Source organism: Narcine bancroftii, chromosome 4 (genome assembly GCF_036971445.1).
Source record: "Narcine bancroftii isolate sNarBan1 chromosome 4, sNarBan1.hap1, whole genome shotgun sequence".
NCBI classification, from domain to species: domain Eukaryota; kingdom Metazoa; phylum Chordata; class Chondrichthyes; order Torpediniformes; family Narcinidae; genus Narcine; species Narcine bancroftii.
This window is the reverse complement of record NC_091472.1, coordinates 286,984,747-287,056,835: the sequence shown is the minus strand read 5'-3', so window position 1 is coordinate 287,056,835 and position 72,089 is coordinate 286,984,747. Positions and strand designations below refer to the sequence as shown.

General features: G+C 39.8%; 2 protein-coding genes, 1 long non-coding RNA gene and 1 other non-coding gene across 4 annotated transcripts; 1 reads left to right on the top strand and 3 right to left on the bottom strand.

The window, feature by feature from the left end:
• Positions 1 to 26,774: 26,774 nt before the first annotated feature.
• Positions 26,775 to 52,002, bottom strand: LOC138762064 (uncharacterized). The gene is made up of 4 exons (XR_011356737.1): positions 49,027 to 52,002; positions 35,521 to 35,588; positions 31,680 to 31,824; positions 26,775 to 27,633 (listed from the first exon to the last, which is right to left on the bottom strand). It is a non-coding gene; the product is annotated as an uncharacterized lncRNA (long non-coding RNA).
• LOC138762063 (coiled-coil domain-containing protein 89) lies at positions 29,401 to 48,929 on the top strand. The gene is made up of 7 exons (XM_069935301.1): positions 29,401 to 29,529; positions 32,097 to 32,569; positions 36,879 to 37,009; positions 38,391 to 38,527; positions 43,390 to 43,466; positions 45,817 to 45,916; positions 48,754 to 48,929. The coding sequence occupies exons 1-7, from the start codon at positions 29,461 to 29,463 to the stop codon at positions 48,838 to 48,840; spliced, it is 1,074 nt and encodes a 357-aa protein (XP_069791402.1). The 5' UTR covers positions 29,401 to 29,460; the 3' UTR covers positions 48,841 to 48,929.
• A 1,211-nt stretch (positions 52,003 to 53,213) lies between the features above and the next one.
• Positions 53,214 to 67,573, bottom strand: atp5f1b (ATP synthase F1 subunit beta). The gene is made up of 10 exons (XM_069935300.1): positions 67,404 to 67,573; positions 62,024 to 62,206; positions 61,660 to 61,834; positions 59,902 to 60,023; positions 59,136 to 59,320; positions 57,469 to 57,627; positions 57,249 to 57,371; positions 56,845 to 57,057; positions 53,594 to 53,795; positions 53,214 to 53,486 (listed from the first exon to the last, which is right to left on the bottom strand). Exons 1-10 carry the CDS (start codon positions 67,501 to 67,503, stop codon positions 53,389 to 53,391), a joined length of 1,560 nt encoding a protein of 519 aa, XP_069791401.1. The 5' UTR covers positions 67,504 to 67,573; the 3' UTR covers positions 53,214 to 53,388.
• LOC138762567 (small nucleolar RNA SNORD59) lies at positions 57,132 to 57,202 on the bottom strand. The gene has a single exon (XR_011356965.1). It is a non-coding gene; the product is annotated as a small nucleolar RNA SNORD59 (small nucleolar RNA).
• Positions 67,574 to 72,089: the final 4,516 nt, after the last annotated feature.

Sequence of the window (72,089 nt, the reverse complement as noted above, 5' to 3'; positions counted from 1 at the left end):
GAGTTGGCATTATCTTCGAAGAGCGCGTACCTTCATAAAAAAGTTTGAACTTTATTTTCAGTTTAAACGATAATTAAATTCAACGAATTCCCCGAAATCGCAAACCCAACGCGAGTCCATTCCAATGTCAGACGTTCGTGTCACATCCAAGTCCAGCTCAAAATCAATCTTAATGTATTTATACAGTGATGTATTTTGCTTAATGGGGGAAATCGGCCTTTGATTTTGGCGTTGCAGCTTTGAAGATAAGGAGGATGGATGTACAATTCACCCAAATGTGCTTACAAATAAATATTCTCTCCTAAACAACGCCCATACACAATCAGGGAAAGAGTTGCCTTTTTTAACTTGAACAAAATTTGATATTACATAAAAGATCTTGAGAAGGGTTGGTAGGTTTGCGGGGTTAGTGGCCATAACGAGGGAACGATCAATTTCTTATATCCTAATAAAGATTTTTTAAAATCAGATTAATTTGTAAATTGCTCATCAATGAATTAATTGTGCTAGGAATTAATCATTCTATTTATTCCCATCATAAGTAACGGTTGTATCTTTACATTTATGACTCGTCCTCTAACATGTTTATAAAAAGTGATGTGTAAATTTAAACGAATTGGATTCTTCTCCCCTTCATGAGATTTAATTCTGCTAACACTTTTAGACAATTTTACACGCGTTACATCCGGTCAAATACTGCCCATTTACCCCTCTTTTTTTGTTACAGTCTGATTAGGATTTGGAATATCAAATATAAGAATCTTTCGATCTTTTCGGAGGTGGCTATTGCACAAGGATCATTTTTAAATAAAGGGTCGATGCCTTTGAACAGAACCATTCCTTTAAAAGTGTCATCCAGTGCAAGTGTAACGTTTTCTTATTCGGTATTGTTGCACGGAGGCTGATATTGCTGCGGCTTGAGTTGAGCTCAGCAGAGTTTAGTCGGGAGCTCGGAGTCACACGATAACCCCCCACCCCGACCCTGCACGGCGAAAATCAGCTCACAGCTCTGCGGGACTGTGGGTGAAACCTTTGAAACCTGAAGCATGTTCCGCTGATACAACTAGCAAAATGACTTCAATCATTGAATCAGGTCGACAGGCTGAGAGACAGCTGTTCAAATGATCCGAACGGACTAATTCATCACTTCAGACTTTGTTGTACTCCATACACGCAGAGTGGTCGACGTTTCCCTCGGAAGCCCTTTATGGAGTCAGAAAATATGAATAAGCCAGTGTCCAGATGTCAAGGTGGGAGGGTTGGGGGCAGGAACTGTGGGAGATTGGTCAACTGGGTGGAGGTGAAACTACTGGTCAGAGGCAGTGGATTGACAAATGCAGCAGGTGGAGGAAGATGAGTCTCACTGGGAGAGTGGGTGATGAGGAAACAAACGCTGCATGTGCTGGAACCTGATAAGTAGTGAAGATGAGAATGGAAGTACAAAGTAAGGTCAGGTTAAAGTGAGGGAGGAAGCCTTATGAGATATACTTCAAAGTACCTAGGGGCATGGAGAAGTGGGTGGGAAGGGTTGAGCAGACAAAGGAATCACAGGAGTGAGTGATTCTTGCAGATGGCTGAAAGGGATGGAGAGGGAGAGGTAGGTATGTCTGGAGGTGGGTGTCATTGTAGCTGGAGGATGATGAGCTGAATGCAGAGGCTGGGTGGGGTGGAAGGCAAGATCAAGAGGAACACCATCCCTATTCTGTTTGGGTGTCGAGGGGAAGAGCAGAACTCGGATAGATGGAAGAAATGTGAGAGATGGTTCTATTGACCACAGTAGACAGAAAGTAATGTTGTTTGAAAAAGAAGGCCATTTCAGATGTTCTGGAATGGAAGGGCCTCTTTTTGAGAGCAGAGGTAGTAAGGGCAGAGAGACTGGAGAAAGGGACCAAGTGGGAGGAGGTGTAGATGAGGCTACTGTGGGTTTCAGTGCAGTTGTAATAAATGTCAATGAAGACAGAAAGATCTAGAAAAGAGAGAGAGAAGTGTCCGAAATAGTCAAAGTGAATTTCAGAGGTGCTTAGTAGCAGAGTTGATAAAATGGATGAGTTTTACACAGATGCAGGAAGCAACCCCAATGCAGTCATCAATGTAGTGGTCAAAGTGGTGACATGGCAGGTTCAAACAAAGATTGTTCTACATAGCCAACAAAAAGGTAGGCCTAGCTGGCCCTTCCCAATGTTCATGGCTACACATTTACTTTGAAGGAAATGGGAAGCATCAACAAAAAAGTTATTAAGAATGTGAACAAGTCTTGCCAGGCAGAAGTTGGTAGAGGGAAACTGATCAGAACATTGTTTCAGGAAGAAATAGACAGCTTTGACATCTTCCTCATGGGAAATGAAAGTGTGCAGAGACAAGACATCCATGGTGAAGATGAGACAGCAGAGACTAGGGACCAGGTGCACTGCAGAAAGTATACTGAGTGGTTACTGCAAGGTCTGACTTGGTCATTTGAGTGCCCAGAAACACAGAAGGCACCAAACATCGCCAAGTCAATCACAGGCTGTGACCTCCCATCCAATGAAAGCATCCATGTGATACACTGCCTCAAGAAGACAGCCAACATCATAAAAGGACCCCATCACCCTGGTCACAATCTCTGCTTGTGCTATCCTCAGTAGAAAGTATAGGAGTCTAAAGACCAGCATCTCTCAGTAAAAGAACAACTTTTTTTCAACTTATCAGGCTATTCAATCTCCCCTGATAAACGCTCACAAACCACAAAAATGACTGCCCTACATTTTTTCTTGTAACTATGAAAACTGTGAATATTCAATATCTATCATTTGTATTTTTCTTTTTAATTTAATTTACATTACTAGTTTTTATACAAAGCATCTGTTCAGCTGCAGTAAGTAATATATAGTGCCCTCCATAATATTTAAGACACATTTTTCTCCCCTTTATTTGCCCATGTGCTCCAGTTTTACATTTGTAATTAAACCATTCACATGTGATTAAAGTGTACATTCCAGATTTGATTCAAGGTTATTTGTATACATTTTTATTTGACCATGTACGAATTACAGCACTTTTTATACATAGTTCCCGGATTTCAGGGCACCATAATATTTGCGAAACAGCAATAGAATGAATATTAAGTAGTGATGTTTTGATTTAGTTGCTTATCCCTTGCAGCCAATAACTGCTTGAAGTCTGTGATTCAAAGATATCACCAGATGCTGAGTATCTTCTCTGGTGATGATTTGCCAGACTTCTACTGCAGCCATCTTCAGGTCTTGCTGGATTCGAGGGTTGGTCCCTATATATTTTCTCTTCAGCATATGGAAGGAATGCTCAATTGGATTTAGATTGGGTGATTGACTTGGCCATTCAATAAATTTTCACTTTTTAGCTTTGAAAAACTCCTTTGTTGCTTCAGCAGTATGTTTGGAATCATTGTCTTTGAGGTGTTTCTTTTATTACAATAAAAATGCTTGGGTTCTTTTAAAAACAACTAGATTTATTAACTTAGCAACCAGCACTAAAAACAGAACACACACACATGCCAGACCTCATATGGAAGTATCCATCTTGAATCTACCCAAGATACAACAGCTCCATATGCTGCACACTCCATCTCTGACTCCTCCTGGTGGTAGCACTCTATCACTACATCTCCTTTCCTTGAGATCTTTAATCAAACATGACATAATAATACAGTATTTTTTTCAATTTAAAGTTCAACACCACAAAACATCAACACCAGCAGCACAACTTTAAGTGTGCAACTTTATAGATTCAGTCTGTCAGGTGCTTTGACAACTCGTGTGAATCTCCTTAACACAGATGCTTGTTTCGTCTCTGCTGGTGCTTGTGTTGGCTCTGCTGGTCCAATGCTTTCTAGCACAGGTGGTGTTTCCTCTGTATCTGTGCAAACTGAATCCTCTGTATTTATCTGTTGCTGCAGTATCTCTGGCATTTTCAGCAGGCCCTTTCAATTCCTTCTCAGTTTTTGACCCTCTTCTTTTCTGACAGTATAGGATCTTGGATTTACTTAACCCAAAACAGTAGCCTTTTTGTCCCAAGTGTTGTAATCTCGGAGTCTCACTGTGTCATGTTGTGCCAGTGGGCCTAAGCTTCTCGCTGACTGGTCATAGTTTTCCTTTTGCCTCCCTTGTAGACGCTTTTGTTTCTGTTCAACATCTCAGTTCTTGTTTGGGTCTGCAGAGTAGGGAAGTGTGGTGTGTAGTCTACATCCCATCAGCAGCTCAGCGGATGATGTGCCATGTTCAAGTGCCCAAGCTCTGTAACTCAATTCAGCTAGATATGGATCTGAGCCACTGTCTACTGCTTTCTTGAGCAACTGTTTAATTATGTGAACTCCTTTCTCTGCTTTGCAGTTTGACTGTGGATTCAAAGGACTCGAAGTAACATGTCGGAAATCACTCTCTTTTACAAAGCGCAATCCCCAGATAGTTCGATAGATAATCAATAACCTGCAAGAAAATCTTTCCATCCATGTGGAACAGATCAGTCCCAACTTTCTGCCATGGTTCTGCTGGTACGTCAGTTTTTACCATAAGTTCCCATTCCTGCTTTGCGTGATGTTCCAAACAGGCCTCACAGCTGGAAACCATCCTGCCAATGTCAGCATTTATCTCTGGCCAATAAACAGCAGTTCTGGCCCTCTTGCATTTTTCCATTCCCTCGTGCACCCTTTTCAGCATCTCTTGTCACAGTGATTGAGGAATGACAATTCTGCTCGGTCTGAGTAGAAGCCTATTGACAACACTTAACTCAGCTCTGATGTTGTAGTATGGCTGACTCTAGGCCATTCTTCATACAAATTCTTGATGACCTGTGTCCTTTTCTGTTTCAGCTGCGATCTGCTTGGAATTTTTGTCAGATACGGGAAGAGATTCAGTGATCAGGTTCACATGGAGATTCACATTTGTCTCTGTGTGGAACTCTCTCTGTGTGCTTCATTCCACATTATAGCCCTGGATAACGCATCAGCTAATACAATAAGTTTCCCTGGTGTGTACACCAAATCAAAGTCATAATGTTGTAGCTTCATCATCAGTCTTTGGATTCTCAGTGACATTCTACTGAGATTTTTCTTGATTATTGCTATTAATGGTTTGTAGTCTGACTTTGCTACAAATGTTGGTAGACTGTACACATAACTGTGGAACTTCTCAATTCCATAGACCAGACATTTCTCTATCTGTGCATATTGACATTTGGATGTTGTCATTGTCCTTTATGTGTATGCTACTGGCCTCCAATTTTTTCCTATAGCCTGAAGTAGTACAGAACCTATTCCATCTTTTGAAGCTGTGGATATTTTCGTCTTTCTGGATGCGTCAAAGAATGTCAAAAGTACTAGTTCTGTAGTTAGAATGGTCTTCAGTCATCCCAATTCTTCCTTCTTCCTTGTGGCTGTCTTTCCACTTGAATTTACATTTGTCCTGCAACAACTTCCTTAAGTACTTTGTTTTGGAAGACAGGTTTGGTATGAATTTAACCAATGAAATTAATCATTCCCAGCAATCTCAATATTCCTTTTTTGTCATTGGGTCTGGGCATCTCTAAAATTGTTTTCACCTGGCTCAACACCTGTCTCTGACAGTTTATCTCCAAAAAAGGTGATTTCCTTCTCACCAAACTAACATTTTTCTCTGTTTAACTTTAATCCATACTTCTGGATGCGTTGTAGCACTTTGATGAGCATTTCATTGTGTTGTTTTTGTGAGGATCCCCATTTATGCCTTCTATGATGTGCTCCATTGTCCTGTGGAACACTTCCAGAACTGAGGAAATTGCAATAGGCATCTTCGGACAGGAGTATCAGCCAAATGGTGTATTAAAATGTACAGTATTTTGTGCTATCTCCATGCAGTTTTATTTGCCAGAAGCCCTGAATGCATCGGCCATCTCACTTGTAATTTCATCCCTGGTTGAAATCTGATAATGTTCCCTCTTTATATTGGCATTTATATCTTTTGGGTCTATACACATGCTTAGGTCACTATTCTTCTTTTTGACGCACCCCATTAGGGTTAGAAGCCATGGTCCCACTGCTGAAGTTTGAGACTCTCTGAGGGGTGGAAATGTCTCTCAGCAAGAAGAAGAGCTTCTAGAGTCCAACCTTGGGGGAGGTGAAGAAGCTGCTACCGGCACCCCGACAACCTACTACAAGTGTGCGGTCGTTGCCTTGCTTCGGCAGTTGGGACCAGTCCAGGTGTTGCTAAGTATAATTGGGAAGGGCTTGCGTATTGTAGTTTGAAATCAGCTTTAGATTTAGTAATAAACATTTTTATAAACTGAAGTGCTCTCGGCGTGTGTCTCTGTTTTCTTTCGGTAGCTCAAACACTGTGACCAATCTAAAATTAACAAAATGAGAGGTACAAGTTTACCCAGGACAGATGTCTTGCTATTTCTTCCTTAACTATAGCTTCATGCATTTTGCCAACTACAAGACATTAAGGCAACACCAGGATGCCACTGTTTTACAGTGTTTAGGCCAAAGCTGGAGCACTCTGTGAATTTCTGATCATCATTCTACAAGCGGGGTCTGATTTTACTAGAGAGAGTGCAGAGGAGATTTGCGGACATGTTGCCTGGGATTGAACAATTAAGCTATCCAAAGAAACTGGATATGCTATTTTTTTTTAATCCTCACTTTGAATGGAGAAGGCTGAAGGTAGTGGGGCTTAATTGATATATACAAAATTATGAAGGGCATATCAGGAAACTGAAAAATATTTCCTAGCAGAGGCATCCATTATCAGACGACACAGGTTTAACATAATGGTTTGAGACTTAGATGAATTTGAGTACTTGGTGGTTGAAACTTGAACCATAACTTAATTTTAGAAAATCAATATTACATTTTCATGGCACAGCAGGACCATCTTTGTCAATGTTCTGGGAGACTTACTGACAGTTAATCCTACTAGTATCATCAGTGAGTAAACCAATACCAAAGTGTGCTAATAGAAGGATCCATGAATTCAGTAGTTGGATACAAGAATAAAGAAGTGCTACTTTGAGAACAATTTCCACCAAGAATATTGATTATGCTCAATGTGCATATTCTAGCCCAAAATGGGGACTTTATCTCTGTCTTGACAGCGCTTACCAGTGTTTGGCAGCAGGGTTAGTCATGCTTTTTCCATGTACTGTGCATGGCTGTAATCACAATTTACACACACACCAACAGAAAGAACGAATGTGGAAAATAATTATTTTTAATGTTTCAAAGACAGATACTAATAGTGAAATTTATTCCCTTTTGTTTGATATTTTATGTTATCTTGCAGACAGGTTGTTTTGCTAGGAGCAGAGAATAACTGATCCATTAACACAAATAACAAGAATGTGCAATTCGTGAAAATTCCAGTTCATTAGCTATAATGGGCTGATGCAAGTTAATAAGTGGAAGTCTGTGACATTCAGTGGAATTAATCCTTTGTAACAGAGTTCATGCCTGAATATTACAGTCCAACATTCTACCTACTGCCCGCTAATTTTCTCATTCACTGGTAAAGAACTAATCCCTCTTCAGCTCTAAAATTGTGCACCATACACTCACAATATTTTTGCATATTTTATACTTTCCATATAATACTCAAGCATTCTAGATTACAACAGTGTCCCCTTGCATTTTGATTCCACAGTAACAGATATGGCTATATTTAAGTTTTGCTATTTGAAGACTTAACTATAGTCAAAGTAGTTATCTCTCCCAAAAATTAGCGGATACATTCATAGCTGCAGTCCCTTATCATCCGAAAACCGCCATGGCTGACCTGATGAAGAGTAGATTTTATTTGTCTTCCTCATTCTGCACGTTGTTGCGTCTCATGAAAGCGTTGAGGCAGTGCAGCCATTGATCGAATTTGATGGAGGCCTCTGGATCTTTAGGGTCAGTGTCCAGTTTATCCGCCCATATTGCCTTGTCTATGGCCCAAAATTTAAGGTGATTAAATTGGAGCACTATCGATTAACCACTTTAGACAGAGAGTTGTGATTAATAGGCTTTAATCACCTTAAGACATCAACACATCTCACACATTGCTGGCCTGATTCCAAGGCAGATACTGAGGGAGGAGTTTGGGTGTAGCAGCCTTTATGTGATTTCTGAGGGAGGAGTCACAGGTGCAGGGAATGGGCTAGCCTATACAGTACATACATTCAGACAGTGCTAATAGCTATACAGTGGTTCCACCACAGAAGAACCTTTTAAAATTGAGGCATTGTTGACTGGTGCAGAGGAGAAATATGGTGCTTGGTCCCTTGAGAAAAGTTGTGTCCTTTCTAATAAAGATGTAATTAAAAGTTTATCTTGGAACTCTGGTTTCAGTTAGTTACTCTATGTACAACAAAGCAGCCTATCTGGCAAAAGATCATAGTAAATGCATGGATGGATCATGTTGCATGGTTCCATGGTGCTACTGTGACTCTGAGGACCTTATGTGCATCAATAGGAGCTACCATTATACTTAAAATTATTCTAAAATTGGATTCATGTTCTTGATCTTGAAACATTATTTTCCTCAGACTGCCAAATGGTGAGATGACACACTGGAGGTGCAAGTGAATTTCATCATCAATGCTGAGATTTGACTCCTCAGGTATGGAAAACAAGCTCTTTTCCAGATCTCATTGTTTTAAGACAGTGTATGCAACAGGGGTAGGTTGCTAGAGGATGTAATAATTGTTACTGTTCAAATTAGATCTGCCTTAATTCTTCAAAATTTAAAAAAGTATTGGCTCAAACCGCTTTATTATCCTCAGAGGAGAGCTCCCATGTCCATCCTTGTCATACTCCTTCACTGAAGTACAGGAGAAAGGAGGTTATGATTGAAGTGTAAAGATGTTGGTGAGAGTCCACATGGAGTAATGTGTGCACTTTTGGTTACACAGCTCTAGCAAAGGTATCATTAAACTGAACAGAAAATACTCAAGAAGTAGTTCTCTCTCTCAAAGGACAATCTGCCACAAAACAAAATCCAGTGCAGTAGGAGAAGAGAAAGCTTCACTCCCAGATGAATTCAATGCTTTCTATACCCAATTCAACCACAAGAACAAGACAGAACCACCACTGCACATCCCCTGATGATCTTCTCCTGACCATAGCTAAGCATGACATGTTATCGGCTAAGAATTAAAAATTTGTGATGACCAACTTACCAATGTATTCACAGATATCTTCAACATCTCACTACAGCAGAACGTGGTACCCATTTGTTTCAAACATGTACCGGTGCTCAAGTGTGTCGTAACCTGCCAAAATGACAATCGACCAGTGGCACACACATCAACAGTGAAGTGTTTTGAAAGATTGGTAGTGAACTGAGCAGCGACATGCTGAAGTGCCAGTTGATGAAGTAGACAAAGGTAATGTGGTCAAACAATAATCATGACTTTTATTAGCAGAAACTCTTGGTACAACAATGAAAGACAATAGGTGCATATACAGCTATATCCAAGGGGAGTGTCCTTAACAGTAGAGATAATACACAGCCAATGTTAGTACAGCAAGGCTCGCCAGAGGGGAGACAGGCAGCTTGGCAGACATTCACCACACATGCATCCTTTCCATTTTGCCTATCACAGCAGCAGGTCTATCGGAGATGTCATTCTCACAGGCTCTACACAAAACCCGAGAACACCTGGACAGCAGAGATGAATAAATCAGGATGTTCTTTATCGACTACAGTTCAGAATTTAACACCATCAACCCCTCAAAACTGATCAGCAAACTACAAGGCTTGGGAGTCAACACCCCATTGTGTAATTGGATCTGATTTCTTCACCTCCAGACCACAATCAGTGAGATTTGATAAGAACATCTCATCCACAATCTCCATCAGTACTGGAGAACCACAGACCGGCATTCTTAGCCCCGCTCTACTCGCTTTACACCTATGACTATGTAGCTTGGTACAACAACAATACCATTTACAAATTTGTTGATGATACTACAGTAGTGGGTTGTATAAAAAGGGGAATACAGGAGGGAGATTGAAAACTTGGCCAAATGGTGCACCAACAACCTTGCACTCAATGTCAGCAAAACTAAGGAGCTGATTGTTGACTTCAGGAAGGGAAAACCAGATGTGTATGATCCAGTGATCATTAGGGGATCAGAAGTGGGGAGGCTAAGTATATTTATGTTCTTGGGAGTCACTATCACAGAGGTTCTTTCCTAGACCCAACAATAATATCATCATTATAATTTTTTATTTTTCACACCATAAATCACATTAACCATGATACACATTTTTTCCTTTTCACACATATACAATGTCATTTTCTCCCCCCCCTGCTCCCCTCCCACCCTCCCCACCTCCCCCCTCCCGTCCATTTAAGGTATAAAATCTAGGATACATTAAACCAGTCAGACAATGTTGTCATTCAATAAAAATACAATAGAAATTCCACTGAGTCCATTTTTTTCATTTCCTTTTCCTTCCGTTAACTTAGGTAGTGATTGTCCCTGGTAGGTTTTCGCTATTGTGTTTAATATAAGGCTCCCATATTTGTTCAAATATTTCAATATTATTTCTTAAACTATATGTTATTTTTTCTAATGGAATACATTTATTCATTTCTATATACCATTGTTGTATTTTCAAATTATCTTCCAATTTCCAGGTTGACATAATACATTTTTTTGCTACGGCTAGAGCTATCTTAACAAATCTTTTTTGTACATCCTTCAAATCAATTCCAAATTCTTTGTTTTTTATGTTACTTAGGAGAAAGATCTCTGGATTCTTTGGTATATTGTTTTCTGTTATTTTATTTAATATCTGACTGAGATCTTCCCAAAATTTTTCTACTTTTTCACATGTCCAGATTGCATGAATTGTTGTTCCCATTTCTTTTTTACATCGAAAACATCTATCAGATACTGTTGGGTCCCATTTATTTAACTTTTGAGGTGTAATGTATAGCCTGTGTATCCAGTTATATTGTATCATACGTAACCTTGTATTTATTGTATTTCTCATCGTTCCAGAGCATAACTTCTCCCATGTTTCCTTTTTTATCTTTATATTTAAATCCTGTTCCCATTTTTGTTTAGTTTTACCATTTGTTTCCTCATTCACCTTTTCTTGCAGTTTAATATACATATTTGTTATAAATCTTTTGATTATCATTGTATCTGTAATCACATATTCAAAGTTACTTCCCTCTGGCAAACTCAAACTGCTTCCTAATTTATCCTTCAAGTAGGATCTCAATTGGTAATATGCCAGTGCTGTATCTTGAGTTATATTGTATTTATCTTTCATTTGTTCAAAGGATAATAATCTATTTCCTGAAAAACAATTTTCTATTCTTTTAATCCCTTTTTTCTCCCATTCTCTAAAGGAAAGGTTATCTATTGTAAAAGGGAGTAACTTGTTTTGTGTCAATATTAGTTTTGGTAATTGATAATTTGTTTTATTTCTTTCTACATGAATCTTCTTCCAAATATTGAGTAGATGATGTAATACTGGAGAACTTCTATGTTGTACCAATTTTTCATCCCATTTATATAATATGTGTTCAGGTGTCTTTTCCCCTATTTTATCTAATTCTAATCTAGTCCAATCTGGCTTTTCCCTTGTTTGATAAAAATCTGATAGGTATCTTAATTGTGCGGCTCTATAATAATTTTTAAAGTTTGGCAGTTGTAAGCCTCCTTGTTTATACCATTCTGTTAATTTATCTAGTGCTATCCTCGGTTTCCCCCCTTTCCATAAAAATTTCCTTATTATTTTCTTTAACTCCTTGAAGAATTTCTCTGTCAGTTGTATTGGCAATGCCTGAAATAGGTATAATATCCTTGGAAAAATTTTCATTTTAATACAGTTTATCCTTCCTATTAGTGTTAATGGTAAATCTTTCCAATGCTCTAAATCATCCTGTAATTTTTTCATTAGTGGATAATAATTGAGTTTATATAGTTGGCCGAGATTTTTGTTTATTTGTACACCTAGGTATCTTATTGCTTGCATTTGCCATCTAAATGGTGATTCTTTCTTAAATTTTGAGAAATCCGCATCATTCATAGGCATTGCTTCACTTTTATTTACGTTGATCTTGTAACCCGACACTTCTCCATATTCCTTCAATTTCTTATATAATTCTTTTATTGATAGTTCCGGTTCTGTTAAGTATACTATAACATCATCCGCAAATAAACTGATTTTATATTCCTTGTCTTTTATTTTTATCCCTTTTATATTATTTTCTGTTCTTATCAATTCTGCTAGTGGTTCTATAGCTAACGCAAACAATAAAGGTGATAGTGGGCATCCCTGTTGTGTTGACCTGCTTAAGTTAAATTGTTTTGATACATGTCCATTTACTGTCACTTTCGCTAATGGTCCCTTATATAATGCTTTAATCCAATTAATATAGTTCTCCGGTAAACTGAATTTTTGCAATACTTTGAACAAATAATTCCATTCTACTCTGTCATAGGCCTTCTCTGCGTCTAAAGCAACTGCTACTGTTGGTGCTTTATTCCCTTCTACTGCATGAATTAAGTTAATAAATTTACAAATATTGTCTGTTGTGCGTCTTTTTTTGATAAATCCAGTTTGGTCTAGATTTACCATTTTCGGTACATACTCTGCTAATCTGTTTGCTAATAATTTAGCTATTATCTTATAATCTGTGTTAAGTAAAGATATTGGTCTATATGACGCTGGTGTGAGTGGATCTTTCCCTTGCTTTAGTATTACTGTAATTATTGCTGTTTTACATGAATCTGGTAAGCTTTGCGTTTTATCAATCTGGTTGATTACTTCCAGGAGGGGCGGAATTAATAAGTCTTTAAATGTTTTATAGAATTCTATTGGAAATCCATCCTCTCCGGGTGTCTTATTATTTGGTAATTTTTTTATTATCTCTTGTATTTCTACTATTCCAAATGGCTCTGTTAATTTATTTTGTTCCTCTATTTGTAGTTTTGGTAGTTCAATTTTAGTTAGAAATTCATCTATTTTCCCTTCTTTCCCTTCGTTTTCAGTTCGGTATAATTGTTCATAGAATTCACTAAAGTTTTCCTTAATTTCTTTTGGATTATATGTAATTTGTTTGTCATTTTTCCTTGATGCCAATACCATTTTCTTAGCTTGATCTGTCTTAAGCTGCCATGCTAGGATTTTGTGCGTTTTTTCACCTAGTTCATAATATTTCTGTTTTGTCTTCATTATATTTTTCTCCACCTTATATGTTTGTAGTGTTTCATATTTTATTTTTTTATCCGCCAATTCTCTTCTTTTAGTGATATCTTCCTTCATTACTAATTCTTTTTCTATATTTACTATTTCCCTTTCCAACTGCTCTGTTTCCTGATTATAGTCCTTCTTCATCTTGGTTACATAACTTATTATTTGCCCTCTAATGAATGCTTTCATTGCATCCCATAGTATAAACTTATCTTCCACTGATTCCGTATTTATTTCAAAATACATTTTAATTTGTTTTTCAATAAATTCTCTAAAATCCTGCCTTTTAAGTAACATGGGGTTTAATCTCCATCTATACATTCTTGGAGGGATGTCCTCTAACTTTACTGTCAATATTAAGGGTGAATGGTCCGATAGTATTCTAGCTTTATATTCTGGTTTTTTTTTACTCTATCTTGCATACGAGCTGATAACAAAAATAGGTCTATTCTTGAGCATGTCTTATGTCTAGCCGAGTAATATGAATATTCCTTTTCCTTTGGGTGCTGTTTCCTCCATATATCCAAAAGTTGCATTTCTTCCATCGATTTAATTATAAATTTGGTTTCTTTGTTCTTTCTGTTAATTTTTTTCCCAGTTTTGTCCATATTTGAATCCAAATTCAGGTTGAAATCCCCTCCTATTAATATGTTCACTTGCGTATCTGCTATCTTCAAAAAGATATCTTGCATAAACTTTTGATCTTCTTCGTTAGGTGAATATACATTGAGTAGATTCCAAAACTCCGAATATATCTGACATTTTATCATTACATATCTCCCTGCTGGATCTATTATTTCCTCTTCTATTTTAAATGGCACATTTTTACTAATTAATATAGCTACTCCTCTTGCTTTTGAATTATACGATGCTGCTGTTACGTGTCCTACCCAATCTCTCTTTAATTTCTTATGCTCCAATTCAGTTAAATGTGTTTCTTGCCCAAATGCTATATCAATTTTTTCTTTTTTCAGTAAATTTAGCAGTTTCTTCCTTTTAATTTGGTTATGTATTCCATTAATATTTAAAGTCATATAGTTCAACGTAGCCATTTTATACTTTGTTTATCTTCCCTTTCCGTTTCTCCATCATTACCTTTCCTTCTTATCCATTTCTGTTTTCTTGTTTTGAATCCTTTATAAGACAACATTCCTAAAACATCAAACATTTTCCTTATTCTCCTATTTAAAACTTCTTTAGCCCCAATCCCCCCTTCCCCTCCTGAGTTGTCCTTTATCCCTTGTCGGACAACCATATCTCCCCTCTCCATTTGGATTTGCGAATTCACTCGCAAGCGTCAGCTGATTTTGCAGTGACCGTAACACCCCCCCACCCAGCCCCCCCAGAAAAGAATTCACTTTTCATGTGACAAAGGTTACTCTTTTAATTCCCTCCTTATTCCCTCTATTCCTTTTCCTTCCCTTATTAATTCTTGTCTATACTATCTATATTTTCCTCTAAATACGGATACATTCATGTATGCACATTATACATATACACACATATACCTCTTTACCCACATACATATAAATCGTGGTCATTTTTACTCTTATTACATGTCTTCATCTCTCTGTTTGTTTTGTAGTTGTTCTGCAAATTTCCTTGCTTCCTCTGGATCCGGGAATAGTTTTTTTTCCATAAGATCGTTTTCGATGTTTTGAACTCCTTCCTCTTCTTCAGGAGTTCAAAACTTATGTCTTTTTAGTTTGCAGTCTTTTGTACTCTCGTTACACATCTTCATCTCTCAGTCTATTTTGTAATTGTTCTGCAAATTTTCGTGCTTCCTCTGGATCCGAGAATAGTCTGTTTTGTTGTCCTGGAATAAATATTTTCAATACCGCTGGATGCTTTAGTATAAATTTATACCCTTTCTTCCATAAAATTGCCTTTGCTGTATTGAACTCCTTTCTCTTCTTCAGGAGTTCAAAACTTATATCTGGATAAATGAAGATTTTTTGCCCTTTGTACTCCAGTGGCTTATTGTCCTCTCTTACTTTTTCCATTGTTTTCTCCAGTACCTTTTCTCTTGTAGTATATCTTAGGAATTTTACTAAAACAGATCTTGGCTTTTGTTGTGATTGTGGTTTAAAGGCCAATGCTCTATGTGCCATTTCTATTTCCATTTCTTGCTGTAGTTCTGGACATCCTAGGATCCGAGGGATCCAATCTTTTATAAACTCTCTCATATTCTTGCCTTCTTCATCTTCCTTAAGGCCCACTATCTTTATGTTATTTCTTCTGTTATAATTTTCCATTATATCTATTTTCTGAGCTAACAGTTCTTGTGTCTCTTTAACTTTTTTATTAGATTCCTCTAATTTCTTTTTTAAGTCCTCTACCTCCATTTCTACTGCTGCTTCTCGTTCTTGCACCTTGTCCATTCTTTTTCCCATTTCTGATAAGGTCATATCTATTTTATTCATTTTCTCTTCTGTATTGTTTATTCTTCTTCTTAAATCATTAAATTCTTGCGCTTGCATTCTTTAAATGACTCCATGTATTCTTTAATAAGAGAAAGTATATCCTTTATCTTGCCTTTCCCTTCTTCTTCTATTTCACTGTACTCTTCCTCTTCTTCTTCCTCTGGGTTGGCCATCTGTTGTTTCTTTGTTGCCCTTTTCTTCTCTTCTTTCTTGTTTTCGTTGTCTTCTATGTTCTCCTCTTGCTGCAGGTGTTCTGCAGCTGTCATTGCCGGCTGTGGAGATCGACTCCCCAGCTGGTCCCCCCTCCCGTCGGTGTGTTTTTTTGCATGCGCGGTTGCGCACTTTTACTCGGCTCAGCGAGCCATTTTTTTAGTCCACTTTCTACCGACCTGAGGGAGCGGGTTTCTCTCTCCACCGCGGGCCTCTTCGAACAGGTAAGGCCTTTTCCTTCATCTTCCGTTGTCTTCTCTTCCTCTCTTCTTACCGTTGGTTTCGACTTTTCTTTTTTCGTCGCCATCTTCTTTCCACCTTTATATTCACTTTACTTTGATTTTTATTTTTGTGCCTTTGTGTTTTGCTTTGTTTTTTCTGACTTTTCTGGAGAGGGCTGGAGTTCACCGTCCGGCCACTACTCCATCACGTGACTCCTCCCCCATCATCATTAAGAAACCACATCAGCACTGCTACTTCCTCAAGAGTTTGCTGAGGTTGGTTTGAGATCGGAAACCCTGGCAATTGTTTTACAATTGTATGCTGACTGGCTGCATCACAGTCTGGTATAGGGACACCAATACCCCCCGAGCATAAAGCCCTGCAAAATGTAATGGACACAGCCCAGGATGTCACAGGAAAAACCACCCCCACCACCAAGAACATCTAAGGGCATCGGATAGCAGTAGCAATCATCAAGGATCTACAGCACCCAGTACATGCTCTGCTCGTGCTATGACCATCCGGAAAGAGGTGTAGGTGCCGTAAGACTCATACCATCAGGTTCAGGAACAGCCTCCATCAAGGGCTCTTACTCTGGAACTTTCTTTGTTTTTCATCTCTGAATTGCACAGACAGTTGCTTACATTCCTTTATTTGTTAACATGTACATATTGTTAAGTTTGTTTTGCACGACCAATAAGTGGTAATTCTGCCTCACCTGCAGGAAACAGAATCCCAGGGTAGTTATGTGATGTCATGTATGTACTCCTGCAATAAATCTGATAACTGAATGTTACAGATCTGGGGGGCTTGAATTACAAGGAGATGCTGGGACTCTTCACCCTGGATCATTAGTGGCTAAGTTGTTATAACTCTTATAAAACCATGTGCCTAGATTATATAACTAGAGAGTATTTTCCCACTCAACAGAGATGAACGTAAGCAGCCAACGTATTAAAAGACTCATGTTGTCCTAGCCACATTCTCTTCACCTCCACCTTCGGGAAGAAAATTCACACCACCAGATTCAAGTTCAGTTTCCTTCCTGACTGAATCTCACAATGCTATCTTTGCTCTGGTCTGCTCACAAAATATACTTTATCACTGCATGTCAATACATGTGACAATAAACTTGACCTTAAAAATAAATTTTAGAAGATGCTGAGCGGCACCTTCTACACACCGAATGTAGTGGGTTTGTGGAACAAGCTGTCAGAAGAAGTGTGAGAAGCCAGGAAAATTCTTATGTTCAAAAGACATCTAGATAAGTACACTGATAGGAGAGGTTTGGAGGGATTTGGCTGAACGCAAGTTTTAGTCAAGATGGACCGAAGGTCATGGTTCCATGCTACCTTTGACACTGTGACTATCTTTTCCTGAGTAGGGAGATAAGACTTACACACAATTTTGCACCCTTTATAATTGTGGCAAGTGTCTCTACTACTTGTTCAAAGCATCTTGCAAATAATACCAGCATACTATTCCTCATCCCAATTGTTTGGTCTACCAGCACACTAACTTTCTGTAACTTATGGGGTGGGGGGAGGAAACTCAATAACCCCCTGAATACCAATACTCTCACCAATGGATGAATACCGTGACGAAGTAAATAACCTCAACATTTTTCTACATAACGCCATATCCTCATTAAATCTCATGGCCTATGTCCCATTGAAGTCTCTGCCCACTCCTCACAGCCCACATTGCTACCAGCAAATTTGGATACATCGCACAAGGTCTCATCATCAAAATCACTGATAGATTGCTGTGAATCCTAGCATTTCACTGGCCACAGCCTGCCAAACCCAAATTTAAAATAAAGTTTATTCTTACTCTGTTTTTGGTCCATAAATGAATCCCCTATCTGACTGTACATGATACCCAATACCATGACAACTTCTCATTCACTGTTGTTCTTTTCTATTCCTGCATAGTTTTCTGTTTATTTCTCTGAATTTTTTTCGGGATGGGGGGGAGTGAAAGACAGAGACACGTTTTATTTCTCTGCTATTTCCTTTTTCCAATAAAAATACTCCTGTGTGGCGACCCACTTACCAGCGAGCAAACTGGCTCCCAAAATGGCGGATGTGCCATGGAAAATGCCAGAAATGAGCCTGCATCCAACACAGGCTTTTATCTGGGCTGATGATGGCACTTGCTGTCCATGTGATAGAAGCAGTGATGTATATGTCCACCATGCAAGCCTGGAGGTGTCAGTCTTGCACTAGACTTCTCTTGACAATGTGTATAGCAATTCCACGATGTGTACACAGACATCTATAGTGTACACTGGTGACCCCAATAGTCCAAATGATATTTGGACCCCAACAAGGAAAAATTTTCTTCAATGCCTGCCGTGGCTCTGAAACTGACAATATTTTGGACTTCACAACCGCGTGTATGGTTTGACCAAGAAGAAGACCAATTTTAGTTGAGGCAGATAACATCTGATTCCACACAGTACTACTATGTAGTAAGTGCCCTGGATCAAGAGATGTCACATTGAGTTTCCAGTTTTCTGCACCAGCCTCTGGTGGAGGGCAAGAATATAACACCCAAGAGTCTGCTCATCCATACCTTTGTCTTCCTATGATGTGAACGAGCAGCCTTTTTACTTCACTTGGATGGCTTGGGAGACAGGACCCCTTCTGCGCTCAAGAATGAAATTCTGGCACTAGCAGAAGGGCATAGGCCCTGCCTCATGTTTGACCAGGTCTTCTTTGACCAATTGCCAGAAGATATCCACATGCTGCCGGCCGATGAGGATTTCAGTGACCCATGGAGAGTTGTGGCCCCTGCTGACATTCTCTGGCGGGCTAAACAAGAAAGTATGATGTCCGTAGGATAGGTCACCAGATCCCACTCACAGCAGCAGGACCATGCAACTCCAACATTAGACCAGCAGCAGGGTCGATCAATCCATTGTCAGACTGCCAGTTGGCCAAGAGACAATGGGACAAATATAGCACCCATTGGTTTTTCTACCATCAACGATGGGGCACAGAAGCTTGCTGCTGCTGACCTCCCAGTGCATTTCAGGTAAATACTGGGGCCAGCTGTCACGAATGGATGTGGCAGCTGGCCATCGAGACAGCTTTTTATGTGCCTGGGATAGACATTCCAGTCAGCATTTCTTGGTGGATACAGGGGCTGAGAGCAGTGTGCTTTCCCCCTTCAGGGTGTGACACATGTTACAGAAAACCCAGGCCATCAATGAAAGCTGAAAACCACAGTCCTATCCAGACATTTGGCATGTGTAGAATCCCATTTCAGTTCAGCAATACTAAGTTCACATGGACATTCACATTGACCACGGTCACACAATGGCTAATGGGAGCTGATTTTCTCAGAGCACATGGCCTGCTGGTTGATCTAGAGGGACGAACATTCATTCATGTCAACACTTTCCAGGCCTTCACCCTAGGTGAGGCCAAACTGCCTAGCCTGCATTTAGACTCTTGTTACTCTTTTGGAGAATGAATTCGCCAGGTTGTTGGCGTAATTCCCCACAATAGTTACGTTGCAATTCACTGCAGCAATGCTGAAACATGGGGTTTCCAACTGAGGGGCTATTGCTGCATGCCTGAGCTCACAGGCTCCCTCCAGATAAACTTTGTCTGGCCAAAGGAATTTGAAAGAATGGAGGACATGGGTATTGTACAACGGTCTGATAGCTCCAGGGCCTCCCCACACCACGTGGTACCCTAGGCTGCACACAGATGGAGACCCTGCGGTGATTACTGCAGGTTGAACGAGGTTACTGCACCAGATTGCTACCCAGTACTGCATTTACAGGACCGTATCTGACCTGTAGGGAGCCCATCTTTTTCAAGGTGGATCTGGTTTGGGGGTATCATCAGATCCTGATACACCCAGATGACATTCCAAAAATGGCACCCTTTGGCCTTTTTGAATTCAGAAGGATGCCTTTTGGGCTCAAGAATGCTGTGCAGACTTTCCAACATTTAAATGGACAGAGTGGGACACAATCTCTACCCTCATGTACCTAGATAACATACTTCTCACTAACTGCAATCTTCAGGAACATCTGTCCCACCTGTAGAAGCTTTTCACTTGTTTGAATGAGTTTGGGCTAACCATCAACCCAGGCAGGTGTCAATTCGGGTTAGTGACCATTGACTTTCTAGGCCATAGAATTGATAAACACAGAGCAAAGTCACTACCAACAAAGGTCAAGGCAGTCCAGGCATTCGCTAAGCCTAGCACAGTTAAAGGCCTCCAGGAGTTCGTTGGAATGGTGAACTTTTATCACTGGTCTCTACCATCAGTGGCTCATATCATGCACCCTCTCTTCATCCTGGTGTCAGGCAAGAGAAGGGATGTCACCTGAGACAAAGAATTGTTGGTAGCATTCGAGAACGCCAAGGAAGCACTGGCTAATGCTGCATTGCTGGTCCACCCAAGAATGGATGTCCCTACAACCCTGACAGTGGATGTGTTCAGTACGGCAATAGGAAGGTGTTTGAAGAGTACATCGATGGGCTTTGGAAACTATTGGCTTTTTTTAGTAAGCACCCAAGACCAACAGACTCAAGTATAGTTCTTTTGATCAAGAATTGTTGGCACTGTACCGAGCTATCAAACATTTCAGGTACTTCCTAGAAGGCAGGCATTTCACTGTTTTTACGGACCACAAGCCACTTGCAATTGCCTTCACTAAGCTATCAGATCCATGGTCGGCTCATCAACAAAGGTATTTATCATATATTTCTGAGTTCACAAAGGCCAACATAGTGGCAGATGTGTTGTCTCACCCGGCCGTACAATCTGTGCAGACCATAGCTCAAAGGGTGGACTACGTTGCCTCGCATAAATGCAACAGGCAGATGAAGAAATTCCACATTACAGAACAGGAGACTCAAACCTGCAGCTGGAATAAATTCAGGAAGGCCCGAGGGAGCTCAAACTCAAACCAGTATGATGTATCTAAAAGACATCCTTGCCCAATCATTCCAGTGGGCTGGAGGCAGCAGGTATTTTATTGTGGTACATGGGTTGGCACATACATCAATCAGAATGACTGTCTGGATGGTAGCCAACAGATTTATGTGGCATGGCCTTTGTAAACAGGTCAGCAATTGGGTGAAGACATGCACTCATTGCCAGACATCCAAAATCCAGCAACATATGAAAGCCCCACTACAATCTTTTGAGCCGACATATCAGAGGTTTGGCCATGTATGTGTGGACATTGTAGGCCCTCTGCTGGTATCATGTGGTTCCAATGTTCTTCTCACTATAGTGGATTGTGCCACGCAGTAGCCAGAGGTGGTTCCACTGGCAACACCTGCACCAAGGCCCTCATTTCCACCTGGATAGAACATTTCGGTCTGCCAGCACACATGATGTCTGACAGGGGTGACCAATTCACATCAAGCCTGTAGTCAGCAATGGCTACCCTGCTTGGAACAAAGTTGCACCACACAACTGAGTACCACCCACAATTAGTAGAAAGGCTCCATAGGGAGCCAAGTGGGTTGACAAATTGCCATGGGTACTCTTGGCCATATGAATGACACCTAAGGACAATATAGGTGCCTCATCAACAGAGCTGGTCTGTGGCACGCCCATAATGGTTCCAGAATTTGTGTCAGACTCACGAGGATGGGACAATATGCTCGCAGTGGTCCTAAGCAGGCTCTGCAAGAAGCTTTGTTCTTTAGCGCCCATAACGACATCTGAACACAGTCAGGCCAGGTCATATTTACCCCAGAATTTGCAGGACTGCAAGTATGTTTTTATACAGAAAAGAGCTCACCAAGCACCATTCCAACGTCCAAATGAGGGTCCATTGAAGGTACTAAGACCCAACGGTTCAATGTACTTTTTGAACATCAGAGGTAAAGAGGAAGCTTTTGTAATTGACCACCTCAAACCTGCCCATCTGGGGGACCAGTCATGGTTCAGATGCCTCGGCGGAGAGGAAGGCCACCCAAACAAAAAAAATACAGACTTTGGGGGTCTGCAGTGGGATTTCCAGTTCTGGGAGGGGGGTGGGGTGTTTACGTGGTGACCACTTACCAGCAAGCAAACTGGCTCCCAAAATGCCAGTCGTGCTGTGGAAAACACAGGAAATTGACCTGCATCCATCTGGGCTGATGAGATCACTTCCTGTCCATGTGACAGAAGCAGAGATGGATAGAAGCCCAGCATACAAGCCTGGAGGTGTCAGTCTTGCACTAGATTTTCCAGCGTGTACATCAACTCGACAACGTGTAGTGATTCCACAACATGTACACCCACGTCTATAGTAGCTCAGTATTGAATACTTTGCTACACCTGTATCAATATGCAAGGATCCCATATTAACATGTGCTCAGCTTTCTCTGTTTTCATATCTATAGAAGCATTTATAGTCGCATTAAAGCTACTCTCTTATTATTTCACTATGAATTTCTTGGTTTTCCTTATTGAAATCTGATCATGCTCAAAATTACTGCTTTTATTGGTGTTATTATAAAACATACCTAACATCAGGCACACAAAGGATGTATTCAAAGCTTAATCATGGCTTGAGATCACCAGAAAATGCTAAAAGATATTCTCAGTGTCAACCATGCTGACAATTCAAAGATTGGATAAATAAAGAATAAAAAATCTGAGTAGAACAATATAAATTGGCATTCATTCTTTACTTTCACCTTTAATGCCACAAGAATAACCAATGGAAAAAAAAGAAAATCCAGAGTCTGAAAACAGAAGGATACAATTCTGACTAAAGCTAAGGAATGTAGTTTGGAGTACACAGTGGAATATTTGCAAAGTTCTAGTCCATGTTATACTTAGATTTTTTTCTTCTTCAAGCAATAGATAAGAAAAGTGGAACAGGCACATAATATAACATTTCTCACATGTTACATTAATGTTTAGTTCCCATGCACATAATGCAAAATCATCTATTTTGAAGATGGGTGCCATGGTATGGTTTCACTGTGCTGCCAGAGATGTTGCAGCAACACCAATGGCAGAAGGTTGCATTACACTTAATTATATTTACATTGGCAAATTACTTGTTTATGTGGACATCAGAATGTAAAATGGAAAAAAAAGATAGATGTATGACTTCAAAATGAGTCCTGTTACTTCGTAAACAGTAATCAAACTACAAATCCTCTAAATCCACTTCACTCAAAGACTATTTTTGCTCCCATCTTCCAATGTGCAATGTCATTGTTTTTTTTTTTAAAATACAAATCTTCCACAATATATTACAATGTATGCATTTTAATAAAGATTCCCCCCCCCCCGAAGAAATGACCAAACTCTTTCTGAACTATTACAAACATATTTATTTTATATGAAAAGAAATCATTTTAAGTGTTTTAGTTTTACTACTTAATATCTATGTGGCTACATCAAATTTATTCAATGTAGGCTCCATGCTCCTAGAGTGCAAAAATTACTCTGGTCAATTTATAACTACTGTATTCTCTCTCTCTCACTCACTCTATTTTTCACTAGTTACTAATGTTTATCTTACACAACTGAAATCAGTGGTGTATGCAGATAAAGAGTTTTCAAAAGCCAACAAGGAGTCACAGCATCTGAGAATGATTCTCCTGATAAAGGATAGGGTGTCTGCCTAACATCTTAGCACCAGGCCTTTACTCCATGACAGTTCTTAGTTTCTCTGGATCAAGCATCAGCCTTCAATTACCTGCTACACAAGGAAGTTCTGATTATTTCAGTTTATATTATTTTTCACTATCTATATTTTATACTAACTCTCATGAATATAGTGATGCAGAGATAAAATACAGATTCAAAATGTGTGTTATAAACTTGTCTTTTTTTTTTTAAATGTAATTTTCTTTCACATATAGCACGAAGGTAAAATTAAGCAAACATTTAGAAATGTAAAGCCTGTGGAACCTGTGCTCTAAATTACAATCTTCAACAGACATTTCTATTAGTGAAATGGAAACATTTAAGCAATTTTACACAGAATAAAAACTGCTCTCCAAATTATCTGATAATGAACCCAGTTTCAAAGGCCTGCATCATTATCTGGTTGGTTAGATAAACTCTTCTATTTTTTAAACTGATATGCTCATGGAGATTTTGACTTTACAGAATTGTCAATGTGCTGTGTTAGTTAAAGATTGGAATCTATTCTATGCAATAAATAAAAAAACTAATGAGTCAAATAGTACCACTATGTGAAGGAGATAAGGCTTAAATATGTTTGTGAGTCTTGTGAGTTGATATAGTTAATACAACCTGGTAATATATGTACCGTAGTTCTCTGGGCTGCTCATCAAATGTGCAATTTTGTTCCTAGCCCCTGTATAGTGAGCAATTATATTATTAATTTCTGTATCAATATTTGGGAGAAAAATGAGCAAAAACCAGAGAAAATTTATATAATTTTAGTTTAGGAATTATCATCCTCAGTTTTGTTTTCCTTTTGTGGTTTGCTTTGGAGGTTATTTAAATATATTTATTTTAAATTTAGAAATATAGCACGGTAATGGGTCCTTCTGGTCCAAGAACCTGTGCTACCCAAAAACACCAATTAACCTACAAACCCCAAATGTCTTTGGGAAGCAGGAGGAAATCAGAGTGCCTGGAAGAAACAGGGGTGTTAGAAACAGAAGTACCTTCACAGAAATTGCTCGAGACAAAAATTGAGAACAAAGAACATTTATTATACAACAATGCAAAGTTGGGTGCTTCCCCTTACCCTGGGAATACACACACACACTGGGGCTCACCCAAATTTTATACAGTTGATTTCAGTATAGGAATACCCTCCCCCTTACATTCTTCTGCCTCCTGGATGAGTTTGGCATTAGGCAATCCTGTCTGCCTACGTGCTGTTTCTGTGAACTTGGAGGACCAGGGGGTATCCTGTCGGTGTCCCATCATGTCATTGTCCTTATTCACACCTTCCTGACTCTCAGGGCTGACTAACTTCTTACATGCAGAACCTGCTAATTCTGTCTAAGGCTAGAAGACCCTTATCTTATTCAGACTAACTTTACTTCCTACATTCTATTATCTATTCTTATCCTATTCATACTGGCTTTATTCATTATTCATTACGGCTCCTAGAACGCTTCCACCAGCGTTGTCTCTGCTCCATCCTCAACATCCATCCGAGCGCTTTCATCCCTAACGTCGAAGTACTCGAGATGGCAGAGGTCGACAGCATCGAGTCCACGCTGCTGAAGATCCAGCTGCGCTGGGTGGGTCACGTCTCCAGAATGGAGGACCATCGCCTTCCCAAGATCGTGTTATATGACGAGCTCTCCACTGGCCACCGTGACAGAGGTGCACCAAAGAAAAGGTACAAGGACTGCCTAAAGAAATCTCTTGGTGCCTGCCACATTGACCACCGCCAGTGGGCTGATATCGCCTCAAACCGTGCATCTTGGCACCTCACAGTTTGGCGGGCAGCAACCTCCTTTGAAGAAGACCGCAGAGCCCACCTCACTGACAAAAGGCAAAGGAGGAAAAACCCAACACCCAACCCCAACCAACCAATTTTCCCCTGCAGCCGCTGCAACCGTGTCTGCCTGTCCCGCATCGGACTTGTCAGCCACAAACGAGCCTGCAGCTGACGTGGACTTTTACCCCCTCCATAAATCTTCGTCCGCGAAGCCAAGCCAAAGAAAGAATACTAGTTTCCTCATCTTCCTAGTTTTATATCAGTTTTAATCATCTCTCACAATCCTCACTTTTCTTTTAGATCAGTGTTACTCATCTCTCACAGGGGGAGAACATACAAACTCCTTACAAACATTGCTGGTTGACAGGTCACAGGCCTACCTTCTTGAAAATACTTGCTGTCATTGAAAATTTTTTGCATCAGCCTTGTCTGCAGACAAATTTCCAATTTGTAATATGACAAAGACATCTCATGATAAAGCCTACCAAAAATAAAAGCCATGATTGCAAAAAAACACGGCCATAAAGCTTCAATCTATCAACTCATTTTAAAAAATAGAATTATGCTTTTTTATAAATTCATCATCATAAAATTAATGCACTGAAAGAGGATATTCAGCTCATTATTCAAGTTAAATCTCTTCCAGAACAATTCACTTATCAGCTCTTTTTCCATATCCTTGCAATGTTTTGCTCCCATCCCTTCTTGAAGGCCACAATGGAATCTGCCTCCACCATATCGGCACAGAGTACATTCCAGATTCCAAACACATGCTGTATGAAAATGCTTTTACTCATGTCACCATTAATTTATTTCCACTTCATTTTATATTTGTAATCTCTAGTTATCAACTTCTCTACCAAAGGAAATCCTGTCTCTCTGCCTTTTCTATCCAGCCCCCACATCACTTTATATACTTTTATCAAATCTTCCCTTATCAAAAGAAAACAGCCCATGTTCTTCAATCCATCACTGCAAATGCAATCCATGGTCTCAGATTTTTTTTTTGTCTCTAATGCCTTCCCATCTTTCCTCTATTGTGATCAGAATTGAACACAATATTCCAATGGAGCCCAAAGCAGTTATTTATAAAAACTCATTATAAATTTTCTGTATTTACACATTCCCTGATAAAGCCCAGAGTTTTGTATTGCTTATTAATGTCTTTTAAACCCAATTTCAGAGTGCCCTCTGGCTTCTCTGCTCGGATGATGGGGATGGGGTGTCAGAGAGGAAACAATTACTCAGGGAAACTCAACTTCTGTGCATAATAGAGTACAAGCCCCAAAACAATCACTCACAACAGGAGAATAAAACAAAAGCTTTTATACCATTTGGATCATTTAATTTTTATTGCGCATGTATAAGAATCTCTTTTCCCATTAAATCCTATCAAAATGCAGAAATGCAAGGGAATTTTGAGCTACATTTACAGAAGGTTTTTTACATCACAATGAAGTCAAAATAACAGCAAATGTGGCACAAATTTTCTTACTTGCACTAATTCTGCACTTTACCTCATGAGACGCTGGTGGATTGTCATTGTGATTGTCTCCAGTGACAAAGGTTATCCTAAATTCACTGAGGGCAAGTTTAATGGGCTGATGAAAACTCCTCATCAAATATGCAATTAATTCTTGGGTACAATTAAAAGAAAATAAAACAAAAGCAATATATGAACCATTTGAGGAGATAAAATGTGAGTTATTGATTTAGGGAAACAAGCTACATATAATTTAGGTCAACTCATACACAGTGCCCTCCATAATGATTGGGACAGATTTTTTTTTCCTTATTTGCCTCTGTGCTCCACAGTTTTGTATTTGTAATCAAAAAATTCACATGTGATTAAAGTGCACATTCCAGATTTTATTCAATATTATTTATATAGATTTTAGTTTGACCATGTAGAAATTACAGCACTTTTTATCTATAGTCCCCTCATTTTAGGGCACCATAACATTTGGGATATAGCAATGGTATACCTATTAAAGTAGTCATGTTTAGTGCTTTGTTGGAAGATCCTTTTGCAGGCAATGACTGCTTAAAGTCTGTGTTTCCAAGACATCACCAGGTGCTGAGCATCTTCTCTGGAGAGGATCTGCCAGGCTTCCATTGCAGCCATCTTCAGCTCCTGCTTGTTTTGGGGCTTGTCCCCTTAAGTTTTCTCTTCAGCATATGACTGGGACAAAAATTGACAAATTTTGTGTATTAATGTACATGACAAAAGGAATTTTGAAGGTTAACCTTAATGCCTTCAAAGTCACAATATGTATCTGTTCTGTTCTCTCTGCTCCTCTTTTGATGTAATTTTCACAACCTTTCCCTGTTACATATACACGTAGCATTAAATCTCCCCACAAATGTTCAATGGAACTGGATGGCAGTTGCACAGAAAGAACGTGCAGCATGCTCATGTTAGCCCTGGAAAATTATGACAATATGTTGCTTTGTATTTCCTTACATGTTGCTAAACTGGAGAATATGGGGGTAAAAAAGTGCATAGGACAACAGAAAAGATGCATCAAAGTGAAGGACTTAGTTCAATTACAAACACATCAAAGATTTATATAATAACTTTCGATCTGCACTCTATTCACGTGTGATGATAAGAATTTGATGCACAATCTGATAAATAGCAGCTGAATTTCTATAAATTAGATTTAAGAAATTTAATGATGTAAAAGAGGTCACTAAACAAATGAACTATCGGAAAATGCAAGTTTCATAAACATTGGATAAGATTTCTATCACGAGTTGGGCCTAAGAGCAGAGATGCTTAAAACAATGGCATTTTAAAATAACATTTATTTCTTCCTCCTGTAGGAGTTTAGAAACAGTTATTATTTTAATTTCAGGAGTTTAGAAACAGTTATTATTTTAATGTTAAGAGTTCTGAAACAGTTATAGAAGGTAGAAAGAAAAAGCAAGAAAAAAGCTAAAATGTTCTTTGTGTAAAATGGCACATGAAAAACAGCAGAACAGAGTAAACAAGATAACAGAGGAATTTAAGAAATATGCACATACCCACACAAAGAGCTTGTTTAATAGGGGGTGGGGAAAGGAGGTGTGAGTACGGGATAGGAGAAAGTCAGAGTCAGTCAAGAGTCAGGCGAATAGGGAAAAGTGCCAAACCAATCCAAGAAGGATAAATGTAAGAAAAATGTAAGGGGAGGTAAATTGAAAAATGTACAAAAACAAAGAAGCTTCCCGCCCTCGGTGTACTTTCCCAAGGTAGGGGGAGAGTACCCAACCTTGCAATGTTGTAAATGTAAATAAATGTTCTTTGTTCTCAACTTTTGTCTCGAGCATATTTTGTGAACGTCTCACACTCCCATTAAAAGATGTCGTTCAAGCAAAATGCTTCCACCAAACTCCTCAAAAATGTAGCTTTGAATGATTAAAAATTGAAGCTTCTCAAAAAATACCAAATATTAGTAACGTATCAGCATGAAGCATAAATGTAGAATAAGCATGGACAAAGTACAATATTTGCGCAAGCAATTTTTTTTGTAGAAATGGACTTTTTTTTAATTCACAAAAACATTTTCAAAAGGAAGACTTTAGTCTGCTCCACCCTTAACCATTCATTCCCATCACTGCACATTGTTATATTCGATTCTATTAACCCCACTGTGCACCTTGGAGCTTCTCCCTCTCTGTTGTTTGAGGGACTTCCCTGGGTCTCAGCCCCTCAAAGCCAGTTTTAACAATTATAAGTTCGGTAAAGACCATGTAACAGTAAATCTTGCTGAGATAATGCAACTTTCATTCCCCCACCACTTTTAGTCCAATGACATTCCCACAAGCTCTCGACTGTGATGACCTCATTTGAATTTGACAGAGCGCGTTTTCGGCCGGTCTCGGGGGGAGAAGCCGACAGCCAGGTGCGGCGCTCCGGCCGCCGTAGGTCAGTGAGGTCGCTGCAACGCGTTTTGAATCGGCGCCCTGCAGGCCGCCGTATGGCGCGGGGTTCTGTTACTCGTGGCAACAGTCGCGCCCGCGGACCATGGCGTCGCAAAGGGAACCGGAGCGCAATCCCCGGGACTTCAATCAAATGAAGCAGGAGGGCGAGCAGGTCGGTAGTGGGGGGGGTTTAACAAATCCGAGAGGGTGATCGAAGCCCCCCGAGATATTATTGTCCTCACAATAGCAACTTAACCCGGGACCGTGTGACCTCGATGATGGCAGAACGATCAAAGTTGGAGCAGTGTGCAAACGGTGATCCCTAAGGATACGACTCCTACCCCACACCGTGAATTCGAGACAAAATAGTGGCTCAACCTGAAACAGTGCATTGGTGAAGCTGTGCACTCACAACGGTAGCTAAACCTCGACAGTGTGTTGTGACAGATATGTTTTGGGGAGATAAATTGGGAAAGGTCACAAACACTTTAAAACAGATCCTATCTGAAGTACTGGAGCTCTGCTAATGCGAGACCTATCGGCTCCACAGCCTTTGCAAGAGCCTTGGAGAGTGGCCAAGAGACTTCACTAATGGATCGCTGTTGGCAAAAAGGTCAACAGATAAAAGAGCTTGTGGGAGCCGCAGATTGCCTGAAGCTGTTCTAAGAGTTTTGCAGCAGAGAGAGTCAAACGGGCTTTCTCTGAGAGAGAGAGAGAGATCACTTCTACGGTGTCACAGCCAGCAACTGGAGCAGGACAAGCTGGCAAGCTTGCGGAAAACCCCATTTGGAAGACAGGTTGTGAGTTCTTGGTTCAGCCTGGTCAAAGCCCTTGTGGTTCATGCAAGAGGACTGGCTGTCTAATGTTTCACTTGGAATAAGAGAAACAAAAAGGAACTCTGTGATGACCTGAAAGAAAGAGGTTATCATCTGGAGAACCCTGAGGGGGAAAGTTTCGTCAGCAAGACACTGAAGTGGCTGATGGAAGTAAATCAGTTGTGGATGTCCTGGAACAACAAATCTCTCTCTGAAAACTGACAAGAACCTTCCTAAGCAGTTACCATTTTCCAAAGCTTAGTGAACTTTATAAATGTTCAATTCTGTGCACAATATCAGAATTGAGAAGTGAAATTGGACTGTGAACCAAAGAACTTTTCTGAAACTTACACACACATTACATACACGTGTGCTTAGAATTAGAAGTTAGGTTAGTTAAGTCAATAGTGATGAGTTAAAGTGTGAATCTGTTTTCATGTTTAAAGATAATTAAAAGTAACTTTTGTTTAAGTAACCATTTGTCTTGGTGAATATCTGTTGCTGCTGGGTTTTGGAGTCTTCTGGGCTCGTAACAGTGTTCAGTCTGATGGCTGCTCACAGCTCAAGCCATATGCCCAGAATGATAATTCTCTTAGCATCCGAAAGTGAAACAGTCTGCTTACACTGATCTCTTAACCTGGCATCATGCCTTCAACCTGATTGTGTTTACAATAACAAAGCCAGATCAGCCAAATCTGGATCGATGTGTTCATAATGACTAATACACATAGGGACTAACCCAAGGCAGCATCCACAGTACATTCAGTAAACGTGAGACAACATTTTCAATAGGTTCACTAATATGGCAGTAATTTAAGTCACTGTGTTCACGGTGCCAATTAACCTCAAACATATCATCCAGAATGATTGTAAAATTCAGGTCATAGCCAGATTATTGATCACAAGACATGGGGCAATACCCAAGTAAGTGTGTTCACTGTGATAACCAAACTTGGATCATAATTGAGTCAATGTGTTCTTTATGATCATTAAAATGAATTAGCATCTTCAAGGCGATCGTCAAACCCAGATCTCAAACCAGGTCACACTGATAATTAAATCACTGTAAGCAAACCTAAGTCACTGTATTTACACTGACCAATATATCCAAATATTTATTTTTACACAGAAAACTGACTAAATCAGTGCCCTCAGACTGACAACTACACCAACGCAAAACTTCATTCAGTTCATTCATACTACTGATCATAGCAGATTCATGAAACCAAGTCAGTGTTTTATCACAGAAAACAAAAGTCAGGTTATTGTGTTAACTCTGAGAGCTAAATCCAATCATTGTGTAAGTGAACTCATACTAATAAGTGAATCTGGTCTACAAATCTTAATTAATCTATTAATACTGACACCCAAACCTCAAACACCAGCCATAAGGAGAATCAGTCATTTCAGAAAATGCATTATCCCCATGAAGAATGTCACAATATCTTGAAACATAATATAATTGTATCTTTTTTCCAAATTTCCTTCTCCCACCCATCGTTCTCACCTTTCCATGACAGAGGAGCCTCGGGATGTCATGCAACCCTGCCGATCACACTAAAGATGAACAAACTCAGGGAAGTTCAGCATATTTGGATTAAGTTTCTCAGTTGATACGAGTCTTTGCTCTGGATTGTTTTCTGTGGAGCAAACTGTTAAACTAATTTAAGTGTCATTCAATGAACATAAAGGCATACACATTTCCTTAAAATATATTACCCACCAAGGAAGCCAAGATTAGTGGAGATATACTGTAAAGATTGAAGCAGGAATGTGTATTTTTATCTAAAAAGATAAATCTTTAAATTGATTGTCTGCATTAGTTGCTCTTTCCTCGTTAACTCTAAGTATGTCTTTTGACACAATTGAGAAGAAATTATTATCTCTGTGTTATGCTCATGCAGAACTTTTTTGTATTATTTAGGAAATAAATGTTTTGCCGATTACATTAGATAAGTTACGTGGATTGTCCCAAGAAGATAAAACAGAAAATGCCTTGTTACGATCAAGAATAGATGAACAGTCAGTGCTTATCTGTATACTAAAACAGCGGTCTGATGAGTACATTCGGCGTTGTCAAACTTTGGAAACAATTAACACTGAGCTGGAGAACCAATGTGAGAACTTCAAGCAACAATTAGAGGGCAAGCAGAAGTTGTCAGCTCAGCTAGAAGAGAGATTCATGGATCTGGCATTAAATCACCAAGAAATTATCAAATTTAAGGATGAATACAAGAGACAGAATTCAGTGCTTAGTGAGGAAAATAAGAAGCTTCAAAGAGAAAATGAAAATCTTTTTTGTAAAGCCCTGCAGGAGAAGGATGACCAAATATTGAAACTGTCCAATGAATTGGCAGAATATTTGAAACAATGCAACATTTCAGAACAAGAAATAAAGTAAGCAATATTAATAACAACAATGTTTAATATAATAGTTTTAGAGTGAAAGTGTGTATCACAGAATCTCTAACCATCACCTTAATCCCAACTTGGAATTGTGATTTATCTTTAATAATTACTGATAACAGTTGGGAGTGAATGAACATACTGGATATACTTATTATTGTTGCATCTAGGAACCTAATATTTTGGCCAGTTCTCATTTTATTGTTTGTTCACCACATGTGGATATCATTGTAAAAATCAACATTCATTGGTTATCAGCAATAGTCTTTGAAATGTTAACTGAACTATCTTCATGAACCTCTATAGTTTATTTAGTTAAAATACATCACAATGTGGTTAGATAGGAGATTCCAAGCTTTGGCTCAGTATTGATGAAGACTATTTTCAAGTTAGAATGGTTCTGATTTGGTGGTAGCAGTGTTCTCGTGTTCCTGCTACTTTTGTTCTTATTAGCAGTAGCCACAGGTTTCATGAATGGCTTTTTTTTTAAGTTTGCTGATCTTTTCTGAATCTATCCTATTAAACAAATGAGTACAGAATTTCATCGTCACAAGTACTCCAATTATGATGATCATAGACAGATATATCTGCCTCAGATAGATAAACAAAGATGATGTAAATGGGTTTTCCTTCTTCATTTGGTTTACCCATCACACGTATCAGTCAAGTTTGGAAGCCAGGTCTTTTAGAGATAAATGTCTCAATCAAAATGGTGTTATTGATCAATGAAGTCCATCATCTGGACAACATTCTATGTCCAATATTCCATACAGTGGTCAATATCATATAGCATTGATTATATAATTGAGACAGGCCTCAGTAGAAGGCTTCCTAATATGGGTTTGATCTGATGCTAGGAGATTGCTTGGAGTCTGTAGCCAATGTTCTAAACTCTTAGCTGCATGGGAATCTTCCATCTCCTTTGATTAGTCTGTCCAACAGTAGCTAGGACATACCTAGGAGGAGTTGGGAATGTCAACAGAAATGCATAGTTCTTTAAATACAATATACTGTATATAATGTTTGTCTCAAAGCAAAAATCTGAAGGTAAAGCAAATCTAAAATGGAAACAAAAATTAATTTTCAACAAATCAGATAGCACCTGTGGAGAAAGAAACCGCTCTTTCAATCGTTTTTCAAATCCCAGACATTAATCAGGAGATTTGACCAAGTTAAGTGTGATTGGTTCTTATCTAAATTTGCTGCCTTCACCCCAGACAGTCGATGCCATCCTTCAAGCATTCTTCTACATTAATAATATATTAATCCCATTTGATTTGCCCCTCTTAGATTCTGCCACTTCACCTACACAAGAGGGGAACTTACAGTGACCGACCAAACTAGTATGTCTTTGGGATAGTATAAGGAAACTGAAGAATCCAGGAAAAAGTCAGACTATCACAGGGAGAACATGCCAACTTTAACAGATTGTTCAGTATCACAAAATAAAACTGAAAATAGATAAAGCATGTCCGACAGACAGTGTTACAATAATTAAGGGGATTTTAACATGAAAGTACATTGGGAAAGTTAGGTTGGTACAGGACCTCAGTAGAGAGAGCTTGTGGAATGCTTAAAGGATAGCTTTTTGGAGTAGCTTATTGATGAGCCTACCAGGGGATCAGCTGTTCTGGATTGGAATGAACCACAGATGATTAGAGATCTTAAGATAAAGGAACCCTTAGGAGGCAGTGATCACAATATGGTTGAGTTCACTTTAAAATTTGAAAAGGAGATGCTAGATTCCGATATGTCTGTATTTCAGTGGAGTAAAGGAAATTACTGTCACATGAGAAAGGAACTGGCCAAAGTCTATTGGAAAAGTACACTAATGGTGTAGACAGCAGATCAGCAATGGCTAGAGTTTATGTGAGAAATGAGGAAAGTGCAGGACACACATACCAAAAAAAAATTGTGAATGGAAAAATAAGACAATTGTGATTGATAAGGGAAGTTAAAGCCAAAGTAAATGCAAAAGAGAGGGCAAACAAGAAAGCAAAAATTAGTGGGAAGATAGAGGACTGGGAAACTTTTAAAAACTTGGAGAAGACAACTAAGAAGGTGATTAGGAAGGAAAAGATGATTTATGAAAGGAAGTTAGTAAGTTTTATCAAAGAGCTTTTTTTAAAAAAAATATAAAGAGTAAAAGAGTGATCAAAGTAGACATTAGAACCCACAGAAATTTACGTTGGAGAAATTGTAATGGGAGACAAAGAATGGCAGAGAAACTGAATGAATGTTATGGATCAGTCTTCACTTTGGAAATGATTAGTAGCATACCAGTCTCTCATGGCTCTCTTGGAAGAGAAACGAGTGTAGTCAAGAACAAGAGAGAGCTGGAAAAAACTAGATAGGCTGTTATTGATTCAAATATCAAATTCCAAACGACATGGGGCTCGTTTATGGACTACTGTCATAACCTTAAGCGTTAATGTTGATTTGGAATTTTGGCCTGGTGCCACTTGATTTTTAAAAAAATGTTAACCTTCAACCTTGCTCAGGGGGTGGGGGGGTAGAATTTATCTTTCATTCATTTTCTTTTTTGTTAGGCTTTATTGTATCATTATATTTGTGCTATTGTATTTCTGAATTTCTACAAATGATCATTATTATAACTTATTAGCAGTTCTGTAGCACATATCAAAATTGTATTGTTCATTTTCTCGATTGAATAAATATCATTAAAAATATTTTAAAAAGAGAAGATCAAGAGAGAGAACGTACTGGGGAAGCGAAATAGTCTTAGGGTAGATAAGTCTCCTGAGCTCTGAAAGAGGTAGCTGCAGAGATTGCAGAGGCACTGGTAATAATCTTCCAGGAATCAATGGAGTCTGGCATGTTTCCAGTGGCCTGGAGGATCGCAAATGTCACACCTGTCTTGACCATTAGTGTACGTTTCCAAATGTTTAAGGGATTGAGGCAGCAAAAAGCAAATTACATACCTATTAGCCTGATGTCGGTGGTTGGGCAAATGTTGGAGTCGATTGTCAAGAATGAAATGATGGAATACCTGGAGGTGTAGGAAAAGACAAGCCTAAGTCAGTATGGCTTCCATAAAGGAAAAATCATGCAATTTTTTGAAGAGATCACAAGTAGAATAGACAGGGGAGGTGCAGTGGATGTTGTGTATTTGGACTTTCAAAAGACAAAGTGCCACACACAAGGCTCCTAAACAAGATGAGAGCCCATGGAATTATAGGAAGGATACTAGATGGCTAGAGCATTGGTCCGTCGGCAGCAAACAGAGTTGGTTAGTGACACCAGTGGTGTTCTGCAGGGGTCGGTGTTGGGGCCACTTCTTTTTGCGTTGTATATCAATGGTTTGGATTATGGGATATATGGCTTTGTATCTAAATTTGCATATGACACCAAAATAGGTGGTACTGAGTGTACTGAAAGGCTGCAGAGAAACTTGGATGTATGAGGAGAATGGGCCAAGAGGTGGCAGATGAAATACAGTGTTGGAAAATGTACAGTCATGCACTTGGTTAGAAGAAATAAATGGACAGATTTACTATTTAGATGGGGAGAAAATTCAGAGGTGCAAAGGGACTTAGGAGTTCTCATGCAGGATATCCTAAAGGGTCAGCGCCTCTACTTCCTCAGGAGTTTCCAGAGGTTTGGTATGACACCAGAAACCCTGGTCAATTTCTACAGATATATGGTGGAAAGTATACTGACTGGCTGCATCACGGTCTGGTGTGGAGATACCAGTAAAGCCCTCCAGTAAAGCCCTCCAAAAGGTAGTGGACAGAGCCCAGGATAACACAGGCAAAACCCTCCCCAGTGTCGAAAACATTTACAGGGAACGCTGCCATCTGAGAGCAGCAGTAATCATCAAAGATCCACACCACCCAGCATATGCTCTGTTCTTGCTGTAGCCAACAGGAAAGAGATCTAGATGCCACAAGACTCGCACCACCAGGTTCAGGAACAGCTGCTACCCCTCCATCATCAGACTCCTCAACAACAAACTCAGAGTTTGATTTTTGAAAATTATCTCTGTATTGCACAGTCAGTTTGTTTCTATTTTTTAATCTGTTTACAGATATTTATTTATTTACATGTATACACTGTGTTGTGTTTTTTTCCACTACCACATTGTCACATATAGGACAGACCAATTAAGGAATACCTATTTAATCCTCGGGGATAGTAGCAAATCAAATAGATTTTTGACAACAAACCATTCTCCTGACATTTCAAAATAACTTTAAAATGTAACTATCAATTTTTCTTTGGCTTAATGTTCTGAAGGCCAATGCTTTAACTTTAAGATTTGTTTATACCTTTATTTCAGGCAACTAACACAATGTTTACAAAAAACAGAGAATGAGTCTTTAAAAAAGCAAGAAAACACAGAAAAGTTTTATCTGGATGAATTGCACTCTCTGAAAGTGAAGCTTAAAGAATCAGAAGATAGACATAATGGTATGTATCCAAATAAATCCTCACTTCTTATGTCACCATAAATTTAACATATTGAAGACCAATAGAATATTTCTGAAAATTAATTAAATCTCAGTAAATGGAAAAACAATGTTTTTGTCATACACAGGTGCCTAATCTTTAATCCAGGATCATTCTGGACTTGACACCTGACATTGTTTGGAATCATTTTAGAATGGCAGTCCCTTTAAGCCAGGGGTCGGCAAATTTTATAAACCATCGACCTCTTCATGGAATTCTTGATCTCTCATTGACCCCCAAGCATGTAAAATAAATAAATAAATATTATCAATAATAGCTTTATTTATAGCCTAGACATTTATCAACCCCTTGGATAGTCCCATCGACCCCCAGGGGTCAATATAGACCAATTTGCCAACCCCTGCTTTATAAAAAAGCAATGTTTCAAAATCATGCAAAATTACACAAATGAATTTAGATAAGTAAAGACCATAATATCACTAGCATGTTTTTTTTAATTTTAAAGTAAAACTTCAAAATAAGACTGGCTCAGACCCCTGTTCCCGTCCCCGATCCTCTTCCACCCTCGTGGGAGCTCTCGCTTACCTTTAGTGGAAAGGTGACTCTCGGCCCCAAGCACCCAGTGGGAGAGAAGCAGGCAGCAGCTGTCTCAATGCGGGATCAATGGCTGGTCTTCCTTACCCATAATTCCCCACATTGCTGGAACCACTCTAGTAAGATTGGGGGGAGGAAAGAGACGATCGGCCGGGGGTCCCCATGTATGCCTGGGGGAAAGGGGGGGGGGGGGAACAGACTGATGGACAAAGCTTGCAGCAGATGGCGGGGGTTAGGATCAAGGTGATTGAGCATATTCATTTGTGTATTGTTGCAGACAGCAAAAATGTCTAGGGCTGCCACAGGAAAAATTCTAGATGGAAATTAGTTTTTAATTACTGCCTTGAACATTTTACACAGCCAGCATTATGGGAATTTTCTGAGAAATTCCTGTTATGTAGTGGCAGTGTAAAAAGCCTATTGATGAGCAGATGTCACTGACCGTAAAAAAGTACTAGTTTTTGGAGGTTTCCGGTGTTGCGAATCCCAGATAAAAGGTTAGGCACCTGTAGTTATTAATTACTTAATTTTAGAGACTTGTAATAGTTCCAGAAAAAATTATAATTGGATAACAATCTAAAAAGTTGATCAAAATCTACCGGCAAATTTGGGCAATTTAAATTTTTCGGCTAATATCAAAGCAGACTATTATCTTTATATTTGTAAAATATATTTGGTTGACACTTTATTAGCAAAAGCAGTGGATTTATACTTGGTAACTATACATTCAGTTGAAAATGTAGACATTTATTCCTTTCTAAATCCCATGTCTTGATCCTTTGTTTAGTTATGGAACTGAAACAGAAAGAAGCTGAAAAAATGAGAAATAGCAAAGAAACAGATTTCCAGAACAAAATGATTCTGCTAACACGAGAAAAGGAAGAACTTCTTAAAATTTCCATGGAGAGAGGGAAAATTATACAGGTTAAAAGATTCATTTTAAGAAAAAAGTAACTATATTAACAGATAAGAGCCAATTTGTTTATGAAACAAAAAGAAAAAACAAAAATGAAATACATAATGATACGAATTTTTCCACATCATTAACAACCATAGAACTTTACACCACATAAACAGGCCCTTTGGACATCTAGTCCAGCCATTATCAACAGGGACCTTATGATCCCCCTGGGGGCCACAGCACATTTATGTAAAAGCCTTGATTTCTTTTCACCTCGTGTAACTGCTCATAACTGAGGAGGAAAAAAAAACCAATCCATTGTGGAATGAAAAAAGCAATGATACTTCAATAAATAGGATGGAGAAAGTGAGAAGTTGATTTGAATGGTGAGAAATTGGAAAATGAAGATTTCTAACTTTGGAGGGATGGATGTAGCAGATGTAGTACAAGTTGTATAAAATAAATGATGGAAACAGTCTACAGAAGTGAGTCCAAAAAAAAAAACCGCGAGAGCACAGACCTTGTACACATTAGAGAGGAGGAAGTGTTTGCTGTCTTGAGGCAAATAAAAGTGGACAAATTCCAAGGGCCTGACAAGATAATTTTTCGGACCTTGAGGGAAGTTAGTGTAGAAATTGTAGAGGTGTGAGCAGAATATTTAAAATTTCTTTAGCTGAAGGACTTGAGTATAGCTAATGTTGTTGCATTGTTTCAGAAAGGTTTTAAGAATTATACAGTGAGTTTGACATCAGAAGTGCATAAGTTATTGGATGGTATTCTAAGTTACCAGCTATGTATGTGTATAATATATTGGATAGACAGGGTCTTTTTAGGGATGGATAGAGTTTTTCAAGCAGGTTCCCAGGAAAGTTGATGAAGGAAAGGCAATGATGTTGTCTACATTAACTTCAGTTGAGCCTTTGACAAGGTTTTGCATGGGAGGTTGGTTAAGAAGGTTCAGTTGCTCAGTATTCAGGATGAGATTAGAATTTGGCTTTGCCAGAGAATCAGAGTGGTAGTAGATGATTACCTGTGATTGGTGGTGTGCCTCAGAGATGGGTGCTGGGTCCATTGTTATTTATTATATATCTCAGTGATCTGGATGATAAAGTGGTAAATTGGAACAGCAAATTTGCTCATGACACTAAGATTGGGGGTTTGTTGGATAGCAAGGAAGGCTTTTAATGTTTGTAGCAGGATCTGAACTAAAAAAATTGGGCCCTTTCTGATTGATATATTTTGGGAATGTCCAGATCTACAAGAATATTGGGAACAATTCTTTAAGACTCTATCACAGATTCTCAGGATTAAATTAGAACCGTTGTGGCGCCTTTTAAGTCAGAGCTGCAAAAGAAAACACTGACTTGCATTGAAATCAGCAAAGAACTTTTAATCTCTTTTTTAGACCACTTTTAAGTCACTTCCGATTTGGCCGTTCCAAAACCACAAGTGAAGTCATGTTGCTCTGACGTGTTTCTCAGCCTGTAGGCTTCGTCCTGGAGTTAGAGGGGTCCAGTGTCATCTCAGCACAGGCCCCTGGGACCCATGGTTGGCTGGCATTTTGAAAGTTAGGTCCTGTCCCCTAGCCGCTGCCACAACTGTTTCTTTTTATTGCTTTGTTTGTTTATTCTCTAGAAGAGGGGGTTTCCTTGATTTCAGTTCAAAAAAGAATATTAGCTTTTACTTTATTGATGGCAGCAATTTTGATAAGATGTAAAGATAACATAGTACCAACTCATTTGCAATGGTCACAGAATGTTATGTCTTCCTTGAGTTTGGAGAAAATTAAATAAAATGTTAAAGAGATCAAGGTTAAATTTGAAATATGGGGCGCATTCATGGACTACTCATAAATCGATTACTTAGGCAGAGGTGCTCTGTGGGTTTTCTTTTCGATGTCTGAGACCCAATTCTCGATTCTTTACAATTTATTTGCTGATCAGAGGGGCTAGATTAGTATGGGTTTTTTCTCTTCCTTTTTTTGTTCTTTTGTTTATTTTTTCTACAGCTAGAAGAGATTGGTCTATTTAAATAATCACAATGTTATCAGTATTAGAATATGATTCTCATAAGGATCTTTTACTTTTTTGAGAATTGTATAAAACAATGTATAATTTATATATGGCTCGTATTCTGTATTGCATTATATATAAACTATAATTAATGAATATCTAAGCAATATATATGTAATATTTCTCTATCAAATTAATAAAAATATTTTTTTTTAAAAAGAAAGAAAAAACGGCCAGCAAAATGGCAGGTGGAATTTCATGAGGAAAAGTGTGGGGTATTGCACTTTGGGGAAGACAAACCTGTGCAGAATTTGCATGGCAAACTTCCTTGAAAGTAATGTCCCAGGTAGATACGGTCGTAAAGAGAGCGTTTGGCACAATGGGCTTCATAAATTGGAGTATTGAGTATAGGAGTTGAAATGTTATGTTGGTTATATAAGACACTTGTGAGGCCAAAATTTGGAGTATTGTGTGCAGTTTTGGTCACCTACCTAAAGGAAAGCTATCAATAAGATTGAGATTGCAGAAAAGATTTACCAGGACCTGAGGAGCTGAGTTATGGGGAAAGTTTGAATAGGTTACGATTTCATTCCCTGGAGTATAGGGGAACAACATTTGATAGAGGTATACAAAATTATGAGAGGTAAATGTAAGGAAACCTTTTTCACTGAGGTTGAGTGAGACATGAACGAGAGAACATGGGTTAAGGGTGAAAGGTGAAGTATTTCATGGGAACTGATGCACCATCAATAACTGAAAGACTATCAGTTATGTAAAACTGATAGGCTTTTATTAGCCATAAAATAGAGGCACATCCATGCAGGTCAATTGTCCTGAACTGGGGAGGGGGTTGTGGACAGTCATCTTTATTCAGGAGTCTGTGGGAGGAACCACAGGTAAAGTCAGCCAAAGGGGCATAATGGTTTACCACAGAAACATTAGAGACTGATGAGAGTGGAGAATGAACTGCCAGTAGAATTGGAGGATGTGATTTCAATTTCAACATTTAAGAGAAATTTGGATATGCACAAGAATGGTAGGGGTGAGAAGGGTCAATAGTACTAGGGAAAATGATAAATTATAGTTTGTCATGGACTAGAATCAGCCATTCTCAACCTTTAACGCTTAAAACTCCCCTTAAGACTCTGCTCAAAGTTTATGGGCCCCCTTTGTGAAGCAGTCAAGTTTTGGTTTCTGGGTACTTTCCTATCAACTACTCAAAAAGACATTTTTAAAAGTTTATTTTCTCATTCACAGCAGTATGGCACCTTATATTCAAGGTTAGTAGGTCTTTTCTCCACACAATTTTTTTTAACCATTTTCTCTTCTGCGTTCAGATCTTTTTTGTCCGATCAATTTTCTCTCAATTTCCTTGAATTCAAATGAGTAAGTCATCCATTGAATTAAGGAATGGCTATAGCATTGTGCCCATGGTGGATTTCTATTAGAGCTACTCCCTTGTTCCATCAGCAGTCTTTTTTTCTATAGCCTTGAAAATGTTTCTTCACCATATTTCCCACTTGAAGGCAACAATAAAACTGCCTACACCATATCTGCAACCTGTGCATTTGTGTCAATTTTTTCTTCTTCATGTCACTATTAATTCACTTCCCAGTTATTTTGTACTTCTAGTTCTTGACCTCATCACTACGTTCAGATTCATTTTTATTTTACATGCTTTATCTTCCCTTAGCCTTCAGAAAGCCAAGTCTCTCTAAACTAGCCTTGTCTCTTAGGAATTATTCTTGGAAGTCTTTTATTGACCCTCCAAAATACCTTCACAGTTCCTGCCATGAGGAAACTAGAACTGATCACAATATCCATTTGAGGGCAGATCAGTGTTTTGTAATAGCTTCAGTCTGTTTTTATACTTCCAGAATTTTTGACACCTTATTAACTGTTTTTTCCACCCACTTTCAATGATTTGTTCACCTATACATTCTGTTCTTGTAACCATATAACCGTTTACAGCAAGGGAACAGGCCATGTCGGCCCTTCAAGTCCGTACCGGTTCACTTGAACAACTCCACTAGCTCCTCCGCAAACTCCTGAGGAAGTAGAGGCTCTCTTCATGATGCCATTGGTGCGTTCATGACTCCCAACACGTCCACAACCCACCAGGTTTATGACAGCTGACTCATGATTTCATGGATTAAAAACCATCTCGCGCAATCACCCAAAAGAGCTTCAGCAGACAGCCAAACACCTTTTCTTGATAGTGGGTTTAGATTTTCCTTTTTTTTTATATTAATACAATATAATTTGTTTGATTAAAATGTGGAGTACCTTGGATGAAACTAAATGATGGAAGTGCAAGGTATCCTTTTGAATTTTAACATATTGTGGCGGCTCACCACGAAGCAGGCACTTTAAGAACAGTCTACTTTATTCTATATTGCCTCTTTTTACCAAAATGCATCATCTCACATTTCTCCATATTAAATTTCATCTGCATACATCTGCCCATCTACACCCATGATCTTATTCCAGTTATATTTACAATTGTGAAAACTGCTAAATTTTGTGTTTTCACTGTCAAACTGTCACAAAGAAATAAATAAGGGTAATTACTGAAGAAGATCAATAATGTTAGAACTATACAGAGCTCAGCAATTGTAAGAAATTTGAAACAAAAAAGAGGTGGAATATATCTTATCAGAAGGGACTACTATTTCTGCACCATTCAATGCAGCTTTTATTGTATTTGTGAATGTCAACATTTTTTAACTAAGATTCACCACTTTCTTGGCTTTGGATATAATGACATGCTTATTCAATGATATTCTGGAGATGCAAGTGAATACAATATATACATTAGGGAATTTCTATAATTTGTAAATGCTTCATTTCTACTTATTACTTTTTAAATATAGGATAAACAAAAAGAGATACAGCTACTTGAAGAGAAATTAAAATTAACAGAAAAAGCCAAGAAAGATGCAGAAGACAGGTAAAACAAAATGAGTCAGTATATTAAATGTGAATAAACAAGGATTAACAGTAGATTTTCCAAACTTTTGAATGTTACACACTCACTTACTTAGTGCTGCAATTCTGCACGTACTTATTGCAACTGGAGAAACGTGCATAGTTAAATTAATTGGTGTAATGTGAACAGAGTAAAAGATCTCCAGGCCAAATATTCTGAAACATCCAAATTTCAAGATCATGACTCGCAGACTACAAAATGAAAAATAAGAGTATGGTAAACAGCAACGAAAATAGAAGAGGATTCTGTTTACCATACTCTTTACTTTTCTTTTTGTAGACAGCTTGTTATTGATTCATTCATATTTCACCAACTCTACGTGCCAACTTTGGAACTGAAATAATTCAAGTTCAAATTTATTGTCCGAGTATATATAGGACATTAGACTCTTTATCCTGTGGGCCAGGCAGATTTCTACGTATCGATAGAGTAAACTATACTCAAGATAAAGGTAGGTATACAAAAGAGAGAAATGTAAACAAACTGACTGCAAACACAGAAAATAAATTCAGTAATAAATTATGTGCAAGTACATATTAAATGAGTCTCTGATTGAGCTTGTTGTTTTAGTGTCCTGAATCTGATGGTATGAGTCCTGTGGTACCTATACCCCTTTCCTGATGGCATTAGGAGAACAGTTGCTGCTGCTCTCTAACAGCAGTATTCCATGTAAATTTTCTTGATAGTGGGGAGAGTTTTACCTGTGATGTACTGGACTGTGTCCACTACTTTTTTTAGGGTTTTCCACTAAAAAGCATTGGTACCCCCATATCAGGACATGATGCAGTGGGTCAGCACACCTTCCACTACACATCTTTAGAAGTTTGCCAAGACAGAACCTTTGCAAATTACTGAGGAACTAGAAGTGCTGACGTGCTTTCTTCACGATGACATTAGCAGGTTGGGTCCAGGGAAGGTCCCAACCTTTCCAAGATAGTGACACTCAGGAATAAAATTGTTATGTACTGAAATAAAATTGATGTGCAATTATTCATAATGATTCATCCATGATACAATTGTTTATATATAAAATTGATTATTTAACCTCATGAGGATTCATTTAATTGCTAATAGGCTATTTGATGGAATTGGGTGTATTCGTATGAGAACCTAGACATTTGACATGTCTTTGGTTCAGATCAGGTCACATGAAAAATTGTACAAATTCTTGGTCTTGGTTGATCAGGCTGGCACTTTATAAACAAATTAACCAATTCCTGATGTTCAATGCCATTCTGAAGTGCTGCTTCTTTGTTAAAAAAAGATGAACAGACACTCCAGGTGATCCCCTCTTCAAACTCTTTCCTACCACTATGGACCTCTAATCTATTGGTTCATTGGGTCAAGGATTGGTGCTGAAAAGTCAAGCCATTGCTGATGACAGTCTAGTCAGGGTGGAGTACACACAACCGAGTTGGGAGCTGTGTTGTGTTGAGGCCTCTGGGCAATAGGCATTCAACTGGAAGCTGCAGGACTAGCTGAAGTAGTATCAAGCAATGGGAATTCTAGGATCTGAAAGAATAAAAATGAAAAAACAACTGCAGATGCTGGAAATGGGAAATTAAACGCAGAACATATTAGAAACACCTAGCAGTTCAGGAAGACAGCCATTGCCTTCCCAGATCTGGCATACGGGCACCTTTTATTTCTGCACTGCTACCCTGGAAAAGGGGAATGAGGATAGGACTGATACTCAAGCTCAAGGTTCCACCCATTTTGCAGTTTTAAGTGGAATTGTCCATCATGTGGAGCACCCAGTTTTTGTGCATTGATGAGCAAGATGTCCTGGGCTGGGGAGTTACCTGCAAGAGAATGACTTCTAAAACTATTAAACTGATGGAAGTTTAAACTTGTGTACTCCTTCCTTCATTTCCCTTCATGAAAGCAAGCCACCGGCTCCCAATCCAAAAATAAGTGTCCGTGCAAAATCAGGCAACGTGCCCAACCTGGCAAGGTGAAATGAATAAATCCAGTCGCAAGCCCAGTCCAAGGAATCCATTGCTGTTGCCATGAATCAGTGCAGTGAGGTTTTTGCAGAGGCAGAAAAGGAAAGATGCTCAAGGCAATTAATACAACGAAAAGAGCAAGTTGAATTTCTGAGGACTTGTATTAGTGGTCTAGGCACAGAGCTAAACTGTGAAAATTAATTCATTTTGCTGGATGATACTGAAATTAGAACCAGTCTGCCTGACATAAACTAGGCTAGATATCAAAAAAATAGCTAGGAATAGGTTGGTTAATTCAGGCTCAGTTCAGGTTGTAGCTGAGCAGCCCTCTTTTTTTTCCATTCACGAAGCGTTTTGTATTTCAGATTTCATTATGAAGCTGAAAAGGTAAACGAAAGTACAAAAGTCAAGGACTTACAGCAACAGTATCACAAATATCAGAAGATTTATGCTGACTTGGAAAGAGTAAGTAGCTACAATCTGACCAATGGTCCAGCATACTTTTGTCATTAGACATCGTTCAAACTTTTTATTCACTGGTTTTATAAATACAGAGAGCAATAAGAGTAAGGCCATTTTTAAGCAGAGATGAAGCTACAGCCTCTCCCCAGCAAACTCATTCAAATGTTGAATCAAGAAACATCAGTTATATATCTTTACCTCTTATGGACACTATGAGACCTGATGAGTGTGTTTTTACTACAGTCAAAGCATCTGCACTTTCATGTTTCACTGTTCAGTTGCTCCAATTCAAAATCTTTTCAAGGGATGCTTACCCTGAAGAGGTTCTCCTCCTCTCTTCGAATGGAGTTCTGAGAGAGTCTCTCTCACTGCTCCCCATCAGCACTCCCTGCTGCTCGCAAGTTCTACAACCATGTACTCACCAAGACTCACTTCCACAGCCACACGTCCTACTTGGCTACTGGTCTCTGCAGCCATCTGGTGCCGCAGATTCCAGCTTGTTTCAGACCTCCCAGTTTGGCCCCTGCCTGGATGTCATGTATCTGGACTATATTGACTCCTGCTCTCTTCGCTTCTCTCACCAAATCCTACAGACTACCTTCAGCTTGATGCTCTGGTACCAACAGATTATCACGCTCTCACTTGCCAAGACCTGCCCTCTCTCCTACACCATATTGATACAATCAACCGCCGATTCTGCATTCACCTGGTGTCCATCAAAGATCGGAAGCTTGCCTGCCTGGAGACTGCTGCCTTTGCGACTTACGGCACGAGTTTCCACCTTAGTCCTGGTGACCTACAGGACTGAGCCTTCATTCCATTGGCTTCAGTGGCCTACAGGACAAATCCTCCAACGCAGGTCTCAACCTCAGCCCCAACGATCCACAGCACCGACTCTCCAGTGCAAATTCACCCAGCGTGCGCACCCCACCCCCCACAAGTCAGCCTCCATCGTGAATTCTCACCCTCGCTCTGGCAGTCTTCAGAGCCAAGCTTCCAAAGCGAACTCTCACCTTGGCCCTGGCGGCCCACAGGACCAAGCCTCTCCCCTGAACACTCTCTGGCCCCTCTTGCCCTACCCCTAACTTCCCCAACCCTCTCCTCCCTCCCTTTGATCCTTCCTACCCTCCCCCCCCGATCCATATCAATGACACCCCTCCAACCCCTTCCTGTTCTTCACCACCCTCTGACCTTTGCTTGGAGACGGAACAGTAAAAGCCTCACCTTCATCCCCCTTCGCCCACACCTCAAGTTCTGCAAATGGCATGATGAACCCTCTTCCATCAGCTCCATCTCCTAAAACCAGGATTCTCCACTTCCCACTACAACTCCATCCCCCACTACAAACCCCTTCTCTCATTTTCTTCTTCCTTCTGAACACCTCATTCCAGTTTTCTGCCTGCTTTAGAACCTTTACATTTCTTCCAAATGTCATGGAGACATCAACTGTCTTGACTTCACCACTCCCCTCACCCATTCCCATTTCACTCCTTTGGAATGCTTTGCCCTCCAAACTCTCCACACTAATCTCAATCACACTTCATTTGTGAATCTGCAGGGGTCATCCACTGTATCCTTTGTGGTCTTCTCTACATTGGAAATTAGATGCTGACTGGGAGATTGCTTCGTTGAGTACCTCAGCTCTGTATGCCACAAAAGCAGGGACGTCCCAATTGCCACCCATTTCAATTCCCCACCCCATTACCTTGGTGACATGTCGTCTCAAGCACTGCTAGTCTGCGACCACCTGCAAATTGGAGGGACAACCCCTCATTTTCCAGCTGGGCACCCTCCCCATCTTACCGTCTCTTTTCCTCTAGCTTTGTTTCCTTTGCTTGCCCCTGCCTTCAGAGGCAAAAAACCTCCCTCCCCTATCAATTCTCATCTTTCCTTTCTGGTCTTCCAATCCATCTACAGTTAACGTTTATCTGTTGGTCTTTACTCTTTCCTCTCTTCCCCCCCACCCCCCGCCCCCCCACACACTTCTTTCCATCTCCCCAGCCTTTTAATTCAGGTGCCTGCCTGCTTTTTACTCACACCTTGAAGAACATTTCAGGCCTGAAATGTCAGTTATATATTTTTACCTCTATAAATGCTGCAAGACCTGCAGAGTTCCTCCAGCATTTGTTTTTTTTAAAAAAACTACAATCACAGAAACTGCAGACTTTCGTGTTTCTCAAGCGTTACCAATGTTCTCTTTCCATTAATTGAAATGTTGTATTTTTTCTGGAATATCATCCAATCTATAAGATCTTCTTTATGGTATTGATAGTTTAAATGTTAATTGAAACTACTCCCATAAACACTAATGTGGCATCACATTTAAAAAAATCTTCCTTTGTCATTTTTATTTATTTTTAGCAAACAAGCAGAAAAAATCTTTGGCAGGACCAAACATTGCTATATAGCTATTATATTGTATGCATAAAGAACAGAACTAAGTATTAACAGATTTTGCAAAAGATGCTATTATGTGTAATTTTTAAACATCTTTAAAGCATAAACACTAGGGAGAAGTTTGACATACTATGGGAGATATTAACTGAGCACATGCAGGTTAAGATATTTAACCTAAATGTAGTTTTATAAATTGTTATAGAAACAAACTTTAGCTATATGGTTGATAATGCCACATCACTTCCCATTCGACAAAACCTGTTGCGTACATGAACAAATGCGAAAGTCTGGAGTGAGGCTAAAAATCTGAACTGGTAACTGAAATGGGATTCCTCCATTACCCGTTTCAAACTATAAACCATACATAATTTCCTTTCTGTGTGAATGCCTGTAGTCCGTTGAAAAATATTTTCATTTGTTTTCTTTCATTTTTTTTTAAATAGGAATTTGAAGCATTCAAAAAGCACACCATTAACTTACTAACAAAGGAAAAGCAAATGAATGCCAAACTACGTCATCTTACTGAGTGATGCCATATTTCATTATGCATATAACATTGTTAATTTGCAAGAAATGATATTCTTCATATCCAGAGGCAAATAAAAATATTTTTAAATTACTTACTTTTGAAATAATGTATTGTTTTCTTTGAAACACATAGGTCATTAGCCAAAGCAGTGGGAAGAGTTCCAGCAAGTCGAATTTGTTATCCTTACCTTTCTTGTATTGAGTAGTTTTGGGCTCAGTGGAGGTTCACTAGGATGATTCCAGGAATGAAAGAGTCATCACAAGAGGAGTGTTCGATAGCCTCTTAGCCTGTATTCATTGAGATTTTGGAGAATCAGGGTGGATCTCATCGAAAGCCATGGAGGGAGTAGATGTAGAAAGATTGCCTTCCATGGTTGGAGAGTCTAAGACAAGAGGGCACAACTTCAGGATTGAAGAGCGTCTGTTTCAAACTTGAGATTCAGAGGAATTGCTTCAATCAGAGGGTAGTAAATCTGTGAAATTTGTTGCTGCGGTCAGTTGTGGAGGCCAGGTCATTGGGTAGGTTTAAAGCAGAGATTAGCCAGGCCATCAAAGGTTATGGGGAGAAGGCCAGGCAGTGGGACTGTGGGAAAACGAATCATGATTGAACAACAGGGCAAATGACTTATGATCTTAGTTTTTCTCAAGGTTTTCCTTAAACCATTAATATAGAATAGTAAAATGCAAAGAAATCTTAACATGATAAACATCACATCTAATTATGGCCAAAAATGAATACCTATGAGAGAAAATTTCTCAAGTTTTAATATTGATTACACTAAAATGCCAAACAATCAAAAGTTGGTGGCACCCAGTGGGTACCAACCTCTTTGGGGAAATGCTTTGTAATGGAACCCATCAAATTCCACCCTCCAGCGACTTTGGACCCATTCCACTTTGCCCACCATCCAAAACAGTCCACAGATGATGCTATAGCTTTGATCTTCCCAACCCAACTGTTGTATGCCAGGCGGTTGATCATTTGAATTCAGCTTGGCATTCAACATGATCATATTTCAGAGGCTCCTCAGCATTGGTCTTGAGAAAATTTAGATGATCCAGGCAACATCCACAGACATAATGCTGCCTGGCAATCATCTTTGATTAAATGAGGAAAAGGGTATTTTCCTCATTTATGAATCCTAGCATAAAGGCTGGTTTTACAAAAGGTGAACTTCATCATTGATGTTTCTCTTCACCAAGAGACTCCTCCCATATTAAGGGAATGGTCCATTTTTTCCATTGAAAACCATTATTATCAGACATGTTTCTGGGGATACTGAGTAGATGGCTCAGAGCTTGCTCCATAAACACACGTGAAAACAAATGTTTGTATATTGTAGCTTAACTGCTCATTTTTGGGAAACCTTGGTTCTGGAATGCTTCCTGTTAATTCTAAACATTAGCTTCACTCCTGCATGAAGTTTATTGCAGAGGAGATCCCACAAACTGTCTTTTCAACAAGCCGTGACAAACTGACAACTCTTAATTGATAGGAGCTGCAGTTTCCAGAGCTTGCAGACAAACTGTGATAAAGTATGGCCGCAAGATCCAAGTAGATGCAAATATTAACGTTTCTTAGATTGAAAGCTCCATTGTACCTCATGGGAAAACTTTCATAGCAAACCTGAAAAAGGCCCATAAATTTCAGGATCGAAGGAACAGATGACAAGAGCACAAGAGGCTCCGCGACTCACGAACAGCAATCATATGTAGTTTCTGAAGTATTTTAAAAGTAATCTATAGCCCAAACAGCTGAAGTCCTAGCTATTGAGAACCACAATTGAAAACAGAGGCAGTCAACAGCTGTGGGAAAATATACTTTGAAGCTGCATTCTCTCCCTCCTATGCTGCTTTGAGGATAGAGGGTGATGTTTTTAAGACACCACTTAATGTACACATCCTCAACGGAGTGAAGTCAAGTGCTTGTAATGTCGCAGGAAGAGTTTACAACCCTCTAAAGTTTATTCTTGTCCTGAGAGTTGGTGCCTCCATACCAGGCACTGATGCAACTAATCAGAATGTTCTCTCCATAGTACTCTGTGCAAAGTAGAAGTTAGTTCACTAACATCATGATCCTTGCAAGTTTGACATCAAAATTGGGGTATGTAAGGACAGATAAAATGTATTCTATATCTAAAATACTGGAAATAGGAATCTCTCATTCCAAGATATTAAAAAAGTGTACAGGAACACATCATTCAAGCTTCCATATGTAATTGCCTTTATGGCAATTAAGAACTAGTATTTTACAGGTAAAATTGACATTAAACCAGCACATGGCAAAAAGCACATCAAAACCACCGGACCACCAGTAAATGCTTGGGCACAGCACCTCCCATCGGCTAAACGCCTCCAAGCCAAGATCAAGTTTGCTACCCTGGAGGAGTTGGGTATCATCTGCCATTCAAATAGCCCTTGGGCATCCCTGCTGCCCATGGACGAGAACTCCAGCAGTTGGTGTCCATGTGGCAACTATGGACGACTCAATGACCACAGTCCCAGATAGATACCCCATCTCACACATCCAAGACTTCGCTACACAGCTCCAGGGTTGCCAGATTTTTTCCCAAAGGTGGACCTTTGTCAAGGGGTACCATCAGATTCCAGTGCATCCTAAGGTCGTCCTGAAAACGACCATTATTACACCTTTTAGCCTTTGAGTTCCTCCGGATGCCTTTCGGACTAAATAACCCAGTCCTGACATTTCAGTGTCTTAAGGACGTGGTTGGCAGCGACCTCAATTTCATCGTCGTCTATCTGGATGACATCCTCGTTGCCAAACACACACAGTACCTGACTCACCTTTTCTACAGGTTGCACATGTTTGGACACCTGGCTAAGTACCAATTTGGCCTGTAAACAATTGATTTCCTTGGACACCATATCACCTACAAAGGTGCCACACTGCTGCTGGATAAGGTAGAAGCCATCCAGCGATTTCCCCAGGCTGAGCACCATCAAAGGCCTACAGGAATTGCTTGGGAGGGTGAACTTTTATCAGTTTCCTCCTGGGAGCAGCACCCTCATGCAACCCCTATTCAATTTCAAACTCTGCGACAAGGCATTCCAGTGGACACACAAAACCGTTGAAGTGTTCCAGGCAACTAAAGTGGCACTAGCAGAGGCCACATCTTTGGCTCATATGGACTCTTTCTTCTCCCCCCCCCCCCCCCCCAGCTCTTACAAGTCACATTGGACAGAGTGGTGCTTGAACAGTGGGTCGATGAATAGTGGCACCCCCTGGCCTTTTTCATCAAGCATCTCTGGATACTCAAATATAGTGTGTTCAATCATGAGCTGTTGGCCCTGTACCTGGTAATATATTTCCAGTACATTAGAAGGGTTTTCATCATCTACAGACTACAAGCCACTCACTCATCCACTCAGCAAGGTCTCAGACCCATAATCAGAAAGGCAACGACACCTCTCCTACATTACGGAATACACAATGAACATTTGGCACGTTTCAGGCAAGTCTAACATTGTGGCTGACGTGCTGTCCAGACTGGCTATCTTTGCTATCTCAGGAGGACTCTACGTTGCTCAACTGACCAGACCAAGTGGAGGATGCAGATATCCAGGCCTACCGAACTGCCATCACCAGCTTGAAGCTCAATGATTTCTGTCCTTCACTGGGGGCCCAACCTCACAGGCTTCCCCAGATGTATCCTAACCACGACCTGGTGACAGCAAGTGTTCTATCAAATTCATGGCTTGTCATGTCCTTTGATAAGGTCTACGGTCCACCTGCTGTCTGACAGTTTGTGCTGCACAGCTTCCACTGCGACGCAATTCTATGGGCCAAGACTTGCGTGGACTGCGCAATGCCAGTTTGACCACGTGCACCTATACATCGTTGGCCCAAACACTCCCCGTGAGCTAAGGTATACAGTATTTATTTACAATAGTCGACTGTTTTACCTGCTGGCCAGAAACAATACATCTGCCCATGACAAAGACTTGGGCCAGCTTTCTTGTCCACTTGGGTTGCATGCTTTGGCATCCTGATCTAACCCTTAGACCGAAGAGCCCAGTTCATATCCTTGCTCTGGTCCAACCTAGCCAAGTTCTGCAGCACACCACACCATGGCCTACCATCCTCAGGCAAACAGACTTGTCGAATGTTTTCACTGCCATCTGGAAGCTCGACTACAAGGCCCGAATTGGATGGACGAACATCCATGGGTGCTGTTAAAAATTCACAGCCTCAGAAAATAAGAGTTTATCTCTACCGCTCATGATATTCCAACTTCCACAAGGCCACCTCTCAGCCTCTTCTGCTCCAAGGGAAATTTATCTTTAACTTGGACACCCCGCCCCACTAAAGTATCCATTAATCTTGGCATTGATTGCCAACAGAACAACCATAAAATATCTCAGATGTTACATTTATTTTGGTCATGTGATGTGATCATTGCATCTTTGATTATGGTTTCAGATATTTATTCCAGATTCATCTTCTTTAGTAAAAACATTAAATAACATTTTGATCTTTGTCATGAAGACATCTGAAGACGTTCATAAATGTTACAGTGATTGTTACACCATTACGAGTGCTCTTCTGCCAATTTCTGAGCCTTGGCAACTGCTTCTTCAATAGGTCCAACCATGTAGAAAGATTGTTCAGGCAAATGATCATATTCACCTGCAAATGTGTAAAATGAATAATATGAAGGAAAAGCCCAACAAGTATTTATCCCACAATAGGGACAAATGTTAATATTAAAATTCAGTTTAAGCGTACGAAATTACCTTTAAGGATCATTTGAAATCCCTTAATGGTCTCTTTAAGCGGCACAAGTTTTCCAAGATGACCAGTGAACACCTCCGCAACCTGGAAAGGCTGAGAAAGGAAACGCTGGATCTTACGAGCACGAGCCACAGTCAACTTGTCTTCTTCTGATAGTTCATCCATACCCAGGATAGCAATGATATCCTGCAAGGACTTGTAATCCTAAAGAAAAACAAATTCTGCTCTTAGTTTAATTATGCTAGAATATAAATAAAGCAGCACTTTAATAGGGAGCCACACAATAGCCATTAGCCAATCAGCATCAATTCCTGCAACATGTTACTGATCACAAGCCTCATATGACTAACAAGCTTCCACTACCTCTGATCACAGGGCCAATTCTCCATCCAAAGTTTACCACGCAGAACCTTAACCATATTAGCCACTATCCTTAATCTTATTATTGCTTCAAAAAGAAAATTCACAAGGCATGATCACCCATGCATAGAACCACATTGACTATCTCCAATCAGTCCTTGCCTTTATAACCTGTCTCAAAATCCACTCCAGTAACTTATCCATGAATGGTAATAAGCTCATTGGCCTGGAGTTCCCTGGTTCATACTGATGATCTTTTTAAGATGTTGGTCATGACCAGTCTTCTGGCACATCATTCCATCCATGCTGGACAATGATGCAAATTTCTCTGCCATACCACCAACACTTGTTATCTGGACTTCTCTTCAAGACATTACTATTCACTTTCCTATGTCTTGCTGTACAGTACAGATGAAAAACACTTGGTTAAGTACCTCACCCATCTCCTACATATGATCTTTATCTTTAAGGAGCCCTATTCTTTTTTTTCGTTACTTTTCTGCCTTTTATACTTGTAGGCTCTCAATAATTAACCTTAATGGAAGTGGTGAAATAATCAAGCGAGGTAAATCAGCCCTAGTCAAATGCCTTTATTTGAGCAACAGAAAACACAATATTAATTCAAGAATAAAGTAACATTTAAAGATTGGCAATTCTCAGTTAGGCTTTAGCTATGCAGCCAAATTGATGTAATTTCATTTTACAACAATACGAATAGAAGTAAAACATCTGGTTATGTTGAAAACCAGCTACTTTTGACATGCTTGTACATAACTAAATTGGACAAAACTTCTCTTTTGAAGAATTGGTCCATTCTTTGAAATTCACACTGTGTACCTAGCAATACAAGATCAGAAACTTTCATTTTAAATATCAAGCAGGTGTGCCACACACAAAAGTCATCACAAACAAGCTTCCCACCAAATTCTTAAATTAGGCAAAATTTATTCTGACAACTTGAAGTGCTTTTTCCAAATCATTTGAACCCTGGGAAATCCTTTAGGAACATTAGGGCCATATGCTTTATGGTCACAACCAAATGTGTACAATACTTTTCCTGCCCTATTCCAACCCTCAAATCTCAAAAATATATTGAAGCACAGTTTTGTAACTCCAAAGGAAATGGGCCAATGACAATTTTTCTCAAACAAAATATTTCAGTGATAATTGGGTCCAGTAGTGATTCTCAACCTTCCCTAATCACACAGCACCGATGGCATAGGAATTACTTAAAGTGGTAGTGAGTGGAAAGTTGAGAACCACTGCCTTAACTATAAAGGCAAGAATGCTATAATGCCTTCACCACCATATCTACCAGTGTTACCACTCAAGAAATTTATAGACTTGAGCCAGATGGGCTAAAACATCAGTTTATTCTGTGACTTCCTAAAACCCATTACTTCAAGTTTGTCAAATTACTTCTGCAAATGGTCTATCCAACATCCCACTGATCCATTTCATCACTATTTTCCATTCAATCTGCAAACTTACTAAATCTGAGTTGATGAGGGCCCCAACAAAAATCTGTGTGCTAGATAGAATAAAACAAGTCTGGACCTGTGGGATGGTGATTTAGTGTCAAATTCAGGGAAGGCAAGGTTGAACCTGGGGAGAATAGCATGGGAGCAGCAGTTGCTATTGGCAAATCCAAATCCATGAGTATTTTAAAAACCAGTTCATAAAATTTCAAGACCACTTAGTTGTGAGAAAGATAAACAAAGATGGCAAGAGATTTGCAAGCTTCAAAAAAAGGAAAAATTAGACAAGAGTTCCAAAAAATACAAGGTCTTTTCAGTCAGTCTCCACATTTCTTACCTTCTCATGCAGGCCCAGAAAAGCCTGCTCCAATGTCCCCTTTCAGCCTGGAGGCAGCTGAGGTGTTGATGCAGTGTGGCTAATGGTACCATGACACATATGCACTGAGCGATGGCCAACTTCATTACCCATAATCCCCTCATACAGCTGGAACCACCCTATCAACCAATGGTTCCAGCTGTGTGGGAGATTATGGGCAACATAGTCAGCTGTTTCTTGGAAAAGTGTCAAACAGTGCCGAAAAGCCAAGATTGCTTGGCACCAGCAATGAGAAATTTAAACTTTCATGCACGTCTGGTCATTGAAGCAGGTTGCTGAGCTCTTGTGTTTGCTCTGGGTCTGGCTGCCAGTGTTTGGCAGGGGTGCTGAGCAGGACACCACTGCCGTCCGGCCGTCTGTGCCCAGCAGCAGTTAGGCTCCTGGGTTGACAATGTCATCAACCTGCCCCTTTAGAGCTGCTCCAAACAGTTTCCTATTCATAGATCCTTAGTAGGGCCTTCCCTTGGCCCTGATACTAGAGTTGGGGAGAATTGCTCAAGGCACATCGAATGCGGACGCACTGCATTCATGGAGGTAAGTGTAGCGAGGTAAAAAGAACTTAAATAGGGAAATAAAATTTCACTGGCAAGTAGGATTAAGGAAATTCAAGGTATTTTATATGTATTTGCCACGCACGCCCCACAATTATAGCTGTATGAATCATGAATCAAGTTTTAATTAAAAATAATCTTGGTATTTAGAAAGGAACCCCAGATTAATTCATTTCATTCAGGAGAACAAAGTCAATTTGACATCACTATTGGACAACTGATAAAAAGAATCAAGGGTTCATTCTTTTTTTGTTTACCTGCACTGATGTGATCGATCCTATCTTTGTGGTGGCGTTTCGCTCTTGCATAGTACCCATGGCAGTGGCCAAATATCTTTTGTCATCCAAACTTAAAATTAAAATATTCTCCCTTCACCTTTACGCATCATTATTCGTTCCATTCAAACTCCAAATAATAAATGCTGCAACGTATTGGGCAATATTATAGTAAATCTTAAAAGGTTTCTTCAAATTAAAAAAAGTACAAACCTGCAGTATTTTCTGAACACCACGAGCCACATCATAGTGTTCGTGTCCAACAATATTGGGATCCATAATACGTGAAGTGGAATCCAGTGGGTCTACAGCTGGATATATACCTAATTCAGCAATTGCACGTGAGAGTACAGTTGTAGCATCCAAGTGAGCAAAGGTAGTAGCAGGTGCAGGGTCAGTCAAATCATCAGCTGGTACATAGATAGCCTGCAAAAGCAAAAAAAAAGTTTGGCTGTATGAATCAGGTTTTAATTAAAAATAATCTTGGTATTTAGAAAGGAACCTCAGATTAATAAAATGTTGCTTCATTTCATTCAGGAGAACGAAAGTCAATTTGACATCATCACTGGACAATTAATAAAAAGAATCAAGGGTTCATTCGTTCGGTTTTTTGTTACCTGCACTGATGTGATCGATCCTTTCTTTGTGGTGGTGATTCGCTCTTGCATAGTACCCATGTCAGTGGCCAGAGTTGGCTGATAACCTACTGCAGAAGGAATACGGCCAAGCAGAGCAGATACCTGAAGATTATAAAAGAACTCTACTATTTGCTTAAATATCATTTAAAAGCTTTAAGGTATGTCACAATCAAACCTATTTAACCGGTAACAGACTTACCTCTGAACCTGCCTGGGTGAACCTAAAAATGTTGTCAATGAACAGCAACACATCTTGACCTTCCTGATCACGGAAGTATTCAGCAACAGTTAGTCCTGTCAGTGCCACTCGAGCACGGGCACCAGGTGGCTCATTCATCTGACCATATACAAGTGCCACCTAATGGGAAAAAATGGAAAGTGACAGGCAAAGACTTCCACAACTGTTAAAATCTAAAGCACAAGATTTTACAAAGTGTGACCTTTTATTCAAAAGTCTACATTAGTGCCCAGTATCTATATTCAACATGACCCTCCAGCTCTCCTACTATTCTTTCTGCAATTTACTCACAACATAATTATTTGCATCTCAAATTCTACATGTTCACTATAGACAACCCATGTGTTACAAGGGGAGAGGGTGGCATTCCTAGAAAACAGTCGCAACTATCCTCAACACAAAATCATTTTCACACATTCATCAAGAAAAATGTGCCCTTGCCCATAAGAACAATTTCTTATTCCATACCTCGTATTTGGTAATGATTTTGAATTCCAAGGGGGAATTTCAATTTCCGAAATGTTGCAACACATGGGTCACCTGTACTTGAAACTAGTGGAAAATGTCACGATACGGCGCAAAAGTAAAAACCCAAGTCTCAACATTGTCAAGATGAAGGAGATGACTGTGGACTACAGGACAAGGAACAAACACCCACCACTACATATCAACAACTCTGTAGTGGAGCACAGAGAACTCCAAGTTTCTTGGAGTCCACTTAACTAGTGCCTATCATGGCCTATCACTTATCAGGAAGGCACATAAGCGACCACTTCCTGAAGACTGAAGCAGGCAAGGCTACCATATCAACCTTCGACAGAAGCTCTATCGAGAGCCTCGTGGCCAGCTCATCACAATGTGGTACAGTTGCTCCAGAAAAATGGACTGGAGGTCAATTCACAGGGCCATAAGTGTGGCAGAGAAGATCACTGGAGTCTCTCCACTCACCCCCAAATGACATGATCTACCAGAATTGTTGTCTGAAAAGGGTATGCAAAATCATTTATTTCACTCCACACAAAGCATCTTTTAGCTGCTCTCATTGTGAAAGAGACAGGAGTATCAGAGCCAGCACCACCAGGCTGAAAAACAGCTTCTTCCCATGGGCAGGGAAAATGCTGAATGACCAAATGAATGGCTTGCACTAACCATCTGAGACTCCTATTCCTGAAACAATATTTATTTGTATATATGAATACTTGTCCTACATATGTATTGTTTGTATGTGTTATATCTGGTTGTATATCTGCATGCTTTGAATCAAGGACCAGAGAATGCCATTTTGTCAGGTTGTACCTGTACCTATAAACTTGACCATAGTTCATTAACTTAGGAGCAATTATATTAATATCAAGAGCTTAATCTCTACCCCTCTGATTATTTTCTCTACCTCTTGATGTTTAATCAAGACACTTTACAGCCTTATAGATCAAAGATTCACGCCACAGCCCTGAAACTAAAGTTTATCAACCCCCTTTCCCATAAGCACCATCTTTATTACTCTTGCCTTCAATACCAACATAGTATTTACAATACCATATTTGCTTAGTGTTTTAAATATTCAGTTTTGATGAAACATTATGCCCACTTAAAAGAAAAGCAAAATTGTACAACATTTAAACAATTACCTTGGAAGATGCATCTTTCAGATTGATGACACCAGATTCAATCATTTCATGGTACAAATCATTCCCTTCACGGGTACGTTCTCCGACTCCAGCAAACACAGAGTAGCCACCATGGGCTTTGGCAACGTTGTTAATAAGTTCCATGATCAGTACAGTCTTACCAACACCAGCACCACCAAAGAGACCTAGACAGGGACAGGTTGTAAGCCTAAGCCTATATTCACTACCAACAAAATACAGTTACAATAACTTGCTTTGGTCATAAATTTTCTTTAAGTTGCAAAGCCTTTTTGAATTAAATCCAATATAAATTATGATCAATTGTTTAAAGCTAGCTAAATGGTTCCCAAAGTCCTTTGGATTAATATTTTCAGTACATTTAGGGTTGCATACAGGAGTAGCATTGTAAGCTTTGTACAACTCAGATTACAAAACTTAGGGAGCTTTAAGGTAGCTCTATTTAACATATTTATGACTGCACAAATACATGCTGACAATCCTCCCACTGTATATTAAATTTTAAAAAGAGTAATTATGACAATTTTAACAGATCGGTTTGATAGAGCAATACAATTTAATATCCTCAACAGGAATCAAATTTTCCAGAGCCCAAGAGATGTTAGGCCAAAAGGCCAATTTAAAATACATTAATTTTCTACCATTATGGTAGTAAAGGAAAGAATGCAGCGATATCAAAGGTTGCTGGATTAATCGTAAGTATCAACAGTTTATTGAACAAATAAATCTAAAAAGAGACTACACTTACCAATTTTCCCACCCTTGGCATAGGGAGCCAGCAGGTCCACAACTTTGATGCCAGTCACTAAGATCTCCTGTTCAACACTCATTTCCACAAATTCAGGAGCTTCAGCATGAATTGCAGCATATCTAGGGGTGAACAAGTTTCACGTCCATGACAATAAACCTGATTCTGAAACCCCATCCACAGAATGAAAACAGCACAAGAAATGAATGGATTAATACAAAATCTGCAAATCAACTGGATCAATTCAAAAACATCTGGCCATTTACACATATTGAACATTGTTTCTTGTGCAAGTAATTATTCTAAAATGAAATCTACATGCACAACTAGTAGGCATTGCCAAGAAATTATCAATAAAAAATTAATCAACTAAAAAAATAAATTTATATTTAAAACTTTAAGTTCCTAAAGTTATCATTCTCACTCGCAACTGTTGTATAAGCACATTCAGAACAGATTGTGGCCTGCACTCAACAAGCAGGCTTACATACCTCTTCTACAAAAGGCCTCGAGGGCACAGGAGGCTGAATCTGCTTTCAAATATTAACATCGAGTATCCAAATTAAGCAAATTTTAAATTTGACTTCACAAAACAAGTGGAACCGAAGCAACCCAAAATAATTGAACTGCTCCAAAACCGTATGCAGTTAAGAGCATTTGGGGAATTAAGAGCAAGGCTCCAGTTAATTTACTCAATTATTTGGTACTGATGCAGGTACAAAAGAAGCAAATTACATTTAACATCAATAAGTATAATTATTCATAAATGAAAATGTGCACCCAATTGTGTCCATATAGATAATATGCAGAAAGCAAAACAATTTGAACACAATACTGTAAATCAGATCAACTCTTCAAATCCATTCCTTTAAAACCAGGTAGCTGTCACAAAAGTAGAAATGCACCCTAATTGAAAGACTAAATCCAAGCTGAAGCATGTCTGATTTTTAAGGGCATGCCAGTTTAAAAGTCCCTCCCCCCACCATTGATTCTGTAGGTAATTTATTATTCTAAACACCATTGAATTGGGTGACACTGGAGTGGTAGTGAAATATGTTGAATTATTAGCTGTATATTTCCATTTTAAGTGCCGCCCAATAAAAGGCAAAAAAAAAGCATCCTTGCAAACCAAGCTGGTGATTTAATAAATTCTTTACACCCTTGTATTTTAAATATTGCTATTTCCAACATTACAATCACCTGCACGGTGACTTAATTTACATGTTAAATATATTCCTTCAGTTCAAACGTTACCAACAAGGCTAGTTTACAATTAGCTACGAAGAGCAAAAATAAATGCTATATTCAAGTTTGTCATTTGTTATTTGAGAAACCAGATACTAGATTTGGTCAATTATATATTATAACCAAATATTTTCTACATTTTCCCTATTTATCCAGTGACTTTCCAAAAATTCTCAGCTCAGGCTCCGTATTCACTTCAATAAAACAGAATCCCTTTTAAGGAAATCAGCACAGACTAGAATGCCAAAAGTCATATTTACGGAGAATTAAAAAGCTTCCAATTACTTGAATGGCTAATGACTACTAAATTTTTACAGTAAGCATTAAAGTTCAAAACGGAGACCAGCCAGTATGGTTTATTCCTGAATTTAATACTTTAAAATAAAATAGCCCTTTAATGTGCAAAAGCTATACCAAAAGAAAAGTGTCCTGTACAGGGGTGCATATAAATCCAAATTTAAGTCAAGAAATCAAATGCAAACATATGTGCAAATAAGTACAAAACCTACTTACTGTTTTGTGGTGATTGGTCCCCTCTCATCAATTGGTGCACCAATGACATTCATAATTCTACCAAGAGTTTCTGGCCCAACTGGAATTCTGATGGGAGCACCAGTATCCAAAACTTGTTGCCCACGCACCAATCCTTCAGTACCATCCATAGCAATTGTTCGTACAGTGCTCTCACCTGCAGAGATTTAAGTTTGTTAGTCACAACACAAGGGAAAATATGATTGTTATAAAAATATAATTGTGTTTGCTATAAAAATATTTCTCTCAGATAGTAATTGCTCTTCAGACATTTCAGAAGAACGAAAGTCAATGATGTCTCGTCATCGAGTTCTCATTTGAAATGTTAAAATTAACTCATGCTCACCAAGATGCTGGGCTACTTCCAGCACAAGCCTGCTCTCACGACCCATCACATCTAGAGCATTCAAGATTGGAGGAAGCCCTTCATCAAACTGGACATCAACCACAGCTCCAATAACTGCAACAATTCGTCCTTTTGGCAAACCTTCCTTAGCAGATGGATTTGCTTGAGCAACATAGTTTCGGCCTGCAGTAGGGGAACAAAATGTACAAATTACAGCACCCAGCTATATCCAGTTATTCCAGTAGGAATACACATTTCAGACACATATGGCTATGTACATGAAATCTAACCTTGAATTGTCATCAGCTGATTATTTTTCCCATTTTGCCACAGGAACAGAGCAATAAGCAGCCATGAGCTTTTTCAGCTGTTCAAACTCAAATGCCATAATCAGGCTTTCCATATACCCAGTGATCCCTTGCACCCAGAAAGCTGTATTCTTAAACATTCTGCAACATTACTTCCTACTATCTGTGTAACTCCATGGGTTTGCCACCCTCAGAATGAAGAAATTTCTCTCTCCTAAAATGTCTCAGCGTGAGACTTGAAGATTTTCCCAGTGAGGAGAAACACCTTCCTCACTTCCAGTCTCTCCTCCCCTTCAGAATTTTGTACATTCAAATACCAGTATCCTGGAGCTGGAGCAGCCAACATCTTTGTTTGAAAACTTTACTCGACTGATAAAACTTTCCTGTCTTCCTTCAATGAAAGATATACTCTTCTTTAGTATAGAAACAAAAGACTTGCCATATAACTAGCAAGGCGTACTTGCTCCTGCACTCAAAATCCCTAACAATGAATGCCAAGATAACATTTGCCTTCTAATTTTTTTTTAAACTGATGCTGGGGGTTAGTTTTCTGTAATGTACAATCCAGGTCCTGCTTTTCTTATCAAAGTGAATAACTACATTGATCTGCAATATACTCATCCACCATACATTTTCTCTCTTTCTCTCTGAAATTACTTAAGCCACTGGGGGATTCAGTATGCTGCCAGTACAATTATCACATGCCCAAACTTAATCTGCTTTAATTTTGCAAACCTCTTGTGAGACTTCAGAAAAGGCCTGAAGATCCAAACTCATACCCACTTGTTCTCACTCAAATAGACTATTATTTAAATAGGGATAAAATTCAAAATTCTGAGGTGCAAAGGGAATTGAGATTCCTCAAGCAAGAGACCCTAAAGTTGATTCCAGGTTGAGACAGTGATGAAATAGGCAACTGCAACATTGACATTCATTTCTAGAAGAATAGCACACAGGAGCAGGAATGTGATGTTGAGACTCGACAGCACTGGTGAGATCTCACATGGGAGTAGAGTTTGGGGTTCCTTATTTGAGAAAATTGGCATTGGAGAGGGTTCAGAGAAGATTTTCGAGAGTGATACCAGGAACGATAGCATATGAGGAATGATCGTCACCTCTGGACTGTACTCACTGAAGAACAAAGATGAGGGGGGAACCTCAGAGGCATTTCGAATGCTGAAACAGGCATCTGTGGAAGAGAGGTCACTGGGAGTATTTAAGGCAACGATTGACAAGTATTTGATTAGTCAGGGCATCAAGGTAATGAGAAGCTGGGGAATGGGATTGAGTGGGAGGATGGATTCAGCTCATGATTAGAATGGCAGAGCAGACTCGATAGGCCAATGGGTCTACTGCTCCTATATCTTGTGATAGCATAAACCCAGAAAAATTTGAGTTCTCACTCATTCCCTTTCATAAATCCACATTGAATTTACCTAATGTTCTTTTGAAATTCAGTGAGAATTACTGCCCTGCTACTTTATACCCATTTACCACTCAGTCCACATGAGATTATAGATGCATAAAAATTCAAGCTGAAAAAAAATGAACTGTACTGCATATTAAAAATTTGAATTGAAAATCAAATTAAACCCAAGTCATTTTGAAGGAATGCTAGATTACTAGAATTCCAGTGAAAACTTATAAATTGACCAAATACTTGGAGGGAGAGCTGATAAAATACAAATAAGAAAGCTCAACAAAAAGCAGTAATTACATAGGTGACCATTTTCCTGTCCGCGAAGCCAAGCCAAAGAATTTAAAGTACCCTTTGCAATTCTGAGCAAATACCTGGAAGTTGTTGGAGTTCAATAATCTGATATCCAAATGTTCATGACAATTGCAGGACGGCTGCCAGTAGGGACCCATGGGGAGCCAGAAGTGGGGATACACTGCTCCCATGGGATTCAACCACCCAGACAACTGCCGTTAGCTCTGCATTGTTAAATGAGCTGACAGTAGTTTAATTTAAAATCCCACGACCGCGGGGTCTGCACCCAAGATGATCAGCAGAAGCCATGAGGGGTTGCAGACTCCAGGGGAGCGGACGACTGGCACAGGGCACCAGAAAATGGGATGACCATCCCTCATCTGAGGAGAAGACTCACAGAACAGTGACCACAGCAGCAGACAAGTGATGGGGCTCTGCAGCTGAAGACCCACACATGCAGCGGGCTGCTGAAGAATCAAGGCAAGAAACCCATGGAGGCTGGGGGCTGCTGAAGACGGGCTCGAAACTGGCTGAAGGAGTACAAAGTATCAGTACTGGGATGCAAGGGTATGCTGAAGAGTTTCTGACCATGTCAGATCTGGAGCTCGGGTTGCAAATAGTTTGGACTGGACCCAGTGTGTGGTTGCAGACATGCTGGAGGCGAATCTATGGACACTGTCTCTGCTGGTGGTGGTTGGGGGGGGGGGGAAGAGAGAAAAAAATGGGGGACTCTCTTTTGCTTTAAGTCTGTAAGAGGTGTTTCAGGCAATTTCTGCCGATGGCAAATCTGTCTGCGTTACAGCAGGCAAAAGCAAATTCTTGTAATATGACATTGTTTTACGTCAATGACAATAAATTAAATCTTTAACTGTCCACTCTAGTCCTAAATTTGAACCAGAATGCAAGTGGAGTGTAGCAGCAGAGAAGGGATCAGGAACACCATGTGTTCAGAACACAGGTCAATTACACAAGCAAAATTTGCAACCAAACCCCAAATGCCTGTATATTTCACCCCCATTTAAATTTATTGCAAAATTTAATAACATGTAAAACAGGTGAAATAAAAATTGTACTTAGGTATTAGTCTGGTAAATCTACTAACCCACCAACACCAAAGTTCCATTCTTGCAATTCATCTAAAGTGCAAATACAGGTACTCCCCGAGTTAATAACCTTAATTGGGATGGAATGATCTGTCGCATCTTGAAATGGACACAAGTCAGAATTTTGCCCTTGCATGTGGTGTACCCAAGTCTTAAAGCAAACTTTTTAATCAAATGTTGTATTTGACGAACTGTAACAAGGATACAGGGCATGTAAAAGGCAAATTCTACGTACATACTTTGTGAGTAGGCACCGCGAGGCTCATAGGCTGGGTGCGGCCATCTTGATTCCTATGCGCATGCATGTCTTCAGTTGGCGCATGAGTGATATTGAATTCATGCCCTGAACTCTAGCGAATATGCCAACCGAACTCCAAACAACAAACTCGCCACGCATGCGTCAACCGAAGACTCACACATGGACACAGAAATCAAGATGGCCGTGCCCAACCTATGGGCCTCGCGGTGCTGACTCACAAAGTACGTACGTAGAATTTGCCCTTTACCCCGGTTAGTTTGTCAAATACATTTGATTAAAAAGTTTGCTTTAAGACTTGGGTACGCCACATGCATGGGCAAAATTCTGACTTGTGTCCATTTCAAGATACGACAGACCATTCCATCCCAATTAAGGTTATTAACTCGGGGAGCACCTTATTTGCACTTTAGATGAATTGCAAGAATGGAACTTTGGTGCTGGTGGGCTAGTAGGTTTACCAGACTAATACCCAAATACAATTTTTATTTCACCTGTTATTAAATGTTGCAATAAATGTTGGTTCTTACATGCCCTAATATGCTGGTTAGTTTGTCACATACAACATAAACTAAGTTTTCTATATTTTTCTCTTATATATAGTTTATAAAAATTCAGTCGGATGTGCATATGGATACAAGCCGCATAGATTGAGAGTCCGGGAGTACTTGTACCAGAAAGGTTGCAGGATTACACAACTAGGAAAGGTCATCAACAGTAACAAACCGCTATACATATATATATATTGTGCACCAAATGTTCTCCTGCATTAGAAGGATTCAGTAGATTCGAGTGTAGAGGATTTTTGCTCCTTTTTTAAAAAAAAAAGAGTTTCACTCCAATTAAGAGGAAATGTTATATATAGAGAATTTAGGTTAAAATGGCTTAAGTTAAAATGTGATGATTAATCATAAAAAGGGAAGCCAGAACGGACAGGGAGCTTACTAGCAGCCAAGGACAAAAAGTTCAGCTGGATATGTTTTTTTAAACCTATCTTTTCATGGTCATAGTGAGAGACATGCAGGAGACAAAAGATTGAGAAGAAGGGTGAGAAACAGAATTTAGTGTATGTAGAGTTCGCAGCGTACGTAACGAACGTGATAATTAATAATGCAGTTGTACTTAGAATGCTTTTGAAATACTAACCAATTAAAACAGTATTAATAAGAAGGGGAAGGGCAAACAATAAGGGTATAAAAATCAATGCACTGTATGTATCGGGGCTTAACTGGTGAGAAGCCAGTTGAGTCCAACTCTGCAGACTTGTAAATAAAGCTTGTCGTGTCATCAGTTTTAAAGAGACTCATTTGTGAGAAGTTTTATTTCTGACAGGAAACATCCTAATTTCATAAAACCTTATTTACCTTCTACAATCGAGCACATGAAGAAAAAAAAATGTACTGCCCACCAACGAAAATGCTCGCGTGCAAAATGTGAAATCGAGTGAAAGGAGATTGAAATCCTTTAGTGGGCAGAATTTTTACTAAAATGGAATGAGCTTCTTCCTGCTCAAGTCGAGCCACGAATAAAATCATGGAAAATACCACAACCGATGTCCTGCAGTCAAGTTTCAAGGTGAAAGGCCCAAGCCCGAGGTGAAATTAAGGGAGTCTTTTTTTAAATCGCCTGAACACAAAAGTAACGTGTGGATGTAGACGAATTCAACAGACACCCAGATATTAAGCCGATGAATCGTCGTCGTCCCCCCCCCCCCCCCCGAAATAAACCCGGAGGGAGGAGAGGATGCGACATCGAGAGGCCACTAGGCCTCGGGCCCACGATCTCAGGGCGGGGAAAGGTCAAAGGAAGCACGGCTCCCCGTTATGGTTCCCGCCACCACCACCACCACCAGCGGCTCCTCGGCGCATGAAGGGGGAAGTTCGACTCCCGACTGCGCAGGAACGGGTCTCAGGGCCGGGTCGGGGAAAACCCGACACCCGTTGCTGTGATCGGACGCAAGCGAGAGAGAAAAGAAAATCGAAGCCCAGCGCCAGATACCTACGGGAATAGAGGGCACCGGCAGCAGCACCCGATCCCGGCTGGATTGCAGGTCGGAGGGCCCGCAGCGCGCCCCTGCTGCACCGTCCCACGGCTCCCAACATGGCGAACGGCGGCCGAGGAGTCGAGGAGGACGAGCAACGGACGTCCTCTATATAGAGAGAGGCTGGGCCCCGCCAGTGCGCAGGCGCCGCCCGGTCCAGGCGGCCGGCGATCACGTGGAGACGGCCGGCGCTTGACTTCAAGGCCCAGAGCGTCGCGCGCCCACGGAAGCGCGCCGACGGCAACGCGCCGCTGGGGTAAGCGTGAGGTGGTGCGTGATCTGCTTCCGGGGGGGACGGACGGACGGACGGACGGGAGAGGTCAGGCTGAGGCCGTGGAGTCGGAAATTGTTGAGTGGCTGTGTTTGGTGAAAGGTCGAACGGTCCCAGCCTTTCCTCTGAGAAGGGGCGTTGAAATCTCATTGCACTCTCTATATTTAAAAATCCAACGAACGTTAGGTGTAATGATTGGGTAGAAATTTGAATGAGAACTTGGTGGATGACAGATCTTATTCAGCAGCTGCAATACCTTTTGATTCATTCACTATATATATCTGAATGTTTTGGTCCTGTTGTAGCAATTAAAGGTCCATGATTCCAATTAGTAATTTGCACCAAAACCAAAAAAATGCATTGTGGGCGAGCTGAAAGTTGTGAAGTAAAATTAGTTAATACATGAAAAGTTTTACTGCACTGGATGGCAATGCCAAAATGTATAATTTTCTCCTTTATCTATCAAAATGTGCCTCTTCCTCGTGGCATTGATAATTCTGATATTTTCCAAGTCACCCATGAATATCTTATTCTTTATGATTGATTTATCAGCAAGATAGTGGAAATTGGATCAATCCTCTTCCAACCTAAATGTCCTTTTCGGCTAAAAATGTTTCCCATTTGGCCCCTACTTCAAACTGGTTAAAGGGTATACAAAACCTGAGGCTTTCCAAACCATTAGTGTTGCATTATTCTACCCCTGAATCCTTTCATCCTCCCATGGAGCTACAGCCCCCAGTTTGCAGTTCAAGTTTATTTATCATCTAGTACAACTAGTGCATCTCGTTGCACTAGTACAACCCGATCCAAACCGCATCCTCCTCTCCTCGGTGCAAAACACGCAAACACACAGCCAGGCATATCCCCCATAAAGACAAGCAATACATATGCAGGACAAATATACATAAGAGTATATAAAAATAAATATTGTTTAACAAATAGTAGAGTCTCAGATGGTTAGTGTGAGCACTTTTTAAAAAAGCATTTGACCATTTCAGCCCACAGGTCTGTGCTGCCCAATTTACACCCAATTAACCTACACCCCCAGTACATTGCAAACGGTGGGAGGAAACTGGACCCCCGGAGAAAAGCCCATGCAGACACAGGGAGAATGTGCAAACTCTTTACAAACAGTGTGGGATTGGAACCTAAGTCCCAGTCACTGCGCTGAAGAGGTGTTGAACTAACTGCTGCACCAACCGTGCTGTCCTCCCATTTTGTCGTTCAGCATTCTCACAGCCTGTGGGAAGAAGCTGTTCCTCAGCCTGGTGGCACTGGCTCTGATGCTCCTGAATCTCTTCCCCGATGGGAGCAGCTGAAAGATGCTGTGTGCGAGGTGGTCCAACGTAACACTGATTCAGATTTAAAGTTTAGCTGATGCCATAAAACTACCTGTCCAGATATGCCTGTGGTCAAAAAATATCTTGGTATTCGGAAAGTAAAATCTTTTTCCATTGAGAAAGATGATGGATTTGTGAACACTTAAGGTAATGTGGGTGCAGTCTTTGGACTCTTGACAATTTTGCAATGTGACAAAGCTGAGAGCTTTTTAGCCCTATTTCACTCTGTCTACTGAAAGTGTGTAATAGATATTGTTTCTTTACAAAATTTGTTGATCTTCTGGCACAGTAAATGAAAATATGTTGCCCATGTTACTTTCTACACTCTGAAAGAAGCTCACGGTAGAAAAAAGGCCCACGATAAGCTTAAAAGCCTGGTTGGTCAGGTATCTTCAGGTTTTAACATGCAGTCTGTTAGAATGAATGCTGGATTGTTCAAGTTCATTTTGGAAAATAGTGGCTTATGGTACCTTCAAAACATTGCACTTTGACTCTGATTAATTGCTTTTACTTCCAAAGTTCATTCCATTGAATTCCAAGTACAAAATGTGGGCATATATGTTTAGCACTCTTGATTGGGAATGAATTTCCAGGCATTTGATTATTTGTTGCTTATAGATTGTGATGGCAGATAAGCAAATGACAAGCTAATAAGAAGGGAGAAATGTACTATCTCTGTACTGGAGATGTATCTGCAAAATATTGCTTAATTAAAAGAGAAAACATTGTTCATAATTACAAAATCCTTGAGTTTCTGGAGCTGTACTCAGCAATCTGAACCATTGATCTAAAAAGTGAATTTCAGTCTCAGCATAGCAGCTAAACTACCATAATATACTTGTGTAAAATTCAAATTTGGTAGACCATTACCGAGGGGATTGAACATTATGTTACTGAGTCTGGTCTTTATAATATTAGATATTTACTCGGTAATGGTCAACAGATAATATCGGAGTCTCAGTCACCCACCATCTATTCCGCCATTACAGTCAATGCAGGCTAACTAACTCCAAGCCCACCAACCTCATCCATTGCACAAGCACACTAGAAGATACTGAATGTGCGCAGCCTGCGGACCCCAGGACACTGTGGATGCCCACAGCCAAACCAAAAACGGTAAGCAACAAGCCTTTGGCTTGTTATGTCTCCCTAATTGTTATGTCTCAAATAATAATTACACAATTATAAATAACACTCAAATACAGTAAATTCAAATATTATGTGGATCTTCTTTCCTCATTCTTCATAGGCCAGAGGTTACCAGCACATAGCCTTGAAAAGAGTGATCTTTACCACCACTGGACCAGTAATGTCTGTAGTCTTTGTAGTGGGCAAGGTCCAAATAAAACAACAAAATAAAGTCAGTTTTGGTTTCTTTCATTGTCACAGCGTTAGAATCCTGTCCTGTTTATGAATACTTCCAAGTTTAAATAAAGAGCTTCCGTATCTGACAATGAAGGGGTTTCTGGAAGGAATCCTAGGGCTCTGTGCCATTGGCCTTCTCACCAGGATTGTGTTGTAATTTCTCCGAGCATGTAGAGATGAAGAGTGTTGCTTTGAGGAGAAATACACTGAGGAGAGTGATAATGGTGCAGTTGGTAGGTTCTAGTGGTGTAAAAACAAAACCGCAAGTGCTACTGATGTGTTGATTCCATAGACCTTGGGTATGCTGTAGAAGAATATGCATTCACATTTATTATCAGGTATATGACTATACATATAGCCTGTACAACCTGACGAAACCGCATTTCTCCGGCCACAGCGCTCACACACACACAGTAGATAATAATCACATATATGCATAAAGATATCTTTAAATAAATATTTTGGGATCATTTACTTGGTTACAGGATATTGTTCATCCAATTTACAACCTGTGGGAAGAAGCTATTCCCCAGGCTGACAGTCCTGATTTTAATACTCCTGTAACTCTTTCCTGATGGAATTGGGTGAAAGATAATGTGTGCTGGATGGAAAGGGTCTTCTCTAATTATTTGAGCCCTATTTAAGCAAATCTCCTGTCAAGAGAGGAAAGGGAGACCCCAGTGATCTTCTCAGCTGTTTTGATGATCCTCTGTGTTGAATTCCAGTCCGATGCTTTTCAACTTCAATACCTTGCAGTGAAGCAGCCAGACTGGATGCTCTAATGATGCTCCTTGTACCTCGATCAATGACCACATGCAGACACGAAGCACATGGACAAAGGCTTTAATGTCCTGAAACCGCCAGTACACAACTACATGCTTCTGGCCCAGATCCAAGGCTGGAATTGAGGAAAGAGACTAGGGCTCTTCGCCTTTATTGGGAAACTATGGGGAGGAGATACCAGGTCGGAGGCAGGCCAGTCTTAGCAGTCCAGTAAGGTCCCCACCTGCATTACCATGTCCCACCACATTCACCCCTTCCTTTTTGGATAAAGTTCTGCAAGGTGAAATGGCACAGTGTCCATTGTCATTGTCTCCGGTTATTCAGTCTATACCAGTTCATAGATTCAGCCGGTCTGGTGGCTTTATCTGCCGCTCTGATCGCCACAGAACTGGTGGTGTTGTCACTGGCTCCTGCGGTGAAGTGACCTGTCTGGCGGGCTGAGTGTCTGGGGGCTGAGCTGTGCCAGTGTGAACCGGTTCTGAAGGGGGTGGGAACATAGGTTGTTCTGCTGGGAGTTGCAGGGGTGTTGGGGGTGGAGGCCTGAGGGGACATGATGGTGGTGGTTGTAAGAGATCACTTACCTAGATGATACCTGGGGCTGGCTGGTCACTGCCGAGGGCTTCTGGGTGCACCTCCTGTGCCAGGGCCCCTGCTTGAGCCAGATCCTGGATGGACACTGTGTCTTCCCGCCTGTCCAGGTACTGAATGTGGGCGTATTGGGGTTTCACATGTAGGAAGTGCACTTCCTTGACCAGCGGATCTACCCATAGATCCTAATGTGTCGGCAGAGAAGTATCAGATCAACAGCCAGACCGACAGCATGGTTCCCGACACCATCCTCCTAGGGAAGGAGAACAGTATCTCATGTGGGGTGGCATTTGTGGCCAT

Coding starts and splice junctions, on each gene's coding strand:
- LOC138762063 (XM_069935301.1), top strand. CDS start 29,461: ATGGCGTCGCAAAGGGAACCGGAGCGCAATCCCCGGGACTTCAATCAA. Junction 38,528..43,389: donor AGAGAGGGAAAATTATACAG/GTTAAAAGATTC, acceptor TTTTAAATATAG/GATAAACAAAAAGAGATACA. Junction 43,467..45,816: donor AAGAAAGATGCAGAAGACAG/GTAAAACAAAAT, acceptor TTTGTATTTCAG/ATTTCATTATGAAGCTGAAA.
- atp5f1b (XM_069935300.1), bottom strand. CDS start 67,503: ATGTTGGGAGCCGTGGGACGGTGCAGCAGGGGCGCGCTGCGGGCCCTC. Junction 62,207..67,403: donor TGCCGGTGCCCTCTATTCCC/GTAGGTATCTGG, acceptor CCCCTACTGCAG/GCCGAAACTATGTTGCTCAA. Junction 53,487..53,593: donor ATTTCAAATGATCCTTAAAG/GTAATTTCGTAC, acceptor ACACATTTGCAG/GTGAATATGATCATTTGCCT.